The following is a 72,089-nucleotide window of genomic DNA, read 5'->3' as shown; positions in this document are numbered from 1 at the left end:
TTTCCTTCTTATCCTGTGTTTCCTCCCACGTTTATTCTAGTCAACTTCTGCTCCTTCTAACATTCATCTTCCTATTCGTTTTCCCCACTCTGTCTTAATTCACACTTCTAGCTATATTTGATCATTATTTCCTTCTTTTTTTTCTTTTAGTTCCCTTCCAACTGATTCCCCCTCTCCCGTATCACCCTCCCCTTCAGATTTTATCCTTCCCTCCTCCAAATATATTCCTCCATCACTCTTTCTCCTGTCTTCTGTCTGTCTGTTTGTCTTTGCTTAGCACTCCCTTTTCAACATTCTGTCCCGTCCCCTTCCCCTTCTTCCCGCTTCTCCTCCCCCCAGTTTTCCCTCTCCTCTCCTTCCTATTCCTCCATCCTTCCTTTTCCTCCTTAATTTTGCCTCTCCCTGCATTCCTCTACACCCTCTCCTTCCTTTCCCACCCCATTTTCAGTCCCTCCTTTCCCACCCCATTCCCAGTCCCTCCTCACTCCCACACTCTCTTTCCTCCTACACATCCTTGCCCCTCCCCTTCCTTCCCCTGACATTCACCCTCCCTCCATTTTTTCCTCTTCCCCTCTCCTTCTTTCTCCCCTCGTTCCCCATCTCCTCCTTTCTCACCCCATCTCCTCCTTTCTTACCCCTTCCCTCCCTCTCTCCTTTCTCCCCATTTTTCCTCCTCCATTCTCTCCCATTCGTTGCCCTATTTATTCATCCCCATTATTCCTCCTCCCTCACCTTTTTTCTTATCCCTTCCTCATCATCCCTCAGTGTTCGGTGGCCTTCTCAGGGATGTGTGGGTGCGGGGGTGTGGGTCAGGGGGTGAAGGGTGAGGGGGTGAGGGGGTTTAGGAAGGGGGGCTTTAGGTGAGGGTGTGTAAATCCAGTCGAATATCTCATGGGCCTCCCGAGTTTCTTTGGGGATTCAATACAAGTTTTAAATTTCTTTAGGATGTCCCACCACGGTTCACCCTCCCTACCTCTCTCCCTTCCTACTTCCCTCCCTCCCTCCTTCCCTTTCTCCCTCCCTGCCTCTCTCCCTTCCTACTTCCCTCTCTTCCTTCTTCCCTCCAACCCTCCTTCTCCCTCTTTCTCCTTTCCTTTCTTCCTTAAATCTTTCTTTCCTTTCTGCCTTCCTTCCTTCATTCCTGCCTTCCTTCCTACCTCCTTTCTTCCCCTCCTTCCTAGCACCCTCTTTCTGTATATTGCTAATTTATTTCCTTCCATTTTTCCTTCCTCTCTTCCTCCCTGCATCCCTAGGCACTCCCTCTCTCCTTTGTTTTCTCTTTCCTTCTCCCTTCCAACTTTCCACTCACTCTCTCTCTCTCTCTCTCTCTCTCTCTCTCTCTCACACACACACACACACACACACACACACACACACACACACACACACACACACACACACACACACACACACACACACACACACACACACACACACACACACACACACACACACACACACACACACACACACACACACACACACACACACACTCTTTATCACCCCCCAGTATCTTCACCTATTCACCCACATGTTTACCCTCACACATCTTCAATGACCTCTCAGATATCTCTTCGTGTATTCCCCTTATATTTATTCACGTTTCCCTCTTCGAAATATTAATCTGATTGTCTCTTGTTTCAGGTACGTGGTTGGGTTGCTTGCCGAGTGAAATCTCTATGATGCAAGTTAGCGAGGAGACACACATAGATATAGTTTAAGTACAGTTAAGAGGCAGCTGTGCAAGTTTGGAGTTTCTGAGTAATTCGGTAAGGTAAGTTGGTATACACGTTTAGTTAATTAAGCTGCAACAGTGGAGGTAACAATATATATGTGTGCATTTTCATAGTATCAATGTGGACTGTAAGGGTGGTGGGATGTTCGAATAAGTAGTAGGGTGAGGAAAGGGTGAGTAGTGGCCTCATAAATGTTGTGAGAGAAAGTAAAGCGAGAGTGAAGGATAATGGGAGTGAATCTGGTGATCAATGGTGCGCTAAGTAAATAAGAGATAAATAAAGAAGTTATAGTTTTGGTTACATTCGTGGAGCTTGGGTGTAGGAGAGAGGCCCTTAATTCTGCTGAGCTCCACCAACATCGGTGTGGTATTGCTGTCACACTAACTCACACACGTAACATCAGTGTCATAATGTCCGACAGATTCTCACTGGCCCACAGGTCATCTGATGAACAAATGTGTCTTTCACTTACAAATAGTCCAGCTTTTAATGGGGCTAAACAGTACACGTACAGTCCGTGGACAGATTTGCAGTTTCAAGTGATCGCAGTAATTTGAACATACTCGTATAAATGGCACCGCGAGGATTGCAGAGAAAGGGTAAAATTAATACTACCGCACCTCAAGCATAAACCACTTCACAACCAGCAACCAGCACCCATTATCGTTAGCCTGTCATTGACCATCAGAAACTGCTTTGCCACTCTTCAGCTCCTTTCCCCCAAGGAACTGTGTAATATAATCCATCGTTAGCCAGAAGAAGAAAAAAATGTCCTCGGATTGAAGAGGTTAACGTTTTATGGCTGGGTACTTCGCTATGTCTGAACAGCAATTGTCTGGCGATATCCAAACTAATGCCTTTTAGTGTCCCAACAGACCCTAAAGCTGCTTGTAGAGCAAGATAAGTGTAGTAGTCACCAGCTTTCATATGAGTTAGTATTTACCATGCACACACTCCCAGCATCATCCCTCTTTCACGGTACAAGGGAGGAGTTGCCTGAGAGAGGAAGAGCAAATTGTGTTCGGTGATTGAGAAGAGAGTGTACGAGTTGAAGACATGGTAAGGTAGGGAAAATTATAGCAGGGAGGGACGTGAAAATGAAGTGTGCAGATGGGGAGATGTCAGCAAGAATGGTGGGGAGGTGATGCTAACTGGAGTGGGGAGATGGTAGGGAATGGGTAGGGGAGGTGACAGTGAGTGGGTAGGATATATTGTAGGCACATGTAAAAGAGTACGAAGGTGGGATGATGGCAAGGGGGAGGGGGCCACCGGAAGTATCACGAGCATTTTCCACCACCATGCATATTCATATGACAAGACCTCTGCCCGCCCTGCCCCCTTCTCCTTACCCCCCTGCCCCCTTCGCCTTCCCTCACTTCCATTTTCCTCACTTTCCTCCCCCCTTCTTGCCTCTTTTCTGCCCTTTTTCCTTACCCCCTCCCCGCCCCCTTTTTTTCTCATTTCCTTACCCTCTCCATACCTCTCCTTGCCCACCTCCTGTTCTCTCCTCTGCTTCTTCCTCTCCTTCCCTCCTTGTCACTCCTCTCTTCTCCATCTTGTCTGATCCTCAAGCCATTCCCACGAACCTCCTTACCATTTCCTCTTCCAAGTTGTTGCCTTCCTGCTTTTCTCTTGCCTCCCACCACCCTCCCCCCGCCTCCCTTCCGTCACCGACTTCTCTATCTTGTTTCTTAGAGTCGTTTTTCTTTTCATACCTATATATCAATGTGTCTGTCTATTGTCGGTCACCTAATCCCAGAGTTAATCCAAAGTAGCCTCAGTTTAATTGTCCCCAAGTCTCTCTGTCATCATGCATCATCACACCCACCACTCAAAGTCGATTTCACACGCATATTCGAGACAAAACTGGGTCACTCTTAACTTCGATAGTAATCCGTGGTTGGCTGAAATTTGATGGGCGTTACTGTGAGGTGGGAATGAGTCTCTTTGGTTTGTCATACCAGCCTTCCAGTCTAGCTACACTTGGCCATGAATTTAGCAGAAAGGGGTTAGTCATCTTCGTCAGGTTAGAGCAAACGAGCTATAGTCTTCCACATCTTTTCCTTTCACCTTGTTTTTGGTCTTATTTCACAGGCAGTCATAAATCTGACTGTCTCATGGGTCTCTTGCACGCGCCCTATCATCCAGGATGAGTTTTATGAGCTCTGTCCTGTTCGGAGTGACTGAGTTTGCAAAGCTTTCCATCTGTGTGTGTGTGTGTGTGTGTGTGTGTGTGTCAAGTGGAGTCGAGGTGGAGCTATAATTATTTTACATCCACATTATTAAAATGAAAATCCCAGCTTACGCGTTTGTCTTAGTTTTATTAGTAACATCACAATCAGTATAGGCAGCATTCTTTCCAGGTGCTTATAGGAGCGAGGTGACTGGACGGAAAGAGCTTGCCTGAGTGAATATTGGAAGCAGGGCGAGCAGCAAGGAAGTGAGTGGAGAGAGTGAGGTGAGGGTGAGAGATGAGGTTGGAAAGAGACAAGGAGTGTGAGTGAGGAGTTTTATCAGAGACAAGTGAACAAGTGTTAGAAGGAGGAAGAGGCCTGGAAGAAGTTTGAAGGGTGTACAAGGTGAGGAAGTGTGATTTAGACGGGGGAAGAGTTACAAAGAGTGGCTGGGTAGACTGAGGGGTTGAGGAAAGAATCATCATCATTCAGACCCAGTTTCTCACAGTTACATTGAGTGATGACAGACTAAGTTCTTCTATCACTGGGGACACAAATTAGAGGAGATAATGTAAGAGGCTAGAAAGGAAGTTGAGGAAGATAGGATAAGAGACAGAAAAGGAATAGCGAACAGAGAGAGAAAGGCAAGACAGGAGCAGGTAAGATAGAAGAGACATGGTACGGGATGGGCAGGCAGGACAGGGTAGGGTAAGGTAGGGTGGGGTTGGGTAGGATAGAGTAGGATAGGTTAGGATAAGGTAGGATAGGGTGGGAAAGGCTCAGACAGGGTGTAGTAGAATGTGTGGTACGGTAGGGTAGGATAGCGCAAGGGTAGGGTAGGGTAGGGTAGGGTAGGGTAAGGTAGGGTAGGGTAGGGTAGATTAGAGTAGGGCACGGCAAGGTGGGGTAGGGTAGTGTAGGGTAGTCAGGGTAAGGGTGGGACATGTCCTTGTGTCGCCTGATTAAAGGAAGGCATATTCATCATCTCAGTCCAGCTGTTGGCCAGGAGGGGGAGAGGAGGGAAGAAAAAAGGGAGAGGAAGTAGGGAGGGGAAGAAAAGGGACAGAGAGAGAGAGGGGGGAGGGGAAGAAAAGGGGGAGAAGGAGAGGGGAGGGGGAAGGAAAGGGGGAGAAGGAGAGAGCAGGGAGGCTGAAAAGGGGGAGAAGGATGGAGTCTCTCTCTCTCTCTCTCTCTCTCTTCCTGTATTCTTTCCCCTTCGTTTTTCCTTCTTATTCTTAACTTTCGCCTTCCTCACCTTTATCATCCCTTCCCATTCACTCTTCCATTTTTTTTCTTTCCATTCATTTCTTTTTCCTTCCCAATTTCCTTCATTCCCTGTTATTCCCGTCTCTTTCCTGTAAATCTGTTTCCTGTTTATTTTTTTTCTTCGTCGTCCATATTCACTTTTATTCTCGCCTTCTTCCTGTTCCTCATTTCTTACATCCTTTCCATGCTTTCTCCCCCCATCCATCCTGTTCTGCCTTATATTTCTTGCATATTCTCTCCTTCCCCTCAACACATCCTTCATCCTTTCCGCCCTCTTCCTCCTTCCCTGTTTCATTCCATTGCATTGTTTCATCATTTATTTTTTAATTACCTTATCCTTCACTCACCTCACTTAATTCTGTCATTTCCCTCCTTTCTTTCATCTTATTCAAAACTTTCTCTCACTTCCTCGTTCTGTAACTTCCGCCCTCACTGTCCATCCCCCTCCTTCCTTCTACATATTCTCTTATTTCCTTTATTCATTCCCTTCTTCATTCACTTAAACTTCTATCTCTTTTCTTCCATTCTCTCTCTTCTTCCTCCCTCTATCCCATTCCGTCCTCCCCACTTTTCAACTCTCCCTTGTTCTATCCTTCCTTTTATTTCCACCATATTTTCCTCTTCCTTTGCTCATACACACACACAGTTTTTCAAATCCATTTCCTCCAGTCCTTGTCTTTACTTTCTTCCCCATATCTTATCTCCCTGTCTCCCTGCTATGTCCACTCCCTTCCCCCCCTCCCTTTTTTTTCATGCGTTATCGGTTATTTCATAGGTACTCCTTCACTCCCCCAGCTCCAGTCCCAGCCGTCTTTATCCCCCTTTCATCCCCCCGTCAGCATCTGGATCAGCCCCTCCTTTTCTACCACAATGAGAGAGAGAGAGAGAGAGAGAGAGAGGGGGGGGGAGGAATCTAGCATCAATGGAAAGGGGCAAATTTTCCTCTTTCACTCACTCACTCTCATTTCGATCGTTCACTCCCTCACTCCTTCCAAGAATCGTCAACTCTTTCCCACAGCCTAACGTTCACTTCCTCACCCCCATCGTTTTTCACATTAGCTCCTCCTGGTTATCCCTCTTCTCACCGTCATTTTACGCTGAAATGATACGTAGCAGTTTGAATAGACACTTGAAAATGAATCCGATAGATCCAGGTAAGACATATACTTGGGCAGTAGTCATTTTTGCAGTTTTACACACACTGAAGTACTGTATAGCAAAATTAAATTGTGTAAGGCATATTGCAGAAATAATTTTATTGTACAGCTACTCATGCAAATTGTCAAAGTCATTTCAAACAGGCAGACTTTTCGTGTAGGTTGACAAATTTAAATCTACGATGTGACAAGGTTTTACGGCGGAAAGAGAGAGAGAGAGAGAGAAGGATATGCATGGGTTGTAAGCATTATTCCAAATACATCAGACAACCATTGAATGTGGCGGCGGTGGTGGTGGTGAGAGGGAGGCAAGGAGAAGATGGGGAAGGATAAAGCTGGGGTGGACGAGACCGAAAGATGAGCCAAGAATGACGGGGTGAAGTCGGCGTAGGGTGGCAGGCAGGGGTGAGGGGTGTGGGGCGGTCAGTGGGACAGATGGCAGGGTGATAGTGTATTGGGGAGAGGGGAGGGGGGGAGTAGATGTCACAGTTACCTCACAGTTACTCCATCCATCCCTCACTTCCTCCTCTTCCCTGCTACCTTCTCTTAACCTTCTACGGGGCTTATGGTGACCTTATATCTTGGTTGCTCTGTCTGTCTGTCTGTCTGTCTCTGTCTCTGTCTCTGTCTGTCTGTCTGTCTGTCTGTCTGTCTGTCTCTCTGTCTCTGTCTGTCTCTCTCTCTCTCTCGCATCCTTGTTGGTATTTTTGTCACGATTTTCTCATTCTCTCTCCTTTCATATATGTCGCTTCTATTAATGCTTATCCTTCTCATTCATCTCCTTTCCCACCACTGTCTCCCTCTTATGCCCTCCTTTCAGATCTTTTTCCTTTCCCTTTAGATCTTCCTCATTTCTTTTCGTATCCTCCTTCTTCTTTTTCCAATCTGCTACTCCTTCATTTCGTTCTTCATTTCTCTTACTGTCCTCCTTAAGATTCTTTCCCTTTTCCTCCCAAATCTTTCTTTTTCCTCTCATGTCTTCCTCCTGCAAAATCGTATTCCTCTTCCAGATCTTTCCTCTGTCCTTTCAAATCTTCCTCCTTTGTTTCCATATATTGATTCTTTCTCCTTCCATGTTTTTTCTCTTTTTTAAATCTCTGTTGTCCTTCCTGATTTACCTAATTTCATCACAGATCTTCCCCTTTTTCCAAACTTTAATTCTTCCAAAATTTTTATGCTTCCCTGTTAAATCTTTGCTTCCTCTCTCCGGACTTTCCTCATTTCCTTTCAATCATCCTCCTTTCTCCAAACCTGTCCCCTTTCATTTTCCTCACCTTCCCTTCCTATCCTTCCTCTCACCATCTGCTCTGCTTTCTCTCTCCCCTTCCTCTCTTTCCTCCCTCCTGTTCCTTTCTTTCCTATCACCCTGTCCTCTCTCCTCTTCCTTTCCTTCCTCAGTTACTTTCTTCTCCTCCCTCTTACCCTTCCTCCAGTTCCTCCCTCTTATTCCTCTCTTTCCTCTCTCCCCTTCCTTTCCCTCCGCCCTTCCATTGCTCCCCTTCCCTCCCTTCCCTTACCCAGTGTGGTTTAAGGGAGATTGGCAGGGGTTCATGTATGTGTGTCAGGGAGGGAACTGACACACATACATGAACTGGGCGGCAGGGAGAAGAGAAAGGTGTTGGTATAATGTGAGGAGTAGGGAAGGTGGGTGTGGGAATGTAAGGCGTTGTGTGTGTGTGTGTGTGTGTGTGTGTGTGTGTGTGTGTGTGTGTGTGTGTGTGTGTGTGTGTGTGTGTGTGTGTGTGTGTGTGTGTGTGTGTGTGTGTGTGTGTGTGAGGTGGAAATGAGGAGGTGTGAATGTGTGTTGGGAGCGGTAGTGTTTGGCATGAGTGAAGGTTAAAGAAGAGAAAGAGTGATATTTAGTACTGTTTTGGATGGCAGTGCAATGTTATGGACGGTAAATGCTGGAAGGTACATAGATACTGTGAAGGGGAATAAACTCATGAAGCCAGCTGGATATTACGTATGACTACATGAGAACGCAGAGAGAAAAATACAAGCCTTTCCATCCCCCTACCTGGTTTATGTGGGTTCAGGCATTGATATCTAGAGCATTGTTGATATTGCCTCGACGGGATCTAAGAATGGGATGTTTTCTGTAATAGGGGGACGTATTTCCAACTTTCCTCTGTATTCGCCGTGGTGTATTATCAAGGTGTATAATGGGGATGATGATTAAATTCGGAGAAGGGTATGATTACGTGGTTGGCGGAAAAATATGTACGGTACTGTGTATGGTTAACCCAACAAGGAGGGGAGAAAGAGTGAACGTAATTTTGGACTATGTTGTGAGTGTAGGTTATGTGGATTTTGTAATTTGTAGACGTGTTTTGTATTTAGTTCGAGGATTTAAGGTTAAGAAGATGGGCTGACTTTTGGAATTATGTAAAAAGTGAATGTAGAATATGCAGATTTATTACGGTATGAAAGCTTTATAACAAGCCTTTATTTATGCTGTATAACATTTCTCTCTGTTGAGCTTTATCAGCCTGTGGAGATTTATAATGTAGCATAGTTCTTATAGGTTAGGCCTTTGGGGTTTAAAAGTGAATATTTACAGAATGGTATGGGTAGAGAAACACATAGAGGATGAACACAATTTTGGACTTAGTAGCGAAAGTAGGGTATGTGGATTAGCTGTTGTAGGTGGGTTGAAGGGGGAGGAGGTTGGTGAGAGCGCAGACGGTTGGCGTGGGTGGAGGAAAGCGATGAATGGGCGGGAAGGGGAGGGAGGGGAGGAGAGAGGAGGAAAGGAAGGCAGTATGCAAAAGTGGGTGGGCGATAGCATCTTGTTACCGGCCGCTGGTGAAAGGAGGTGAATAGCGGCGGTGTGCGTGAATGGTGAGAAGGGTGAGGCGGGAGGATTACAGCCCCCTCACCCCTACCTACCTACCTACACCCTCACCTTCCTCACACTCCCTTACCTTTCTCAAACTGCCTACCCCTATACCCATCCTCGTACACCCCTTCCCCAACCTCCACACACCCTCACCCACCCACACCTTTACCCCTCTTCTTCATATGCTTGCACCCTCTCCCTCGCCTTCTTCACACTGCTTACCCCTTCACACATCCCGTCCCCTCACCTTCCTCACTGCCACACCCCTCTCAAACTCCCGACCCTCACTCCCTGTAGCACACCTTGCTGCCCTCACCTACGCCCTTACCTCTCTTTCACCCATCTACACCTTCACACACCCAGCTCCCTGACCTATCTACACCCTCACATACCCAGACTCCTCACACACACACTCTCACACCCCCTACCCTTATCTTCCTACACCCTCACCTTCCTGCACCCTCCCGCACTCCTCTCCCTGACCTACATACAGCCTTACACCACGATTCCCTTCCCCTATAACATATCCTTGTTCTAACAGCATCTTAGTACCCCTTTTCACGCCTCACATCATCTTGCACCAACACCCCCTCACAACATCATGCTACATCACATCCTTCCGACACGCCACTCCCTCACCCCATAACATATCCCTGCTCTTACCCTCTCACCTCCTCACATCACCCCACTCCAGCACCCCCATCACACCACCTCATCACTTCACCTTGCTTCCTCATCCCATGACATACCGCAGCCAATACCACATCGCATCACCCTTCATCATCCCATCACCTCCATCACCCCAGGATCATCATATTCTCACATTTCCTCACGCCATCTCTCTCCCTCACCATCCTTTTCCAGTCTCCCAAGTCGCATTCACTTCCTCCTCTACCTTTATTATTGCCTACCCTTCAGAAACTATCGCCTCATGTTTCTAGGCAGCCACCTGTATTTTTTCATTTACTTATTTCTCTCTTCCCTTCATTCACTCACTCAGTATACTCAAGGGTCTGTTTGTTCCATTATTTGTACTTTATTCACTGTCGCTTTTATTCACCCCTTTTTCACAGCTGCTCCGTCAGTGACCTATTTTACTGAACTGTCTCCCATTTGTCATTTCACTTCTCCCCTCCCTTACCATTCACTCCTCCTCCCTCATCACTTCACTTCTTTACCCTTCACTCCTCCTCCCTCACCGCCTCACTCTTCCCCGTTACACGATATTCTTTCGAAGACCTGTGTAGTGCACATAAGAGAATAAAACTAGTAAACCTTTCACTACAATATTATCACAGTTTTTACTTTAAGAATTGGCTGTAGGGGTCTGAAACTGAAGGGATTAATGGCTACTGTATCTGCCACACTCTGATGGGGAATAAGCTGATCTTGAATATGCCTCTGTTATGTGACATTTTAGAGAGAGAGGACCTAGGCAGGCGTTGAGTCGATGAGTTGTGTTTAAAACAATATGAGGTAATAGGTCTTTAATAGGTATATAAAGGAAATAATTTTAGCGCTGAATGGGTAAAGGGAAACTGTGTCTGACCCCTTAAGTGATATCACGTGTTAGTTACATAATAAAATAGTTTGTCAGCAGTGGCAGTAGCGAATATATAACTTTAAAAAAGTGGCCTTAACATTGGGAGTTTAGTATGACTCAAAAACCGTCATTCCAAGAGCTCCTTACTAACCAGAATGAACTCTATGACATCGTGTGAGAGTAGCGAGAATAGAACTGAAAAAAGTCGTCACCGTAGTGAACGCGTTAAAGCTGCACGCGCCTTAACTCCCTCCTCTCTCACTCCTTCCTCCTTCACCTTCCTTGTCGCCTCGTAGCTTCCTCCTTGCGCTCTCGTTTTCTTTCTTCACTTTTACCTGTGTTTCTTGCATATTTTATTCTTACCTTCTTCATCCATTCCTAGCCAGTTTGATTTTTCGATCTTTTTTTCTCTGCATTTTCACCTTTGTTCTTCACGTATTTTGTTATTCCCATGTCTCTCCGTCGTCCATTCGCAGTCACTCTTATTTTTCACTCTGTTTCTCTTACATATTATTTATCCTTCTCTCCTTCACACTTAGTACACTGCCTCTGTACTCAGTCGAATTTATTTTTTACGTTGATGCTTGTATACGGCAGACTGTTCATTCTGTCCAGGATGCAGGTTTTATTGTACAGGGTGATTCATATATATAACGCTCCCTTTCCAGTTCGCCGGGTGATATCAACGTTACCAATGTCTAACCTGCATCATTTGTTCATTTCTTACTCCCAACCTGCATCATTTGTTCATTTCTTACTCCCAGCCTGCATCATTTGTTCATTTCCCACTCCCTCTGCCACATCCACTTCTACACCAGCAGACTGAGCCGTCCCAGCATCACGTAAATCCCCTGCAAGTGAGTTCCTATGGGAGGGCCATTCATGAACCATTCTGTCCACTGTAGTGTACATCACTCCCCCTCCTTAACCATGTCACCCTCAGTACTTCATTTCGTTGACTCATTTTTGTCCCATATCGTACATTTTCATGCGATTTCTGTCTACAGCGTCCACTACTTCATCTTTCACACTTCGATTTTAAAATTTCCGCTTCTTCTTGCCCCCCATGCCACGTCTCACTTTCCAAGTCATGTAATACGCCGGCCTGTGTGACCCTACACCACCGTAGCATCTACACTCTTCTATCCTTTGATCAGTACGCTTCCTCACTCCACATATTCCATAAATCTTCATATTTCTTTCCCTATCCAATCAACGCAACCCGATACAGTAGGCTATTCCTCAGTAGTCCCCATTTCCATTTCTACTGCTGTCGCACTTGACTTCTCATAGTCATACATTACCAAACCAGACGTTTCACACCCATACTGTGCACCACGATATGTCATTTGTATTCCTGTATGTATATATATATATATATATATATATATATATATATATATATATATATATATATATATATATATATATATATATATATATATATATGAGATATACAAATAATCTAGTGTGTGTGTGTGTGTGTGTGTGTGTGTGTGTGTGTGTGTGTGTGTGTGTGTGTGATTTATTAATTCTTTTATTTTTATCTTTGATTATACCAAATCATTATACATAGCTTAAGAGAACCGTAATATAGTGAAGAGATAAATGAAGGCCTTATCTGATCTCTCTAGTCCGAAAAGACTCCCCAAAGCTTAAGAGCAGCGCTCGAAACACCAAGAATAAACTCTGAAAAAAAGTCCTGAGAGTGTGGAGGAGCAACCCTTCCGTCAACTTCATTCATAGAGTACGGTGAGTCACTAGGGCGAAGGTCAACGTGAGGGCAGGTGTATGAAATAGTGTTAGACTGTCTGTGTTCTCTTTGTAATGGTGTTTCTGTGTCATTTCCTCGCTCAGTTACTCTCTGGCTTTTCCCCTTCCTGTGCTTCTTTCGTCTCTTCCCCTTCCTCTGGCCTTCCTCTTCCTCCCACCTTCCCCTTCCTCTTCCTCATGCGCACATTGTTCTTTAATTCACCTTCCTCTTCCTCCCACACTTTCCTTCCTTTTTTACTCTTCCTTATTCCCTTCATAACGAGGACATCCCAGGACGATTTTAGTTAACGTCGAGGAACCTTAGGATCTGGAGGGGTTCCATAATACCTTAATGAACTCCTTTACAACTAGAAATCCCTCCTTATAAATAATGAAACATACATCGAAGGGAAAAACGTAAAAAATCCATTCTCTCACTACATCCATTTAAATATTCTTCCTTCGTTACCTGTATTTTTCTTAACAGGCCTTCTAGTTTTCCGTATTTTTCCCTGTTCTTTCATTCCTTGTTTCCTCCCTTCTCATTTCTTCCTTTCTCTTCCATCTCCCCCCCCCCACACCTCTTCTTTCTTTGCTCTTTCTCGCCTCATCTTCCCCATCCAATATGCATTTTCTTTCATCTCCTTGCACTTCGCTTATCTTTCTTTCCCATTCCTTAGTTTCTTCTTACTTCCCTACTTTCACTTCCGTTTTCTTCTTGTTCAACTTCTTCCCGGCCTCTCCTCCCCTCTTCTTACCCTTCATTTTCCCTTCCTTTCCTTTCCCCGCCTCCTCTTTCCATGCTGCTACTCTACTTCCTCCCTTCCCTTACCCTTCCAGTCTTCTTCCATCCCAGATCATTCCTTTCCATCTCCTTCGGCATCCCTCTTCATTCTTTTCTTTCTCCTACTTTCTTTCTCCCCATCCCTTCCTAACCTCCCCGTTTCTCCCCTCCTCTCTCCTCTCTTCTTTTCCTCCCTTCTTCCTATTCCCCTCCTTCCCTCTCCTCCCATCTTGGTGCAGTAATGAAATTGGTGGTGGGCTGACGACACGCGAGCAGAGCCAGGCAGGGAGGCACCCCATTCACTCGTGTTTATGTTTAATATTTCCTCTTCCCCTTCACCCCCATCCCCCGCCATCCCCTCCCCATTTACTTCTCTCCCACACTGTCGTCGTCACCCCTGTCCTTCCGTCACTACCATTCACCCCTAACTTTTGCATCCAAGCCTTCTTCCTGCTCACCCAGTCAACAAGACACCACTTCCTTCGTTTTCTCCTTCCCCCTTTGACAGTGCCTTTCTCATATATACTTTCTGCGTTAAGTCATTCCTTACCAGGTGTTTGCCACATCTTTACGCTCTTCGTTGTTATTCACTCCTTCCTTTGCCTTTCCCACTTTCCCATACTGTTTTTTTTTTTTCCTTTCTCTTCTCAGTTTCCTGCCCTGCTTGCCATTCCCTCGCTCTCTCCCTCCCCCTCTTTCTCTCTCACCTTCGTCGAATTTTCCTCACCTCTCTCTTCTTCTTATCGATATTCACTCCTACATACAGTCCACTTGAGAATTAATGTCATTCTTTTCCCATGTTCCTTCATCCTGTTCCCATCATCCCAGTTCTCACTTCCCTCATATTGTCACCCTTGTCGCTTCTTCCCTCGCCGTCATTTTCCTACCTCATCGATATTCACTCTCTCTTAAGTCTCTCCCATTTTTTTTTCTCTCTCTCGGTCTCTCTTCTCTACCTAATTCCTACTCATCCCTCCGCCTCCGCACATTTTTACGCAGTCACGCTCGCCTTGATAAATATTCGGCTTGAGGGCTCAAGCAAATAGAGATTTCGGAATTATCATAACAAATGACTTGAAAGCGAAGCACCAATTTATTGTCTGTTTGTTGACTCTGGGCATAGTGTTGACAGTCTTTTCATTAAAGCCCAGCAGTCCTCCTGCGTGGTACACGCCTCCACATGTCATCATTTCGATACCAACATACACCGTCAATACTGAATCCATGATAGAGCTATTTCATGCAGGATTGGTGCTGGGAAGGATGTTACAACAGGTTGGTAAGTTTTGGAGAATATTAATAAGGTCCATTGTAACTAAACTTCAAATCATTAAGTAGAGTTCAACCTTGGGATCGAACTTATATCCTTGTTGACAGAAGACAAGCTTTCTAACCGCTCGACAACCACTTTCTCAGTGCACTTTAAGTAAGGTTATGATCTGGATGTATTCATTGGCAGAATATTAAACTCTGGATGGGTAAAAAAAAAAAAAAAAAAAAAAAAGGGCGCTACTCTACAAGTCCTTAGTTTGCCCTTATACTGGGAATGCTGTGTGCACTTGTAGTCACGAAGAACCACCAGCAGTTGGAGGAGTAGAAGAAGTCTCCGTTATCCCATTCGCTCCGGTGATGATATTTCCGTTCGTGTCGGCTCACACGATTATTGATATCTTAGGAAGGACCCTTTATAGTGACGGGGTTAACTTGCGCCTGGACAAGTATAGATCCCAGTCCCCGGGCAAGGTTTTTTCCTGCCGAATTTTAACGGGAATTGACGGTAATAATACGATATTGTTTTTAGAAAATTTTATTGTCGATTATCCTACCCATGAAGATCTAGCACTGCCATTTGCCATCAGTAGTATTTTGCAGAGTTATGTACTGTATACTGTATATTGCAAAGTACTGTAGCCCTGTATATTCCTTCTGGTTTGTGCTGGGCGGCTTGGTATGTGAAGGGAAGGCTATTTTCTCTGTCTTAATGTGTGTTTTCCGCAGTACCTCATCCTTTTTCACCTCCTCTTTCTTTCCCTTCTGCCATGCACTCCCTTCACTCTTCTCACCCACGTCATATCCTTCTTAGTCTTGTTTCCTTATATTTGATTCTTGCCATACTCACCCCCCTCCCTCTCTCTCTCTCTCTCTCTCTCTCTCTCTCTCTCGCTTTATTTCTGTTTTCCCCTCACTTCTCTCTCTTGTCTCTCGCCCATGACTCGTGTACTTCAATCTACTTTCCTCCTTCTCCTTCTCCTCCTCCTCCTCCTCCTCCTCCTCCTCCTCCTCCTCCTCCTCCTTCTCCTCCTCCTCCTGCTCCTCCTCCTCCTTCTCCTCCTCCTCCTCCTCCTCCTCCTCCTTCTCCTCCTCCTCCTCCTCCTCCTCCTCCTCCTCCTCCTCCTCCTTCTTCCATGATGTTTACAAATCATACGATGACTCAAGAGCAGTAGATATAATTTACCTCGACTTTCAGAAAGCATTTGACACTGTCCCTCACAAGCGTCTCATGAGAAAAATAGAAGCACATGGAATAAAAGGAAAGACGCTAAAATGGTTACAAGACTGGCTGTCAGACCGAAAACAGCGAGTTGTGATAAACGGAAAGGAATCCAAATGGCGTAATGTGATCAGCGGCGTTCCCCAAGGCTCAGTACTTGGACCGATACTTTTTACTATCTATATAAATGACATTGATGGGGGTCTAAATTGTAAAGTATCCAAATTTGCAGATGATACTAAAATAACCAGTAAAGTCACTTCAAAATTACAGTGGCAGCAGTTACAAAATGACCTTAATACTTTAGCAAGCTGGGCAGAAAAATGGCAAATGAAATTCAACACAGAAAAATGTAAAGTACTTCATATTGGAAGTAACAATGTCCATGCAAATTACAAAATGAACAATATTCAGTTATCAAGTACAGACAGTGAAAAGGATCTTGGTGTGATAATATCAAATGACCTAAAACCAAGCAAGCAGTGTACCGATGCGGTAAAAATTGCAAACAAGCTAGTGGGTTTTATTGGAAGAACTTTCGAGTTTAAATCGGAAAAAGTCATACTTGCCTTGTACAACTCGCTAGTGCGCCCCCATCTTGAGTATTGTGTGCAATTCTGGTCTCCGTACTACAGAAAGGACATTGAAAAATTAGAGAAAATTCAGCGAAGAATCACAAAAATGGTACCACGACTTAGAAACAAACCATATGAGGAACGCCTTGAAGAACTTAAATTATTTAGCCTAACGAAGCGCAGGTTAAGAGGGGACCTTATTGAAGTTTTCAAAATCATGAAGGGATATGACAACTTAGACATGAATAAATATTTTGATATAGACCGGTCGAGTCAAACCAGAAGTAATGGCTGCAAAATCATGGGAAAACGATTCCAATCCCACGAAGCAAAATACTTCTTCTTTAACAGAGTTGTAAATATCTGGAACAGATTACCCTCAGATACCGTGAACAGTATCTCAATTGAGACATTCAAAAACAAATTAGACAAGTATTTGCACGAAAATCCTCAGCTGACTCTTTTTCTGTCCGAATAACTTGCTTTTATAGCTACGGTACATGTAAGTTCATGCCCCCTTAGTCTACAAGACACCCCGTAAACAATGTACCCGTACATAGTGTTGCGTCACGATATTATACATTTTCAATTTATTCGGTGCAAACAAAGCAATATAAGCACAGATTAGGATCTGCACAGATAACCCTGAGTTAACGGTCACTACTCTTACTTTCGACCTGTGATGGGCTGTGGATCACTGAGGGTCCCTGTTAGTCAAGTGACCACCATCGGGATTTTTTAATGTACCAGGGGTCACTGCTTCAGGATGAAACTTGTGTACTGTCCCACATGGGAGAGTTCCTTGTCTCAGTGGAGTGAACGGAGCTATTGCCTGATTGACTGCTGCCTACCTAAAAAGCGCCAGGGAAGGTTGCCGCACCACCCCTAAACATCCACTCTGTGCATTGCACATCCACACTGTGCACTGTGCAGTCCCCTTTTATCTAAGACACCCGTCCTATATACTTTTCAGTCTCCCCAGCGCAAAGAAAGCAATATAAGCACAGATTAGGAGCTGCACAGATAACCCTGAGTTAACGGTCACTACTCTTACTTTCGACCTGTGATGGGCTGTGGATCACTGAGGGTCCCTGTTAGTCAAGTGACCACCATCGGGATTTTTTAAAATGTACCAGGGGTCACTGCTTCAGGATGAAACTTGTGTACTTGTCCCACATGGGAGAGTTCCTTGTCTCAGTGGAGCAAATGGAGCTAGGGCCTGATTGACTGCTGCCTACCTTAAAAGCGCCAGGCAAGGCTGCTGCACCACCCCTAAACATCCACACTGTGCAGTGTGTAGCTTCCACGTTATGTGCACAGACTTCCCATTAACTCAATGTAACTGGTTTATAATGTCATGCCGTAACTATTATTTTGTTTGTTTACTTTCTCTTTCAGGTTACTCTATCGGGTAGCTTATAGATAAAGTATTATAGAATGTGACTTTTCCTTTCCAGTGTTTCCTATAAAATTTCCATGTCAGTTTTTCCATGCTGCATGGTGGTTTTTCTCACTTTTTCCTGGAGGGTTTGGTGGTGGGGGGAGCCTTCTTGCTTTCCTATCCTTATCCTTCAACATGTAGAGTTAGATCTTGTAGTCATAGTTTTCTCTAACAAGCAGCCTCGAAAGGACCATAAGGTCTGTTGCTGTTTGCTTTCCTGTGTAATCCTGTGTAATCCTCCTCCTCCTGCCGTCTTTCCCGACCTTGGACTTCCTTCATGCTTCCCCTTCCGCCTCAATCTCTCTCTTTCCTCACCTCAACACACACACACACACACACACACACACACACACACACACACTCTCTCTCTCTCTCTCTCTCTCTCTCTCTCTCTCTCTCTCTCCTTCTAAAACTCACCCAGCCCCACTCTTCCATAATCCATTTCTTTCCTTTCTCACTTCCTCGACTTTTACTCTCGTCTCTGCAGCTGAATAAAATCACTTCACTTTGCACAGACGAAAAATCCCTAAGTGTCTCATCAATCCTCAAAGGGTTAATCGAAATACCTTTTAATTCCGCGTCCTGGGGGTTCCTGTCAGCTGAGAAAAATCGTCTGGAGGCAGTGGAAGTAAAATGTCTAATGTGTCTCGCCCGTCCCTTCAAAGGATTAATCTGATATGCGAGCGTTTTGTGTCTTGTCCTCTTTCGTGTTCTCTGTCTTGTGTCCCCCACCCCGTCTCTCTCTCTCTCTCTCTCTCTCTCTCTCTCTCTATCATTTTCATCTTTCTCCTCTCTTACTTCACGTCCCTCCTCTTGTCTCTCTTTTCTTTCGTCTAATCTTACCCTTTCTCCCCCCATTCCCCCTTCTTGTCCTTCCCCACCATCTCCCTCCCCTTTCATTTTTCCAATCAGGAAAGAGGGAAGTAAAGAATGGAGGGAGGTAATGGGATAGTAGGGAATGGTAGAGAAGAGAGCAAGAAGTAAGAGGAGAGGAGAGAGAGTGGAGGAAATGGATGAGGAGGGAAGAGGGTGGAAAGGAAAGGAGTGGTAGAGAGGCAAAGTAACGTGGGAGGAAAGAAAGGAGAGTAGAGGAGGGAGGGAGAGAGGAGGGGTCGAAGAGAGAAGAAGGAAAGGAGAGAAGGGAAGGAGGAGGTATAGTGTGGGAAAAGGAGAGGAGGGGAGGTATATAGAGGCATAGCGGGGTGTGGAGGGGGAGGGACTGGGGGACGGAGGAAAGAAGGGGGAAAGGAGAAGAGGGATGGATGCCGCCAGTTGGAGGGGGAGGCAGGGATAAGCTGACTGAGGAAGGGCAACATTATGGGAAGGGAAAGAGACGGAATAAAGAACAGTGCTAGTTGAAATAGCGTGAGACAAAGTAAACGCTAGAGAAAATTATGAAGTTGGTTAAGAGCACGAGAGAGAGAGAGAGAGAGAGAGAGAGAGAGAGAGAGAGAGAGAGAGAGAGAGAGAGAGAGAGAGAGAGAGAGAGAGAGAGAGAGAGAGAGTGGAAACAGAATGGGAATGGGAGGTAAAAGGGAGGGTTTTACTGACGGGTGTAGCCTAAGTGGACGGATGGATGCCCAGTACTGCTTTGAAGGGTCCAGGCATACTGTGAGTTTGATATGTGGATGATTGTATAGATTATTCGATATCAGGATTGTAGAATAGGTGGGTCCTTGATTGCCGGAATTGCTCGATAAGAAGGTTGTTGATTGGATAAAATATTGTGTTGGGTAGAAGGATGGATTTTGGTTGCTTATTTGTATATACTCATCTTGATGCAGTCACTGTAATGGACTAATAATGTAATTTGTGTTTGTGGTGTGTAAGGCACACTGAGTAAAGGGGAAACCAGGCAGTGCACACTTGTAAAGTGTGTGGAAGGCAACTTGTTAATTTTAACCGAGGCAGGTTATAGGATGAACCTGTATGTCGAAACGTAAAATGAGATGTACTTGTACCATACAGCATGTACAGTATGTTGGATACGATCCCCTACTATTCGACTGCGTATGCTTCAGATCTGGGCATATCCATCATTTTCCTCCCTGATGCATCATATCACAGAGAATCATCAATGGGCAGAGGAACATATACCAAACCTCTGTCAGCTTAGGAATAGTAGCCAGCAAAGAAAAATTAGAAGCAGAAGAGTGACATAATAGGCGAACTTTGTCCCTGACTGTAGTCAACGTATGAAGAGCGAGAGGCTTAGACGAGGCAGCATCTCGAGGCAGACATTTGCCGGGTTTCCCCGGGATTTAGATAAAGAGCGGCGATAGTGAGGGTTTGTCATCGAATTTGATAATGAAACCTTTTAGAAGCGGGCAGCTGGCGGGTTGGTCGTTGCGTCACACACAAGAAGAGAGTCACATTGCGCACTGACGGATCGGCTGCGTGGGACGGCGGACAGACGGACAGACAGACACGCGGCTAATTTACAATAACCTCGTCGGTCACAGGACTATTGTCCACCCCCTCACATCCTTCACCTGGGGAGGGGCGGGGGGGGGAGGGTGAGGGTTGAGGGTACAGAGTGAAGGGTGGGGGTGGGGTGAAGTATTTTTGTAACTGGTGAGTGGGAGGGTGAGGGGAGATGAGGAGGGTGGGTTGAGAGGAAGAGAAGGTGAGGGGAGATGAAAGAGGAACGGGAGAAGTGGGTAAAAGTGAAGTGAAAACTTTACTGGTACCAGGAAACCCATTGTAAAGAGAGCACATTGGTAAAATGTGAATATTATGAATAATGGCCACAGTGCAGACCATTACACTTCGGTAATGCGTATAGAAGCTACAAACACACAGCAACAAGTATGACTAACGATAAACGGGTAGCGACATCTGTTATACGTAGGGTTTCCCCGAGTCGGATGCGTAAAAGAAAAATGTAAAATGCTTTCAGGTAAGGAGTAAGTAGTACCAGGTAGCGGAGGTGAACTTGATCTTGAGCGTGGGAGGGTGAGAAGGAGGCTGCGGGGTGGGGGTTGGGGGTGGCTATCAGGAAGGCGGGGTATCAGTGACTATCTTATCGCGGGGCAGATGCTGTTGGCGCTACCGGCTGACTGGCTGACTCACTGCTCCACCTAGTGAATGAATGAATGAATGGATTACCCGCCCCACTTGAGTTAAAAAAAAAAAAAAAAAGTGAACGATAGTCTTCTTGAGCTGCCTCTCAGACAAACAATTCCAGGCGAAAAAATTGCCCGTTTGTTTAAATCAGTGAATTGGCGACTGAGTAATGAATAACACACCTCGATATTACTGCTACTAACTTTAATATCCTCATGTAAGAACTGTATGGCCTGTAAAAAGTATCTCGACTAATCCTCAAATGATATCTTACGACATAGGAATTTTACTTTGGGTAATGTTGGATGATATATCTCGGCACAGGGGAATTTTTCGTTGTCTAAAGGTTAGGCAGTACAGCAGGCTCATTACTAAAGCTACTAAGTTGTATTTTGTTACCACAGTAAACACAGTTACTTGCAGACTTAGTAACTGGCTGTTCTTATAACCCGTACTGTTAGGAGGGCTGTGTTTTTACGTTATTGTATATATATCAGGCTTATACGTTTGTATAATTATATTTAAACCTTTCATGCTGAAAGGGAAGATAACCTACAACTTTCATTCGGGCATTATCTAACACTTGAGTGTTTAGTTATTTGGCACAATTTACCAGCATCGCACATAATGGAGTGCAGTCATTGACATGTTTCAGAAATTATGATAAATAATCAAAGGCCTGCCTCCCCCTCTGCGATTAAATGTTCAAGTTTGTCGGTTGTTATAAGAGTTAAAAGTGAATTTGTTTGGAGATTTGGAGTTGGTTAGGGTAATCAGGTGTAATGTCCCTGATAGCCAGGTAGGGTATGGTTGAGTGTCAGCAGCCAGGTTACGGGACTCCTGTTAAAAGTCGTTAACGCCTGGTGAAAAATATGTTGGGGAGAACACCTCAAATGGCGCAGTCGTTTCTGCTGAAGGGCCGAATTTTACATTCAGCAGGACTAGGCGGGTTGTATCATTCCTATAATTACAGTGTGTGGATGGGATGTAAGGCAGAGCCTCCCGCGGATTTAGGCTACTGTAATTGAATCGTCATGCTTGTTTTACTAATTAAAATATGATGTAATGCGAACCTTTCAATATTACTGACAAAAATTTGTACAACAATAAAAAATAAAAAAAATTGAGTATACTCATATTAATGTGAGAGGGACGGATAGAAACTGCAGTCGGGCGAAACTCAGCCAGCGGAGCCCTTGTCACTAAACCCCGCACTAGACGTAGTAATATAGCTTCAATACTTACTGCAATGAAATAAAAATGTTGAATATGCTAGGACAAATTTTACCCAGGCAAAGGCAAGGTATAAATGAAGGCACACTTGATTATGCTGTTATCTGCTTTACTTGTGCCCGTGTGCTTCTTTCTCCCTTCATTTTCCACTGGCAGTAGGCGGACCTTATTTTTTGTGTGCACAGGCGATAGTGGGTACAAACTATGGCGGTGATGCCCACAATGGCCGCCATGCTCTTTCACTTCCCCTACCCGTTGGCCTCAAAGGGGTACTTGACAGCTGCCATCCCTCGCTTGCCACGTTAATTAATTTCCCCTTAACGTTTAGTACTTATCCGCAAATTGACTTCATTATTTAAGAGTTCAGTGGTTTGCCGTTCAATAGGAGGTCTATTTAGGTCCAGAAGAAATTATTCGTTATACTGTGGTTGGAGGATTAAGTCAAAATTAGGGTAACCGGCATCGAGAGGTGCCAGACCCACCCTTGCTTTTTACCGCTGACATAGTTGCCGGTGCGGGTAAATCTTTGGGACGAAAACCCTTCTTTTACAGTATGCTCTCTACAATTTTACCACAGATTTTGATAACTACCGATCGTGCATATAAAGTGGATGTATTTTGCATCAGAAGTTAGAAGAATGGTGAATATGTGTGTATGAGAGAGCGTGGTTTGTGGAAGGGAGAGCGCGGTGGGACGGTCTACCCTTTTTACCCTCCCCAGGCCGGGCATATAAAAAACGGTGGTAGGAGGCGTGTGAGTGGCTGGCTGGCGAAGGGCGGAGCTTATAACCCTTGCCCAACTCTTTCGTGCCAGGTGTCGCGCGGGGGGATTCAACCACACCACACCACACCACACATCACTCATCATACACAAGCATCATCACAACCACACCTCCGCAGTTTTATAAGAGTATTGGATGGCCGATGATAGTGAAGAAAGCGATAATATAAACGACGATTGCTTATAGTCGTATATACTGGTGTTTTTTATCCTCAACCCTTTTATGGGAGATGCCCTCGACCGCCAGGGGAAAGAGACCAATCACCGAGCTTTATAATACCATCGCTGCTCTTTCGACAAGATATTTTGTACGGAAGGAAGTGATAAAATGGACAGTGGTTGCTTGTATTTGTATCCACCACCTCTCTGAAATTGTTAACCGCCAGATGCCCTTCACCACCTCTACGGAGAACCCCACCAATCATGGACCACGTTACCCCCTGTTGATCAATACTGTTTTCTCATTGGCCACCACTGACCAACCGCAGGGAGGGCTTGCGACCTGACCCGACCCCTCCCACCACACCACAACCACCCTGTTTCTGATTGGTCCATTGATATCTGGCCATATTTACTTAATCTGGCGATGGGGCAGTTCAGAGTATGGAATTAATTTGTGTTTAATATCATCGTTTGGAACTAAATAAATTGTTTGATTTTTGCACTCTAGGCTAGTTTTTCTCATATATGCTAGATAGAAAAGAATGCTCCGTTTTTTATGTGTTGAAATTGTAGCTGATGGGTTACTGATGGGTGGGTTAGGACGATCATTATTCAGAAGTAACACTACATTTTACTCGCATAATTTGTAGGCTTAGAATTGCTGAAATGATTTATAATTGACGCTCAGATTGGTATATTGTGTTATGAATGCATGTGTGGTTAACTCATGCGAAGCTGGAAACATCAAACTGGACATTATTTTGAGTATCTGTCATGAAGAGAAGGCAATAGTAAGTGCGTGCTGTGAATGTGCATATATATTGTAGTCAGACATGGCCACCTCAGGGTATTTTAACCTCATAGTCGTTCTTTCTGTCGTGTTTTATGCCATTTACACTGGACGATTTTATTTAGCTGAGTCCTAGGAATCAAGGCCCATATTCTTGAATGTTAAGGAAGCTCACTAACACTTCTTCCTTACCGATTAATTTTTTGAATACGGCTGGCTCATATCGCTTTGTACGTTTTATGCAGAGTATGGCGATATTAGAATGATTTAAATAACACAGAAGAGGATGGCAAGGTGTAATAAGCGAAATATATCGCTTAGGAAGAGGTGTTAGAGAGCTTCCTAAACCGACAATAGTACTGGGTGAAGTATGCTAATGCTTTCATTATAAACCACTATCATCGCACAGATAGTGTCACATTTTATTCCTCCTAACACCAGACAGAGGAGCTTGGGAGCGCGGAGTAACCTAGAAAAGGGAGATGGCGTTCCTTCCTCCGCGGCAAAAAGTAGTTCAATTTACAAGGAAGACCTCTAGATTTTTTGTGCTTCATTTTTGGGCTGCGGTCAGGCTCCCAGTGCACCACGTGTAGGCTAATACAGTCAAGCAAAAAATACCCCGTTACTATGGAATTAAAATCTGGCTTGGTACACACGCGAGGCTTCAGAAGTTAACATATACATCCTACATATTCCTGTGTATTAATATCTACTTCATCTCTTTCTCTTTCTTACCTCCTTCTGTTCCCAGTTCCTTCTCTAATCTCTCTCTCTCTCACACAACCTACTGTAAGTCATTTTTTACACAATTTAAATCCTTATGTATTTATCACTTCAGCTTCCCCTCTCCCTTCTCGTATTTTATCTTCATGCTCTTCCTGTCAAGTAGTAGGCACACAAGATTTTAGAGTTAACCGAGAGATACACCAAAGTTCCGAGATATACAGAATATTAGGCTTGGCAAAATGTGTGTTGGGGGAGATAAGAATGTTTATTTTATTCAGTATTATCATTCGTGGACTTACCTGAGTGTATAGTGGAAGCATTATCACCCTAGATATCGTTGGTGATTGGGCTTAACCCCCTTCACGACGATGACCACGTTTGTCTATATTTACTTCCGTCGAATTGGTTTATTCAGTAAAGATGAGGAAACTTAGTAAAGAGGTGTAAAACAGTCCCAATCAATCCCTTCAGAACGGTAGCGTCTTTTTACTGTGTCCTTCCTAAAACCGAACGATTAACTACTGTATATATTCAGAGAACCGTCGTGGCGTAATAAATTATATGATTTGCTCATAAAGTTGGGTTTTTATGTCAATTTTCAAGTTATTAGTGAGAAGTATTGGCTCAGTATTATTACGGTATTTCCTTATTGGGCCCGTTGATCACTTAGCAGAGTTTATCGCAGAGTGTAAATATTTTTCTCAGGGTATGGGAAAGAGTGTAGGGGCTAGAGGAAAGGTAGGAGTTGGTAGGAAGGAGGACCAGAGGCATGAGGAGAGGGGAAGGAAGGAATATTGAAGGAAAGGAGGGAAAGGACGAGGGTGTCTGTGTCGTGGTGAAGGTGTGGGTAGGTGATGTGGTTTGGTGTTTGTTTACATGTAATAGTGATGTGTTTTGTGTGTGTTGGTGGTGAGGGAGAGAGATGGAAATGACTGATGGTGAGAGAGAGAGAGAGAGAGAGAGAGAGAGAGAGAGAGAGAGAGAGAGAGAGAGAGAGAGAGAGAGAGTAAAAGTGATGTGAGTGACTGTAATGGATTGGGACTGGAAGGGAGAGGGAATGAGATAGAGGAAGAGGGGTAAGGGAGGGGAAGGGAAAATATCCGCCTTAGTGGGTTTATAAGTAGCCCAGTGACCACCTCCCTCCCTCCCATCCTCCCGTTGGTGCTGGGAGGAGGCGGGGGAGTGGCTTAGGAAGGTAGGTGAGGAAGGAAGAGAGGGCGAGGGAGGGAGGGAGGTAAGGAAGGAAGAAGAGGGGAGGGAGAGAGGGAGGGAGGGAGGAAGGTAGGTGGGGTGGGCACTGGCAGACTGAGGCCCAGAGTCTTATGCAGTGCGGAGGCGGAGGTTGTGTGTGTGTGTGCGTTTGTGTATGTGTGTGAGTGAGTGTGTTTGTGGCGCGGTGCTTCTGTGGTGTGCCCTAGCTCTCCCTCACTCACTCGCTCCCCCGCACTCACTCCCTCACGCACGCGGGCACACATTCACACGCGCACGCAGTCGGCTCCCACCTCTGGAGAGATACACGGCAGAACATGACCACCAGCCCGTCGCCTGACTCTGTCGGGATATTGGTTGTGTTGACTCTTCACACCGCCTGCAAGACACCTGTTGACTCTTCGGGTGCCACGGCCGGTGACTGACTCGTGCTGTGGAGATTGACTCCAGGTGTGCTGCTGACTTTAACTCGTGTCATGGTGACTGACTCGTGTTTGGTGATTGACGTGTGCTCAGGTGACTGGCTCATGCTTTGGTGATTTGGATGTATTCTGGTGACTAACTCGTACTGTGATGATTGACTCGTGCATTGGTAATTGACGTGCTGTAATAATGTGACTCATGCTTTGGTGACTAACTTCTCTGATGATTGACTCAGAGTGTACTGACTCGTGTTACTGTGATAGTGACTCCTGTACCAATCCCTGTGTGTGATATTTGTGGTGGTGTTAAGATCCCATAACACGTCTACGCCCCCCTCTGGTAAACGAGACGTGTTAGTTTTGGCGGGCGAGGTCCCACAAACACACACACCTGCACCTGCTTGACCACCTCACCTGGCCACTCCTGCTTGCCCATACCACCTTCGTCATGTCTACAAGTAAGTGATAGTGAGTCAGGCTAAGTTAAGATAGGTTAGATTACATTAGTTTTGGTTAGATTAGATTAGGAAAGGTTAAGTATTCATTTTCTTATCTGCGAGTTAGTGATAATGAGTTAGGTATTAGACATGTTTCTGTGTGCAAGTTAGTATCGGTGATAATGTTACATATATTTGCACTTGTCTAGAATTATTTGATACTGAGGTGGGTGTCAGGTTAGATTTGGTTAGGCTAGACATTCATGTTCCTGTGTACGAATAAGTGATAGTAATTGAGGTGTTAGGATAGTTTAGGTTAAGGTGGGTTGGTTTTGGCTAAGATTAGGTTAGACTGGGCTTTCACGTTCCTGCCCACCGTAAGTGATGCAGAGTCAGGTGTGTGGTTAGTTTAGGTCAAGTTGAGATAGGATAAGATAAACCAGGATAGGATAGGATAGACTGCCGTGTTCCATTCTACAGGTAACTGATGGTGAGGGGTTGGATATTTCGTGTTCCTGTCTAAAAATATGCTTAATAGTGAGTAGAGTGTTAAGCATTCATTTTCCTCGCTAATTTATCCTCATCTCCCATGTTTTATCTCTCCCTCCATACACATATACCGGATCTTCCTCACGTGATACTAGCAGGATATGATAAAACGTGACTTGCTGCAGGGATCACTATATTTTGCTGTACTTCCCATTGGTTTGTGTGTGGATCAGATTTTTTGTAAACCATGAGTGTTTTTGACGTATGCGTAATGTACACGTATTGCAGTTGTAATATATAACCCAAATCCCCCTCTGAGTAATGTTTTCAGTAATTTTAATGGCTGGTTTTCTTTCGATTTATATATTGCTTCACGGTAACCTGCATTTAAATACGTATTTCATTCTTTCCAGTCTGTATACCGCATGTTCTATATTTTCTTTATTTTTTCTTTGTCACATACTCCAGGCGCATATGTAAAATAAATGTTATAGGAGTTTGATACGAGATTTTCCGTGGGCGGCTTACCTGCGACAGACTGTGTTGACCATGGGATATATTGTCACCTGGGTTATTGTTTGTTTGTTTGTTGTTTGTGTAGCCGACTTTCCCGCTCCTCATTCACCTCTTGTTCTCATCCTCACTTATCCCTGTTTCTCAGCACGTTGTCTGTATTTCCCACTTATACTTTGGTTGCCATAATCTCCACTGAAATTTAATGTGTTCTTGGCTGCTTCGTGTGATAGTTTTCTACTTACAGTAGGTTTGTGGTTTGCTTCTAACTTCTTTGGTTGGTTGGTATTACTCGTTAGTATTTCAATTATCTTTTGTTTTTAACATCTCTTGTCAGCTTATGACTTCCCTAATTAGCTCCGTTCATAGTTAAGTATTGTAACTTCTTCAGAAGGTGTTCTTCCTCTACTTCTGCAGTATTTTCTTTGGGAAGTTTTCTTCCATTAATTCCAACTTCTGTGGGACGTCTTCCTCCTCTGCTTGTAACTTCTTTAGGAAGTTTTCTTTCTCTGCTTCTAACTTTTTAGGAAGTTCTCTTCCTCAGTTTCTAACTTTAGGAAATGTCCATTCATTGCTTCTAACTTCTTTAGGAAGTTCTCTTCCTCAGCTTATAACTTCTTTAGGATTTTTTTTTCTTCTGACTTTTTAGAAAGTTCTCTTCCTCTGCGTCTAACTTTTTCAGGAAATTTTCTTTCTTTGCTTCTAACTTCTGTATGAAGTTTTTTCTCTGTTTCTGATTTCTTAAACAAATTTTCTCCACTTCTTACTTCTTTAAGAAGCTTCCACCTGTGGTCAGTCTACTTCTAACTTCTATAGGAAGTTTTTTACTTTGCTTCTACAGTGCCTTCTGTAGGATGTTGTCTTCCTTAGCTTTTCACATCTTAAGGAAGTTTTCTTCTGTCTGTAACCTCTCGAAGACATTTTTTCCCTCTGTTTCAAGCTTGTTTGATACATAAGTGTTTCCTTTGCTTTTAACTTTTTACGGAATTTTTTTCCTCTCCGTCTAACTTCCGTAGTAAGTTTATACCTCTGTTTTTTTAAATTATGTAGTTAATTTTCATTCGTTCTGACTAAAAAGATTTATTTTTGCGTTGGTACTACAGTATAATTAGCGTTCATCTTTTTGCGCTTATTACGTCTCTGATTAGTCCATCCATCCATCATTCAGTCTCTTTTAGTCCCGTCAGGAGGGTTAGAGCCCGGGCTAGGCTATTCAGTCCCGATATATATTTAAGTGAGGGTGACCAGCCTTTCTTATCCCTGAGTGGCATTATGTGAGCAGCAAATTCGAACCATCCCTTGCATATAAACCCTTACAGGCTCAGTCCGGGTGGAGTGTCTTAACCCACTAAACCACTTTCATCATGTGTGTGTGTGTGTGTGTGTGTTTGTGTGTGTGTGTGTGTGTGTGTGTGTGTGTGTGTGTGTGTGTGTGTGTGTGTGTGTGTGTGTGTGTGTGTGTGTGTGTGTGAGTCTAATATGTGAAAAGTAATGATTCTTAGTGTGATTAGTGATGTTTTACCTGTCTTTGGCTATATAATTTTCCACTGGTGTTGAAAAGAAATGCCAATCTTTCAACAATGTAATGCTGCTTTTAAACTGAATATTTGTGCTACGGTATATGTTGTTGTTTTAGCTACTGATTTAAACGTTATGAATCTCCTTTTAGTCCCTTCACTGAGATTGCCCTTTGTATATACGTAAGCTGAATAAAGTCGTCCGGAGGGAGCAAGACTAAAATTGTCCGGGAATATAAAGAATTAAATCATAGTGCAGGGGTTTGTGGAGACGGATTTGACCTCTATTGCTTCCTGAAATACCCCCCTAAAATCCTAAATCCTAAATCCCTAATATCCAAAGGCGCTAGTAGGATTAAATATTAAAGATGTCATTGCATGGGTTTGATAGTACTGTCTCTCTCTCTCTCTCTCTCTATTCCAGTGGTTTTCTTTCAACACCGGGTACTAAAAACGACATGCAGCCACGTAACCTCATAGTGATCCACAGGTAAAATTCTCAGACTGTGGAGTGTGGCTGAAGTGTTTGTAGTAGTATTGGCATTCACTAATTCTCACCAGCATATTTTCGTGATCAAAAAGTTCGTAAAATTCGTCGACGCCTTTCTGCTTGAATGTGGTGAAGGAAAGTGTTACGTGAGGAAAGTACCTGTGAGTGGTTGGGATATAAAGTGACAGGAAGAGAGTTTGATGAGGTAGGATACTTTCTGACGTTCAGGGAAGAAAGAGAAGTATGAAAGGCAGGACTCGTATTTTTATTGGTCAAGGAAGCTGCCAAACACCTCCTCTTTAACGATTTATTTTTCAGACTACCCATTAATATCCTCTTAACACCTTTTCCTTAAAGATTTATTTTTCAGACTACCCATTAATATCCTCTTAACACCTTTTCCTTAACGATTTATTTTTCAGACTACCCATTAATATCCTCTTAACACCTTTTCCTTAACGATTTTTCAGACTACCCATTAATATCCTCGTTTGTTTTTTTGCTTCTTATATCTTCTTAATGTCAACTTAGATTGCCTGAATAACACACAAGAATATAGCTACGGAGCAGAATCAGAAATAAGTAAGGAAGAGGTGTTAGTAAGCATCTTAACCACACGAAAATGCTGCCCTCAGATACAACGCATTATTTGCTTCGTTACTAGTAGGTCTTTCTCTTGTTGTTACCATTGGGCGGCTATAATCAGCGCATGCATAGGGGAAGCTCTCAAAATAATGGGTTTAAGGCCTCACGTTAAGACTAAGCTATACCATTAAGTCCATAATTCACTCATTATTTTGCTGTCTTGCCCTCAGTTGCCCAAAAATACTGAGGCACTTTACTACAATTCATTCTTTTGCAGCTTATTTCACGTAGTTCATTGGCAGAAGACACCACGATCTGTTAGAACTGTACAGTTTTTCCACAGCACTTGGAGACTGGCTGCATATTCTGATCTCTTGTCATAGCTCAGCATTCAAGAAAAAGAGATGACGGTTTTAGACAGTTTAAAAGTTGACAATGTATACTTATGACGCTGCAGGTGAGAGGTATGGAGGTAAAATAGATTGGATAGTGTTGCAGGTTGACCCCCGTTTTCTGTAGGGAGATGAGAAGTGATAGGTGGCGTGAGTGGTCCAGAGACTTTAATAAGCATGTAAATATATAAATAAATAAATAAATAAATAAACAGAACGTAAATAAACAAAATCCTGTTCTCATTGGATGCAAACTACAAGCCGTGTTCTCGTCGGGTAAGCCCTAGCACCTCTTCCCTTGCGATTTATTTTTGTATACGGCTAGTCCTTTTGCATGTTATCTATGCAAAGTATGGCGATATTAGAATGATTTATGTAACACGGGCAAGGGCGGTAAGGCGTAATAAACAAAAAAAAAAAAAGTAACTCAAGAAAAGGTGTTTGGTACCCTCCACAACCTACGTAGCAATTCTTCCTTCTCTAGTTCTTTGACACGTTAATATTCGGGTGTTATTATTATTATTATTATTATTATTATTATTATTATTATTATTATTGTAATCTAGGCTATTTTGATGTTGAAATATGTAAACTTCATAAACTACTTATATATAAACTATAGATATAAACTACACTTCTTTTACCCTAACTTGGCCCCGATTTTCGTCTTTTCAGCAACTTATTTCACGTAGCTCAGCAATGATAAGGGCTTGCCATAGCACTTCTTCGTGACTAGCACCATATTCTAGTGTTAATCTACAGTCAGAACTCAGTATTCAAGATGGAGAGATGACATTTTTAGACCAAATTAGAACAAAAAGGATTAACTAGTGGAAAATATCGAGAATGAGATGAGTACGGAAGGTGAAGGTCGCTAGGTAGGGTTCGAAGGTGTGACAAATAGCTAATCAGTTAGTGTTAAATGTGAAGGAGGAGTCGTACATTGAACAAGGGAGAGCATGCTGACGAAACTGTAACATAGGATTCGTTCTGTAATGATAGGGTAGTGAGTAAAGTTTCGTTTCGTTTCGTGAAGTAGGAGTTATTACACTGAATCAGGGGAAGGATGCGAACGAAACCGTAGCATAGGATTCTTTCTGTAATGTTAGGATATTGGTTTTGTTATTTTCTTTTAAGGTTAGTCGTTGATTATCCAGTTAAAGGAAATACTCCCGCTGAGAGAGTCACGTTTGAACTATATATAGGTAACCATATCATGTCCATGTGCCGCAGGTATACCTCCGGTGACATTCGTTCCGGTTATGATCAGCAAAACTTCTTGTCAAGTTTATATATATACAGGAAAACTTGCTGCACTTGGTCACAGAAAGCTAAATATAGAGAAGAGCGAGTGAGAAAAGAGCTAAGGCCAGGAGGTGGTGGTGGTGGTGGTTAAACTCCTTGTCACAGCGTAGGCAAACTGTACACTTTTTACTCTAACTTGGCTTAAAAATGACATCTCACCATCTTCAATGCTGAGTTGCAACAAAATATTTACACTAGAATATGGTACTTTGCCTTGAAGCTATGGAAAGGGTGCAGAGTCGTAGTATTGTCTTTTTCTGCCACTGACCTATGGGAAAAGAGCTACGACAAGGACGAAAATCTGGACCAGCTTAAGGTGAAAAGTGTATAGCTGAAGTTATTGCACTTGGTCACAGAGCTAAATATAGAGCAAAAAGAGTGAGGAGAGAGAGCTAGGTCCTGGTGAGGGTGGTGGTGAGGGTTGTGGTGAGGCCTAAATCCCCACTGCTTGTCAAAGGCCTGCGAGATAAACACAGGGTCCGACTGCGCGCGAAAACCAGCCTATCAGTTGGAAATTTGCGTGAGGTAATCTGGCATCCGCACCCACCCCAGTTACGTGCCAAATTTGCTTGCGGACGGCCAGAGCGGAGGTGCTAGGGTTGGTGGGCGGTGTGGGCGGGCCAGGGGGGAAGTGACTGTGGTGGGGGTGTGGGTGGGGGCCGACGGGTGTTGTGTGGGTGGGGGAGTAGGGTGTGATGGGCGGTGTGGGCCGACGAGAGGAGAGGTGCGGGGATGTGGGCTGGGGTGGATGGGTATTGTGATGTGGTGTGGGTGGTTTAGAGGGGAAGCTGTGATAGGGGTGTGGGCGAGGACGGGCGTTGTGGGTGAGGGAGTAGAGTGTGATGGGTGGTGTGTGGAAGGCAAGGGGCGGGGGGTGTAGTGGGGGTAGGGGAGTAAGATTTGGTATGGGTAAGGGAGGGGGATGTAGTGTGTGGGTGTGGAAGGAGAACGTGGTGGACGTTGTGAAAATAGGATTGGTAAAGTATGGGAGGTGGATGTGGATGGGGGAGTAGGATTAATTAGATGGTGTGAGTTTGGGAGAAGTATATGTAGGATGGTGTGGGTGTGAGTGTAGGATGTGTTTGCAAGTGGGTGTTGAAGTAGGGTGGGTTGGGCGGTGTGGATGGGGAAGAAAGTAGGCTGTGATGTAGGGAGGGTGTGAAAGAAGAATAATACGACTATAATGTGGAGGGTAAGGAGCTAAAAGATGTGTAGTGGTGTGGGTGGGGGGAGGTGGAAAATTATATCCATGTGGTGTGGATGGGTAGGTGGATGATGTGCAAGAATGTTGGCTTCTCATAATGTGTCTGTGTGTTTAGTGGATGTTGTATGGATGTACTCGTATTATGTAGGGTGGGTGATATGGATGTTGTATGATGGGTGGTATGATGTGTGGGTGTTGTGGGGTAAGGTGGTATTGTGGTGTTGGTGGGATGTGTGTTAGGGTGTTAGTTGGTGATGAAATGTGTACAGGTATGTGTTGCGGGTTGATTTAGTGTGCATGTGTTGATAGGATGTTGATATAGGTATTTTCGACGAAGGATGGGCAGGAGTTAGCAGGTTCAGTGAGGAGGAATGGGTGTAGGAGAGGGTATTATTTTGGCTTAGGATGTGTTATGGTGAGGGTGGTGGGTGGGTGGGTGGGTGGGGGAAGGTTTAGTGCACCATTACCTGGAATGTGGAAGGGAGAGAGAAAGTGTGGTGGAGGGGGGGAGGGAGAGAGAGAGGGGGAGACATACATCTTACCGTTCGCGGATTCCAGTCCAATTTGCTTGCTTGCCCGACGCCCTCCCTCGCTTTTCTGTGTCCCTTACATTTATATATACTATTGGCCTCTTTTGTTATAGCACCAGCATATCATAACTGTGCGTTGAATTAATAAGACTCAGGATGATGATGATGATGATGATGATGATGATGATGATGATGATGAGGAGGAGGAGGAGGAGGAGCAGGAGCAGGAGTGGGAGGGGATGAAGAGGAGAAGGATGATGAATATAAGGAGTCACATAGATTATTATTATCATTATTATTATTATTATTATTATTGTTGTTGTTGTTGTTGTTGTTGTTATCATTATTATTTTACCCTACCAATACATTTCTTATCATTTAACATAATCTCGAATAACGCGGCTCTGTTATCAGCACTGCCTGCAGAAGAGGGCATAGCAGTCACTTCAATCACCGTGGCGTTATTGAGGTACCAGTTTGTGAAGCATCTCTGTAGCCACAAACACCATTAGAGGCACGGAAGGTTGAGAGAGAGAGAGAGAGAGAGAGAGAGAGAGAGAGAGAGAGAGAGAGAGAGAGAGTTGGAGAACGAGGGGTAAGGAAGCAAGGGAGTTAGGTAAGAGGAGGGTGGAGACAGTGGAAGTTAAGGAGGGGGTAAGATAGAGAGCAGGCAAAGGGAAGGGGAAGGGGAGGGGGAAAGGGAGGGGGTAGCTGATGAGGTAAGAGTGGGGGTGCTGGCTGGGGAAGAGGGAGGAGGGGGAGGGGGATAGTGTAGGCCTATACAACTGGTCTCAAGCATGTCTCTCTCCCCTCCCCATCCTCCCCCTTCCTCTCCGCTTCTCCCCAGCTCTCCTTTTCCCACCGTCCTCCCCCTCCCCCTCTCTCCTTCCTTTCATCTCGGCTTAGCTCTTCCATGTATTACTTAGTTTTATAGCACTATGGCACCGGAGTTTTGAATATGTAATTATTTTGTCAGTTCTTCCATTGGGTATACTCTCTCTCTCTCTCTCTCAGTTTTCCCCTTGTCACACCATTATTTCTCATCAATTCTTGTTATTTCTTTTTCTACTAGTCGTATTTGCACACTAATTTTGAATGCGTTATTATTATCTCAGTTCCTCCCCTTCATATTAACTTTTCATCTTCCTTCCATTAGTATATTCCTTGTTCCTTTTCTTATAACTTTTTCTTCTCCCTTTCTGTCCTGTTTAATTTTTGCTACCTTTTTTTCCCTAATTTTGAATATTTATTTGCATTATCAGTGTTTTCCAGAGCCTATTACCTCTTCTCCTTTCTTTTCTGTTTTGTTTGTGTTTCTCTGTATTGTTTTGCCTTCTTTACAAGCCGTTTTTATTTGATTTTTCTTGCTTTTCTTTGCCTTCCTGTTTTACCTTGCCATAGTCACTTTCCTTGCTTCTTTGCTTGCCCTTATTTAATTTCTTGCCTCCTTACTCTTTCATTGTTTAGATTTGCCTGATTACCTTGCTTTCTTTTGTTCATTTATCCTCGTTGCCTTGTTTCTATTCGTCATTCCGTTTGCCTTGCGTCTTCTTTATTTCCCTGCCTTACTTCTGTGCAATTCCTGGTACCAGATTCACGAGATTAATATACTATTAACTCCATCTTATAGCCAGGATTCAGTGTCTTGCTTTTACCACCCGTCCTAGCTTTCCTCCCCCCCATGTCCCCCAGTGTTAATTACTTTCCTCCTTACTTTGTTCCCCTACCTCCTTCCCTGCCTAACCTCACTTCTCTGTCTCCCTTTACCTCACCTTCCCTGACTTACACCATTTCACTGCCTCTCTACCTCACCTTCTGGGCCTCACCTCACCGCTCTGCCTCGAAGTCTCCCCTCCCTTCCCTTATGTCACTGGTCTTCCCTGCCTCTCCCCACTTATTGTTTCCTGTTGCCCCACCTTCTTATTTTGCATCCATACTGTGATTCCTTCCCTTCTTAACCTCATTGCTGTGTCTCCTTACCTCTCTTCCCTACCTTGATTCTGTGCCTTGCTTCCTAACCTTAACTAACCTAACTTAACCTAACCCAGCCTTGCCCAACCTAACCTAATTTAACCTCATTGCTCTGCCCATCTATCTTACTTCAATACTCCTCTCTCCTTATACCTCACTCCCCTGCCGTGCCCTTCACTATACCTACCTGCCTCTTCTTCCTTTGCTTTCCTGCCTCTTCCCCCTGAATTTCCTGTCTCACCTCCCGTGCCTTTCCTTTCCTCAGTCACTTGTCTCCTTGTGCCTCTCTACCTCCGACACCCTGCCTCACTTCCTCTTCCTGACCCCATTGCTGTGCCTCCTGCCTCGCTTCCCACACCCCTACATCTACCCCTCCACCATTATCCCCTCCATTATCACTCACCTCCCGTGCCTTTCCTTTCCTCAGTCACTTGTTTCCTCTCTGTGCCTCTCTACCTCCGCCACCCTGCCTCACTCCCTCTGCCTAACCCCATTGCTGTGCCTCCTGCCTCGCCTCCCACACCCCTACGTCTACCCCGCCACCATTATCACTTCCATTCCACCTGGGAAGATAACTGGCCGACGCTGCTATCTGGCTACACGACCTCAATTATTACTTTGTCTAACACTGTCTACTACGCATCGGTTTGAAATCAAGGGTGGGAAATGACAAGGAAAGCCCTCAGACATTCCATCAGACTGCGACATACAACAGTTAAATACAAATAATATAGCAGTTTTAATTTCCATGTAACAGACAGAGAAGGGAAAGAACATAAGAAGAGAGGATGACCCACCACGCCGATTTGCCCATATTAGGAAGCTCCTGAAACCGCGTGATTAACCTAATATGCCCCTTTTACCGTAACCTGACGTACAGCGGCCAAACCTTCATCTTGAATACTGAGTCGTAACAATGAAATAACACTAGAATATGATGTCAGTCACGAGCAAGTGCTATGAAAGGACGTAGAGTCATAGTATTGTCCTATTCTGCCACTGAACTCAATGAATGAAGCTGCAGAAGGACCAAGGTAGGGTAAAAATGACTATAAAATAACAGAAGGATGGCAGAGATGAAGTCTGTCCCCCGCCCAGCAGATTCTACCCAAAGGTCACGTGATGAACCCGGAAGTTGAACCCGGAATCCCTATATAGCGGGCCGAGTATCTTCCTCTTGAACCCCAGCGATGTGTGCAAAGTGAAATTTTTGTATATTCGGCATGCGAGAAGGGGATTTGTATTGGATAGTTTTCTGTGCACGTGTCCGATGCAATTTGTCTGCTGTGGAGTGTAGAATGATTCGTGTAGCATTTTGTCCATGTCACTGATATGTTTGTTTTTAATGTAAGTGGCTGAAGCTGACTATATGTTGATCAGCACACGCCTTTTGTTGTTGCTGGGAGCACCGTTAATCGTCATCTTCATCATCATCGTCGTAATCGTCATCGTCGTGCCCATCATCAACATCCAGTCTCCCAGTGATCACAAAGAGGGACAGCATTCAGAAACGGGAATAAGATGACACTAAATTAAAACTATCAAGAGAGTGTCCAGCGAAATGAACCACACAGGCACTTTCATGCACTCATCTCTCACGCTTCTGAAAAACTCGCTTCATCTTACAACCAACCATGAGTCTTCCTTGCAGCCTGGTTCATTTGATTAAGTCACTCTCAGAACTCGCAGGGGTAGAGACTATTTCGTCTAATTAAAAAAGGGATGCAACCCTTTTTACGTGCCTCTTCATTGACCTACATCCTTTTCTTAACCTTTTTCAATCCTTGGTCACTTGGTTCTTCGCCTTTTTTATATCGCAATTCTCATACACATTCACCTAGCAAATAGAAGCATCTTGGCCTTATATGATACCTCCTTTCACCATCAAATCACTCACTCAATGTATATCCTTTTACCACTCTGTTCATATTTTCATATCCATTGTCTCGTGTGATATCATATAGGCACTCTATACCTTGTGCTCAGATCAAAGGAATTCCGTACTTTACGTCTTTAACGAATCAGTATTCCTTCTCCTATCCAACCGTCGCCGCCCACATAGGCCATTATTCCTCTTGTTATACTACTGTTCACACCGATAGGCTTTATACGGTACTTCTGGACCAGCACACCTTCACGTCAAGAACGGAAAGGATCTGCATACCTACCCTCCCGCCTCACGGATATGCTGCTCTGACAGTGCCTACTCAACGCTATGACCTCATTTTCATTCTTGCCTTCACCAGAGTATTTTATTTAGCTGAGGAGACTTTTGGAACTGTAGAGGTTAGAGATGGCCTTCATTGACCTCTTCACTGTAAAAGACCTTCCCAGATTGAATAAAGCATCTACAGACAGCAGGAGTAAACGAGTATAGGCTGCCTCACCTGCATCAAGGGGTTATGGATTGTACTGGTGTTTTGTGCCTGTGGATGCTGTATCTGGATGTGGAAATTATGAAGTATTAAATTAAATACAAATCGTCCTTTACTGTAATGGATGCAAACCAAGTTAACCTGACATTTATGGGAGTGCGGTGGTGGTGGACTCAACGACCTTGCTCTGGGTGCAAGGGTGGAATGACCCTGGATCGAGCCCACAGATGGTGTCGTTGGCCTCGCTAACCCTCCCCCAGCCTGGGATTTTGGTTCAGTGTGGTGAGGCTGGTGGTGGTGATGTTGCCAGGAAGTTGGTGAGCACAACAGGTGTGTGTTGAGTGTGCGGTTGCTGTGTTGCGCGGTGCGGTGCGGGGGTGGCGGTGGTGGAGGCCGCCTGGTGCATGCTACGCCGCCCCCACCAGCGCATCAACGAGGCTATTGATTTGATAGAGTTGTCGGGGGAGTGTCGGGTTGCGTAGCGGCAGGCACATGTGTGGTTGTGGCAGCGGCCACCAGGGCGGCGCCACTCCTCGGGTCCCAACCCGCCACCTTACTCTTGGCTCGCAAGGAGGGACACTGGTCACCTCGGAGTCATCACAGGAATATACGCTGATGATTATGGAAAAACCGCACCAGTGGAAGTGTCGGTGTGGCACCATGTCTGGTTTAGTTTACCCCATACCACAGTTTCATAAATAAGGTACTAGAGAGAACAACACTTTGAAGAGAAAGGGATGGTTAAATGTTAGTAGCCGTCATGGAAGAAAAGATGAAAAACTGTCACATTCCGTGTAACACAGGCTCCATTCATCTAGATATGTGATGGGTGCATTGACCCATGTCAGACGAGCCAGAGGAATTGTTCTTGCCAAGGGACTTTATGTTATATGTGTGTAGGTAAAGCTGTGACTTGGTCATGCTGCTGCCTCTTCTGGTCCACCATTTGATTGTAAACCTGATTACATTGATGGTTAGGATAGGACAGTAAATGTTGTGAACCGCGTTTGCCCTCCGGTCAGGAAACATGATTTGTTGGACCTTGAGTGGTTCACAAGGATGTGCTGTGAAACTGCACGTAACTGTGGAAGAAAAAATAGCGACAGGAAGCCACTATCTTAACTGAAAGGCACGTCTGTAAAGTTGTAGTAAAGTCTGGAAATATATTTGGTCACATGAGCTACGAAATATGGGTGATGTAGCTAAATAGTTCCTGAATGCCCGGTTGTACTGCCACGTGGCTTGTGAGCCACCACGCATGTGTGGATGTCGTAACTCGTAACACCATACAAATATTTTAACTCCTTGACAACTAAGATTTCTCGCAACTGAAGAAAATTGTCTGATGTTTGAAAAAAAAAAAAATAGATATACAAATAGCGGAGAAAGACTTACTCGAGAAGTTTTTCTCTAAAACTTTGATTGTTAGGATTTCATTCAGTTGAGCAATATCCCTTTGTGTTAGCCTGTATATAGCCTAATACTCGTGCACAAACCGTAGCAATGAGGGTAAAGACATGAAATCTAACTAAGCTTGGTTCAAATTAAAACCGTATTAAATAAACACAACCGTACATAACACCTGTACTTCTCATCACATGTCATGTAGGCCTTGTGAGACTTCCCATAGCATGTTCAAGACCATAGTAAAGTGGTGCTATGTGTGAAGGCGATTTGTTCATGGCCGCCTCCTCTAGGACTAAGGCATCTGGCTATAGACAGATTGACAGACACTGTAGATGGATGGACAGATGGATGAACTCGTAGCGGTGAACAGGTTAGCCTATTAACTATATTGTTTTTTTACTTTTATTCATCTGAAACGTTTAGAACTGGAATCCTATAAGTGCTCTTCCTTGTGCTGAAATTTTTCCTCTCAAATTATATTCCATCCTCTCGTCTATTGCTTCATTATGACCACCCCTTCAGAGGAATCCCCTTGCCAGTGTATACTTATTATTCTTCATTGAGATTTCGAAATGTCTCCTTCATTTATTTCAGTTATGTGTTTTACGCCTTGTTTTTATTTCCATCTCATACTAGTTTCTCCTTTTTTGAACGACAACATACCATTGTGTTTCTTGAAGCTTTCCGGTCCAATTACTCCCCATGTAATTGTTTCTCTTTTTTTTTTCGTTTTTTTATTTTGTTTTGTTTTGTTTGACGGCGTAATCATCGCTTATCTCCATCTACAGTCTTTATGCATCCACCTTAACCCTTCTCTGTCCGTACCAAGAAGAGTGTAATTTAGACTCGTGGTGGTACATATGGAGTTTATTTCCTCACATTGCTGTTGGTCTTGTTGTTAGCTATTTGTGTGTATTTTTCTTGTCATTGCTTTCCTATCGTTATATGTATGTACTTTTTTTTTTTCTAGTTTCATAAAAAAATTTTGCCATAGAAGATTCCCTCCCATTGTTATATCTGTCTCCATCATCTCCTGTTTCTCGTCCCCCTCCCTCACCCTCATATTTTTTTCCCACTCCACTCCCCCTCGACCTCTTCACTTTCCTTTCCTCCCCCGTTCCTCGCCCTCTCATTCTCCCATTTTTCGTTGCACCCCTTTTTTTTACCTCTTTGTCTCTGCCTCCATTTAACAAGCCTTTTTCTTCCGTTTTTTTCCCAGCCTTCCTCTTGTCATCCCTTAAATTGCGTTTTCTTGTTCCCCGGCACATACTGATTGCTTATCTTCTGTCTTTTCCTCTGCCAGACCTTTTTCCTTTACTACATATCTTTTTATTCTCGTTTTTTTTTTCTTAATATGGAGACTTTGCATCAGTAGCATATAAAAGGATAGCACAGTGTTATATGCTAAATAAATAAAATAGAAGGAGATGCTATGAAGCTCTTCCTGTAAGTTATAGTTCATTCACCTCAATTTGACGAAGGTTCTTGTAATATAGCAAAGTGACAGAAGGCAGTACTACGACTCTGTATACTTTCTGCAGCACTTCTTCATGACTAGCACCATATTCTACTTTTACTTACAGCCCTGCATTCAGTAAGGAACAGTAGCAATTTTAGGCCATGTTAAGTGACAGAGAATGGAACACGAAGTAGCTTAGAGACAGTAGGCAACATCAGTACTACGGCTTTCCATACTTTCTGTAGCACCTCTTCATGACTAGCACCAAATTCTACCGCTACTTACAGCCCTGCATTCAGTAAGGAACAGTAGCAATTTTAGGCCATGTTAAGTGATTGAGAATGGAACACGGAACACCTTAGAGGCAGCAAGCAACATCCACACTAGTCTCCCCTACTTGTATATGTGGCACGGGTAGCGATAAAGGGATATCCTATTGGCTGGTGCTTGTGTTCCAGCTCAACCTTGTTATTGGCTGTTCCTGTCGCTGTTAGGGTGCGTGTCTGTAGGGCTGGGTGAGGAAGAGAGAGAGAGAGAGAGAGAGAGAGAGAGAGAGAGAGAGAGAGAGAGAGAGAGAGAGAGAGAGAGAGAGAGAGAAGTGAAGGTGCAAGAATAGATGGGAAAGGGAGAGAAAGCAGTGGAAAACTAACGAGAAAAACCCTTTGAATTGAGAGAGAGAGAGAGAGAGAGAGAGAGAGAGAGCGTGTGTGTGTGTGTGTGTGTGTGCTCTGGTTTCTCACATATTATTCTTATACCAAAACCAAGTGCTAAGAAAAAGAAAATGTATATGTTGAAGACAAGGAAAATTTGAGAGAGTGAGAAAGTGAGAAGGGAAGGACGGTCACATGGTGGGATTTGAGGTAAGAGTGAAAGATGGAGAAGGGGAGAGGAGTGGAATGAGTAAGAGAGAGAGAGAGAGAGAGAGAGAGAGAGAGAGAGAGAGAGAGATGATGAAGCAAGAAGTGGAAAGGAAAAGGAAAGGAATAAAAAAACTGGGAAGTGAGGACAACACAATTGAGAGAGAGAGAGAGAGAGAGAGAGAGAGAGAGAGAGAGAGAGAGAGAGAGAGAGAGAGAGAGAGAGAGAGAAACCCATGGAAAAGGGGAAAGTAAAGGGTGATCGAGCAGTAAGAATGGGTCAGGGGAGGAAGAAAGAGATGGGGGAGGTTTAAAGAGGAAAAAATGGGTTTGGAAATGCTAAGGGAAGGGAAATAGGCTGTAGGAAAGGGGGAGAGAGAGAGAGAGAGAGAGAGAGAGAAAGCATATAAGGAAACTGAGTTATAGTATGAGTGGGAAGGATGATAGAATGAAAAGAATTAAGGAGTTGCATAGATAGAAGCTGAAGGGAAATAGAACGAAGAAAGGAAGGGAAGAAAGAGTCATTGTGCGGAGGGAGGGAAGGAGGGGGAGGAAAGGGAAGAGAGGGAAATGAAGCAGTAGGTGGAGGAGGAAATTAGGAAGGAAAAGAGGAACAGGAAGATCAGAAAGCAAAGAAACAGGAGGAAGTTAAAGAGAAGGAAGCGGGGGAGGAGGAACAGATTGAGAAGAGTGAAGAGAAAAGGTTGGAGGAAGAGGTGGAGTGGGAACGGAGGAGCCTTGTGATGTGGAAGTGAAGGAGAAACGTGAAGAGGGAAGTGATGGAGGAGGAGGAACGTGAAGAGAGGGAAGCGAAGGAGGAAGAGATGGAGGGGAGGAGAGGAGAGGAGAGGAATGGTGTGTGAATTTGAAGAGAGGGAAGAACCACCTTCCTCCCTGGGGTGAAGCTATAACTAGTGAAGGGCTTGGCAAAGGAAGAAGAAGAGGAGGAGGAGGAGGAGGAGGGGGAGAGGAAAGGGAAGGAGGAAGGACAGAAAGAAGCTGAAAAGAAGGGACAAGGAAAATACGAAATCAAAAGGAATGAGAAGAGATCTGAAGTAAAGGCAGGAAAGGAGAGGCATATTTTCGAAGTTCCCATTGCCCTTCTTCTGGTGGAGCTGTAACCAGTTTGAGGAGAAGGAAGAGGAGGATGCGAAGAAGAGAGGGAGGAGGACGAGAAGGAATAATATAGGAAGGAGAATCAGTGAGTGAATGAAGGAAGGAGAGAGATTTCCCGAAGTCCCTTATCTCTCCTTTCCTGCGATGGTAGAAGGAGGAGAGGGAGAAACTGGAAAAGAATGAAGGGAAGGAAATAAGAAGGGAAAAGGGGATGGAGACTCGTAAAAGAGCAGAAGGGGTAACTGACTGGAAGAGAAGGAGGCGAAGGAAAGAAGGAAGAAGAGATGGAGAGGCATTAAAGAGAGGGAGAAGAAGTAAGTTTTAAGATGGGGAGGAGAAATTTGAATGGAGGGATGGCAGGAAAGAAGAGATGTATTTCCAAACTACCCCCCCACCTCTTCCCCCCTCCTTCCTTCAGCGTGGGGGGGGAGGGCCATAACCAGCGTGGGGGGAGGGGGGGTTGGGAAGGGTTCTGGCAATGTTGTTCCGCGTGGCAGCTCCCATGAAAGATGCATGAACCTCTGTGTGGGGGGCCTCCCTGGGTGGCCCTTTACCATCTCCCTCTCAATAGCTACATCTCACAAACCTATAACTGCCTCGCTAGCACTACTTTATCTCTCTCTCTCTCTCGTATTTTTTATTTCATCTTTAACATGAACTATGGCGTGCGTTACCCCAAGATTTATTCCTTCCTTTTTTTATTTTTTTTCAAGACCTCTGTTTTAATCGTACTTACCGACTCTGCATTTTCATCTTCGCAGCAGCATGTTCCAGTCGCCATTAGCTAGATATTTTGTGTACTTCTGCCTGTGAACTCATCCTTGCTTTAGATTTACCCATTACATGCATATGAACGCGAAATTCTTGTGCACTAACTTGGAAAAATTTGTTAGCTACGTTTCCTCCAGTGAATCTAGTTTTCTCATCGGATTTTCTGCCTGTTCCTCAACTGGATCGCTGTATAATATATCGTGACTAAAGGTGGTGGTCTGGATGATGGTTTTTGCCTTGCTTGTGGGAGTTCGGGTCAGTAAGATGTGACTGGAAGATTTTTTGATCATGTAATGCCATCAGGGGCGTCTTTTGGTTATCTGCTGTCACATTTTAGTCAGGGGGGTGGAATATGTGACTGCCTGCTACCGTGGAATATGTGACTGCCTGCTATCGTGGAATATGTGAATGCCTGCTATCGTGGAGTATGTGAATGCCTGCTGTTGTGGAATATGTGACTGCCTGCTGTTGTGGAATATGTGACTGCCTGCTACTGTGGAATATGTGACTGCCTGCTACTGTGGAACATGTGACTGCCTGCTACCGTGGAATATGTGACTGCCTGCTATCGTGGAGTATGTGAATGCCTGCTGTTGTGGAATATGTGACTGCCTGCTGTTGTGGAATATGTGACTGCCTGCTACTGTGGAATATGTGACTGCCTGCTACCGTGGAATATGTGACTGCCCACTGCCGTTTCCTCTAGTAACATTGCACCCTTTTCTTGCATTCACCTCGAACCCATCCGTATAATCTTCCTTCCCTGATACGTCCTTTAATACACTTGTACTTTCAATTTATGTAATGTTCTAGTGGAGTAGCATGACCTCTCTCTCTCTCTCTCTCTCTCTCTCTTGACGTCCATTCGCTTTTTTCGGTTCTCTTGCCTGTTCAATAGTGTTTGTTTTCTCTTAGTTTCACCGAATCTCTCTCATCTTTGTCTCTTTTTATCTCTTGTGTCTCACGTGTTAATTTTTCTTCCATCTTTTTCTTCTGTCATTACTGTAATGTCTCTCGCAGTTTCTTTCTTTCTTTCTTTCTTTTTTTTTTTCACTTCGTCGCCGTCTTTCACATAGTCTTACCACTCACTGCACATGTCTCCATCTTCACCTCATCTCTCACAGCATGACTCTAGCTCCTCATTCTTACGTCTTCCTCTTCCCATTTTCATCATTTTTTCCTGTACTTGGATTCAAATGTCGGTGTTCACTGTCCTTTACCTCTAGAACCCCATTATCGTATGCTAAAAAGGTACCCTGTCAACTCTTCTTCATTTTATTTATTTATTATTATTATCTTTTTTTTGTTTATGACTTGTTAATGCTCAGGTTTGGAATTTAACTGTCGATAGCAGAAAATATGAATAACATGTAAATGAATGTTGAAGTGTAATAAGCGCAATAAAAAGCAAGGGAAAAGGTATTGGACAGCCTCCTAAGGTGACGAAAATATGGGCCTATTCTTGATGTAAGCGCAGCGCTGTTGGGTATAACCTGACGAAAGGAAGTGATTCTTGGCCTATATTACCTTTCACCTTTACTGCCGCCACATATTCCGTTTGAGGGGGACTGAAGTGTACATGAAAGCTAACCTCTTACACTGATTCTTATACAGGATTATTTACTACTTTGAGGCCCCAGAATCACGCCAATAAATCCATTATTAAAGAGCATATTTTAATGAAGCTTAGCATTTACAAGGTTAAGTCTGTCAACCGTGTACTGCATGTGTGAAACTCCCCACATTAGAGGGTTTCCTAGCACCTCTTCCTTAGCGGTTTATTTTGCATGTCTCACCCTAGCACGCTCTTATATTTTACTTTTATCGCTTTACTTTTAATATAATGTGTATCAGTAACATACTAGAGGATAGTGATATGTAATGTGCAAACTAAATCGCTGAGGAAAAGGTGTACGGAATCACCAGAACCACTTAAGACACTACCCTTACCTTCACCCCTGTCTTGCTGTTTCGTCTACGTCACTCAAATCGCCTGCGTGTGTTAACCCAGGTCACTCTCTTGTTCTCTCCTTGTCGCATCATGATCGTGTTTTGCTGTTCTTCTCTGTTGTTCCTATCTCCTTCATGTTCAAAGTGTCCGTTCTCTCTCTTCGTTCACATCCCTCGTTTGTTCTATTCTGTTCTTGTACTTTCCTCTCTCAGACCCATCTTTCTTATTTTCTAGCCTTCCATTGTTCTTTTCTGTTATTGGCCTTTCCTCTTGATTCATCGTTCTTATTCGTTCTCCTCCCACTCTCAGCTCTTCGTTCTTCATCCACTCTCAGCTCTTCGTTCTTCTCCCACTCTCAGCTCTTCGTTCTTCACCCACTCTCAGCTCTTCGTTCTTCTCCCACTCTCAGCGCTTCGTTCTTCACCTACTCTCAGCTCTTCGTTCTTCACCTACTCTCAGCTCTTCGTTCTTCACCTACTCTCAGCTCTTCGTTCTTCACCTACTCTCAGCTCTTCGTTCTTCTCCCACACTCAGCTCTTATCCACACGCCTCTCTCATACTCCTCTCGTCCCCCTTCCCGCCCTAGGATCACTTCGCCTCCAGTTTCCCGTACTTTAGTGTTATTGAGGATGGCCGGGATAGTGTTCAACGTCTTACTGCCGTCACCCCTCACCTCCCTCACCCCTCCTCCCTCCCTCACCCCTCACCCCGACCCCTCCTCCTTCCTCTACCCCTAACCCCCTCCCCCTTCCCCCTCCCACACCCCTCAACTCCTCCTTTTCCTTCCAGCTTGCCCTTTCTCTTGCCTCCCCCATACTCCTTCAGCCTCCTTCACTTCGCCTCTCACCTCCTTCCCTCCTTCTTTCCTCCTCCAGCGTTCCTTACCCTACCTTACCCTGTCTCACCCTTCTAACTTTCTTCAACTCTCACCTCACCCCTTATCCTCGAGGCCCCTCACACTTCTGCCTTCTCTACCCCCACCTTACCCACATCTCTTCAGCCTGTTTCACTCCCCTTACCATCTCTTTCCCTCTTTCCCTCCTCTTTCTCTTCCTCTCAGTCTTCCTCTCCCTTTCTCCCTCTTTCCCCTTACCATCCCTTGCCTTCCCTTTCTCTTTTCCCCTTGCTTCTCACCATCTGTGTTTCCTTATTGCGTCCTCTCTCCTCACCCCTTTCTCTCCTACTTCCCTACCTTCTTGTTCCTCTCCATTGCCCTGTTTTCAACTTCTTTACTGTTTCTTCGCCTTCGTTACCCTTCCATGGTCCGCCTTCCTCTCAGTTATACTCTCTTCCTTTCTTTTACTGACATTTTCTTCTGCTGTCCCGTCTCCCCACCTTGACTTTCTCTCTCTCTCTTACCTTCCCTTTTCCTCATCCTTCTCCCTTGCCTTTTCTTCTTCCTTAGCTGCCATATCCTCCTCCCCTGTACCATCTCTCTCTCTCTCTCTCTGAAAATACCAGCAGTGTTTAGATGGGTGTAGGTTGTGTGTAGTATTGTATTGATGTATTGTAGCGAGGTGTTAAAAAATCGTGCTAAGGTGAAGTGGTGTTGTATTGAGGCGAGAGGGCGTTGCTGTGTGTTGCGTTGGAGTGTTAAAAGTTAGATGATGTTTTAGAGGTGATTGGGTGCTGTGATGTGTGTGTGTGTGTGTGTGTGTGTGTGTGTGTGTGTGTGTGTGTGTGTGTGTGAAGATAAGATAATGGTATGTATATTTCGTGTTGTAGTCAGTGTGGGTTATACAGTACGAGAGAGAGAGAGGGGGGGGGGAGAGAGAGAGAGAGAGAGAGAGAGAGAGAGAACACCCCATCACTTCACACTAATTACGCTCCTAACACCGCCATAAGGGATAATAGCAAGATAATTATAGCAGGTAAATATCTGGGTGATGAGGGAACATGGGTATTGGTGATATGGTTAATGTAGGGGATTATTTAAACTGGTATTGTGTAGGTATATAAGTGTGGCATTTTAACCCCTTCACTACGAGCTGAATGATAGAGTGTGATGGCGTTAAGAAGTAAATCGTAATAAGCGGATGAATGGAACTTGTTTTTTTTTCTTTTTTGGCCCCTCTCCCCCGAGTGGACTCTTTGAAACTGTAAAGAAGTCTTGTGGGAGGAAGATAATATCCAGTAAATGGTTTAGCTGATGGAAACTGTTACTCACCCCTTCATCCCGCCTTCACGTGGTGACACAAGTACGTGGTGGCACCTTTACGATTAGACGGATCCATTGCCTGTTCATACAAATGTCCCTCTCCCCCCCTCTCCTCCGAAAACAGGATAGAGGACTCCCAGAGAAGGCCAGCTTCAGCCTGCACTCCATCTGTTTCACGTTATCAGTTGAACCTGAGGCAACAACTACTATTGCCACTCATCCCTAGGGGCCTCTCGTAAACTCAGTATAATAAAATACAGACCATATTTTACTTGTCTGGCTACTATCTTTTGCCAATGCCATTCTTCATCCCTGCGACTGCCATCCCATCGCCACCATCACCATCATTAGCAGCATTACTATTACGCGACCACCATTCCAGCTGCCATCTTGATTACCATCTTCACCGCCACCATTGCCAGCACCGTTCCCCGTCTGATCACTTACCTTCACTCTGTCTCGTCCTTGACATTGTGCCCTTCCCCTCCCCCTTCTTCTTACTGGCACTCCCTTCCTTCCCTCCCTCTCTCCTTTTTCGTTCTCCCTCCCCCTTCCCTCTCTCTTTTTTGGTATCCTTACTCTCCCTTGCATTTTCCCTCTCTTCCCCTCCCATCTCTGGCACTTTCTCCTTTCTATCCTCTTCCTGACGCTCCTCCCCTCTCTCCCTCCCTATCCGACACCCCATTCCTTCCCCATCCAGGAATTCCCCCTCCCTATCTCCTTCCTTTTACTCCCTCCCAGCACTCCTTCACCCCTGTTCCCCCCTTCCTGGCATTCTCCCCCCTCCCCGTACTAGCACTCCTTCCCCCCTAGTCCCCCCGTTCCTGACACTTCCTCCCCACCACTTTCCTTTCTGGCACCCCTTCCCTTTCTTCCTCCTTTTTTCTTTTTCCCTCTCTCCTACTCTGTCTGGCACTCCTTCCTACCCCCTCATCCCCTTCTGGCTCTCTCCCCTTCTCTTCCTGGTACTTCCTCCCCTTTCCTGACACCCCTTTTCCTATCCCCTCCTCCCCTTCCATCACTGGAGCGGGGGAGGGTCAGTGATAGCGCCTGGCTGCCGTGCTGCCAAGACCCCGCTCATGCTGATAGGCTTAAGGCTATTGCTAGGCCTACTCTCCTCGGCCTCCCCGCCCTCACTCTCTTCCTCGTTGCCTGATGCTGCCTGTGTTCCCAGGATCCCGGGGCCATTCCTCTGGGCTTAGGTTCGGTTGGGTCGTGTTCTTCAGGAGGTTCATTGGCATTTTAGGTTCAGTTGTATATGCATGGGCTAAAGGGGTTCACTGGAATTCTGAGTTCAGTGGTATACTTATGGACTTAAAGGGTTCACTGGTATGAGGTCAGTGGTTTACGTATGGGCCTAGGAGGTTCACTGATATATCTGTGGGTTTAGGAGATTCACACACCACTTCCTTAGCGATTTATTTTTTGGATATGGCTGGTTAATATCCTTCTGTACGTTATCTCTGCAGAGTATGGCAATGTCAGAAGGATGTACATAGCACAGGCTAGGACAGTAAGGTGAAGACAGCAAAATAAACCGCTTAGGAAAAGGTGTTAGGGGGCTTCCTTAACCGACGAGAATGCTGGCAAGGACTATAGTCATTTTGATCGTACCTGACAGAAATTAGCGTCGCCTTTTTGCTCATTTCCCGGTATTTAATGACAGAATTCCACTTAAACTATGGGCCGGATCTTTTCCCTGAATCGAGTGTGGCGTGGAGTTTGACCGTGCCAGGATGGGGGCAGCCTGTACCTTGAGAGTATTAGTCGCTGTGTGTGTGTGTGTGTGTGTGTGTGTGTGTGTGTGTGTGTGTGTGTGTGTGTGTGTGTGTGTGTGTGTGTGTGTGTTTTCACCGTGTCTCCATGAGGCATAAACAGCTTAGTATATGATGCGATGAGGCTTCGATAAGAGAAGCCTATAGCATATGATACACCCTTCTGGGTTTAGAAGATATTATGCTGCATGATAGTGCATAACATATCAAGATCACTTCCAGTAAGTTGCAAGTTTTTCTTTTAATAATGATCATCAAAAGGAAACTTCAGTCAGTGCCACCTTTCAACCAAGTCCAAGAATAACCTGCTAATATAGAAAGTACAGAACTAAGGTTTTACTTTAAAAGGGAAAACCGGGGTAAAGTCAACATTTTCTCTTCTGAATAGTTTCAGTGGATAAATAATTAGAAATAAGTTTAAATAATAAAGAGCATTTCTTTCAGAATAAGAAATGCAATGTACGGTAATGTTGACTGAAGCATTCTGATCCTCAGCTCATTCCACTGCCCCAGGCCCACAGACCGTAGTGCCCGGCGACGTTAAGGGACACCCTTTGCAGACACAGAGAAACGCGATACTCAAAAAATCCTCTCCCTGTCCAGGAACATTTATGTATTTCACTTTGGGTCACACAGATGATATTGCTCAGTTGACTAATCTAGCAGCCAAAGAGTTAATCCTGTTCAAACAATACAATGATTAGCTTGCCAAATTGCAAGGAATTTTGTGGTACCATTGATATCACTTTAACACGGAATTCGATAAAGTAGCTTGTTTCATGTAGCCCAGTGTTAGAAAAGAACAATGGTATGGCTCTACATCCTTTCAATAGCACTTCTTCGTGACTAGTGCCATAGTCGAGTGTTAATCTACTGCTACAACTCAGTATTCATGGTAGAGAGAGGGCAATTTTAGGCCAAGTTAGAGTAAAACGAGTGTAGTGTATATATTCCGTCTCATTATCTCATGATTGGGTGGTTCTCGTCCGTTAGCATTAATGTAAATACGTGTGGTCGTGTCATTGGCCGTCTCCCCACATTAACGTCAGGATCTTCCCCGTTATTGGCTGCTTTACCTTATGAAATTCAGGCCGGAAATACCTCGTCTTGTGATTGGCTGGAGGATTCTTGACAGACACGAGGGGGTAGAGGGGGGGTGAAGGGAAGGGGAGATAAAATATAGAAAGAGGGGGGAGAGGGAAAGGAAGGATGGAGGAAGAAGGAGTTTAGATGTTGATGGAGATAAGAAGAATTAGATGGTTTGACGAAGAAAGGAGGAAAACTGGTGGGGGGAAGAGGAAGAAAATATAGAAGGAAAGATCAGAGGGAGATAGGGAAAGAGAGGGAGGGTAAGAGAGAGAGGAAAGAATTTTGACTGAATGCGATGGAGACAGTAGGGAATGGGAGGTTGGTTGGATAAAAGAGGAAGGGAATACCGAGAGAATAGCTGAGCAAAAAGAAGGGAAAGGAAAGGAAAGGAAGATAGGGAAAGGATTATGCACAACAGGAAGAAGTATGTATGGTAGTTGGGAGAGGGGGGGGGGAGAAAGGCGAAATACTGGAAGAGGGGGTTAGGATGAAGGGGAGAAACGGCGAAATCTTTGAGCATATGGTCGTGTTTATCCCAACCTATTCCTCGTCCAGAAGAGAAAATAATAACGGTAAACACGAATGTAAAGCGACGATTAGCGTGTCAAGGCCTGGGGGACTGCTGCCCACGAGGTTTCCACTTAGTTAAGCTGAGAGATGATAGGATGGAGACACTGAGGAAAGAACAGAAATGGAAGAAAACACAAGAAGATGCAGAAATTTGAAGGGGAGTCAAGATAAGATGCTGGAGATAAGGATGGAGGAGGAATATATAGAGGGATAGGGAAGAATATGTAAGAGAGGAAGAGCAATTAGATGGAAGAGAGCAAGAAGATGAGTAGGGGAAAAGAAAGAAGGATAAAGGAAGGAAGAATTTACAGAAAGAAGTTGGGAGGTTGGGTAATGCGAGACGCTGAAGAAGAGGTTTAGATTAGGCAGAATATTATGTAAAGAGACGAGAAGAAACTACACGACAGGAAAAGATGGAAGAGAAAAGAAGGAGCAGGAAAAAGGAAAAGATAATAAAGGAAAGAAATGCAGAAGCAGGGAGGAGAAAAGCAGAGTAATAGGGGTGGAATATTCAAAGATACGGGAAGAATGCAAAAGACAGAAAGGGATAGGCGAAAATGCAGAAAGAGGAAATAGAGTAGAAGAGAGAAAATGATGATAAAGAAAAGGAATGCAGAAGTAGGAAGGAGAGAAGGAAGGTGATGGAGGGAGGAAAGTATATAGAGATGGGAGAAATACAGAAGACATAGAAAAAGAGAAGGAGCAGTAGGGGACGGGAAAGGAATACAGAAGTAGGAAGGAAAGGGGGGGAAGGAAAGAAGGAGAAGAGAGAAGTAGAGTGATAATGGGTTAGAATTATAGAGGACAGGGCGACAGGGGAACGGGGACCCAGCCCAGAAAATTTATACCCAATGATTGAAAGGCGGGCAACGTGGGGGGCCGTAAACCCACTCTTTAAGCTTGTCATAGCATTAGCATAACCGGGGAATAGCGATCCGTGTGTGGGGGTGAGAGGGGCGGGGTAGTGAAATAGGTAGCGTGTGTGTGTGTGTGTGTGTGTGTGTGTGTGTGTGTGTGTGTGTGACAGAGAGAGAGTGAGAGAGTAGATGGATGGTAGCTGTGAGAGGGGAGTGGGGGTTTGGAGGGGAGAAATTGGGGTAGTTGTGAATGGGGAATGGTAAAGGTAGGGGAATAGGTGAGGAAGGGATGGGGCAGGGAGGGGAGCAGGTGGGGAGGGGGCAGGAAGAGGAGTAGGTGGGGAGGGGAGTAAATGGGTGGGGGAGGGGCAGGGAGGGGAGTAGATTGGTGAGGGGAGGGTGCAGAGAGGAGGATATATAGATAGAGAGATTTGGAGGGGAGGGAATGGAGGCTGGTGGGAGGAAATTGAGGGAATGGATGGAGACTGCATTTGAGAGAGAGAGAGAGAGAGAGAGAGAGAGAGAGAGAGAGAGAGAGAGAGAGAGAGAGAGAGAGAGAGAGAGAGAGAGAGAGATAGAGAGAGAAGAGAAGAGAAGAGAAGAGACGAGAAGAAGAGAGACATGAATCGAGGAAGAGCAAGCTCAGGAAAATAGAAGTTTAATTAATCCTTTGATCCTGCGTTAGCCCAAGTAAAAATCCCTAAGTGCTGCAGTCGTCCTCAAAGGGTTAATCCAGATAGGTTTTAACCCTTTGAGGCCCGGGGGATTGCACTCGACTGGGGGTAAAAAAAAAATCGTCTGACGTTATACTCCATAAAATCCGTAAGTGTCCCTCCAGTGTCAAAGGGTTGGTGGGGTAAAATGTGGCGGATGAGAGAGAGAGAGAGAGAGAGAGAGAGAGAGAGAGAGAGAGATGGGGTTCATTAATACGGAGAGAGTCGGAGAGATGCAGTTCATTTATTCATTTTATTCCTTCTGGCTGAGGTTGGAAGGACATTTTGAACTGGAAGGGTTATATACACCCTTCATTAAGCCGTTCAGTGCGAGAGATATTTTCAAGGTTGACTGTTGGTGATAGTTATTAATTGTTGTTTATAGTACCCCTGGTGTGTCTGGCCAACCCATCAACCGCAAGCAAGCAACCGCCTCTGTAGCACCAATCCGTAGCGTGCAGTGAGGGGGGGATTGTGTGAGGGAAAAGTCAAAAGCAAAAATTGGAAATAGTCACTTATGTTCGTGCTATCGCCAGACTAATATATTAAGCTTTGGAAACACTTGTCGAACTGGAAGGGTCAGACACAGCCTTCATTAGCCCTTCACCAACCTTCCTACCACTCATTCCAGTACCCTGTCCAGTCACCATCCTATATTGCCAGACTGCCTGTTTCTCGATCTGTATCCTCTCCTGCATAAGCATCCCTCGTCATCCACCACCTCATCATGGCGACGCAGAACACCACCATGACATCACAGCCACATCACACAAGGAAAATAATAGCACACCACTCCACACCTCCGAATGAAAAGTGCGCTTCCAAAACACACCACACAATAAAAACCACACCTCCAAACCACGCTGCACCACACAACACAATCACAGCCACACCACACCACACCTCACATCTGTACTAACACCTTTTTTTTTTTTTTTACCTGACTGGTCAACATCCTGTCTTTAACCAGAGTTCTTTTTTCAACCCGTCCTCCCTAATCCAAACCAGTCATTACCTCGGCACTCATTATTACTTGCACTCCTCTTTCATCGCCAACATCACTTCAGCATGCCTTTCTTCTCCAGACTTCTTACCCTCCCTTCTCCAGCACCTCGTATTACTGAACATATTACAAACACATAATATTCCAACATCCTTCTCTGTTACGTAGTATTATTGAAGTCGCTGTTTTCATATATTGTTTACTCTCCATTCACTCGTATTCTTCGTATCTATAGCCCAGTCACTCCTCGTATTACAGCATCTTTTCCAACCTGAACATCTCCATTCACTCTTTCCCTCCTCCCTCTTACTCACCCCCACTCCTCCCCATTAGCAAGGTCCACTCACGCACGTTCACATCTCAGCAGATTCTTTAGCTCACACTAATGCCACTGACATCTGCACTCACCCTTTCGTTCACATACCTTTACTGAAGCACATGCCTCTGGTTCCACACCGCATAGAGACCGGCAACAGTTTTGCTTATCGCCACTTTATAATTATCGTTATATACCAATTTTTTTAACCGGTCTTGCACACATTTTTTTTGCGTCTCATCCTTAGTTCTGTATCTCTATATTAATTAATTAGTCGTATCCTTAACATTAATACTCTACCTTTTGCGAAGTAGCATGCAGCGTGAATTCCTTGCATTTTTTTCATTGCATCGTTATGAAATATTTCAGAGGGAAAACATAGTGCATGAGACTTGCTTGTGCAGATAAGCATTTTAGTTGCTTGTCGGGAATCGTAAAGAATGTACGGTATCTTATATTGTATTTTTGCATGGTTACCCTATCGCGTTCACGTGACTAAGGCATTGGTCTGAGGCTGAGCTGTATCCTCTCTCATCGTCGTCGCTTATTGGGCGGTTTAAAGTGTCAGTTTAAATGTTCATAAAAATCAGGAGTTTTACTGAAACATTGCTTTAAAGTAGTATATATACAGAGAGCATTGATATTTAGTTCGGTGGACGACATAGATAGGGATGGAAGAGGGAGGGGGAGATGATTTAGCATGAAGGACCCTGTGTTATGATGTAGGAAGGAGGGAGTGAGCCAGCCGTCCTGCAGTGCACTGTAGATTATTGATCGCAGTTTGGCCACTCTGCACTGCCTTCATTATTGATTTTCTCCCTTATTCCCCTCTTTCCTTCCCTCCTCCCTACCCCCACTTCACTTAGGCCCATCACACCTTTTTTCCTGCACCTCTCCCTCCCTCCTTCTTTCTCTCCCTCTCTTCCCTCCTTCTTCCTCTCTCCCTCCCTCTTTCTCCCCTCCTAAACGCTCACCCTCATTCCAGCTCGTCGTCTCCCATCCCATCCTTGATCCTCTTTTCCCATTCCAGTTCCACGTGTATTTTACCTCCGGCTCAGTGTGTGTGTGTGTGTGTGTGTGTGTGTGTGTGTGTGTGTGTGTGTGTATGTGTGTGTGTGTGTGTGTGTTTTTATACCTATCCCACCTCCTCTATCCTTATCTTATTTCTTCTCTTTTCATCTCATCGTCTCATTTTCTTTTTCTTTTCTACTTGATGTGTCTCCCCCTTAATGTTCTGTGTATTTCTTCTCATCGCACTTTTTCTCTATTGCTTTCGCGTTTCCCATATGTTTGTCTTGTTATTTCTCCTTTATTTCCTTTTCCTTCCACTTGAGTTTCTCCTCCATAATGCCTTTTTATATTTCTTCACTTCACTCTGTTCCTTTAACATTCTTCCGTTTCCTTTATCCCTGTGTTATTTCTCTCTCTCTCTCTCTCTTCCTACTTGGCATATCCCATCCGTAATTTCTGGATATTTCTTACTCACATATAACAGACCCCTCTATGACTGCACTCTCTCCGTATGCATTCAGTAAATCTTGAGTATCCTCTCTGTTAATGTCATTTTCACCTTTTGGATTGCCCTCACCTCATGTAGGAACGGGAAATGCGGTTAAAATGATATTGATAAAGAATTTAGGTGTTAAATGAGTGTTATAAATCCACCCATAAATACAGTACCCTTGCCGTGATGAGTGAGGTAGGGTTTGACAGTAGTTGCTAGGAAAAGGGAGTACCTGTGTATACGATTTCTAAGTTTACTAATGGCCTGCTGTCGTGGCCCCCTTGGAGTTCGTACTTGTGTTGATTTCACCCCCTTCCCTGGGTTTGGGGATGCGTTGCCTCATGTGTGTATTCCTTCAGGTGCCGTTACAACATCCTGATCAGGTTACTCTATCAGTTGAGGGTGATCATTCCTTCAGTCCGGTGATTATCTGTTTCATTTTCTTTTCTTTTTATTTTTTCTTCCTCCACACGAGTTCATTTAGACTTGGACATAATTTTCGAACTAGAAGAGTTAGATAAACCTTCATTATCCGAAGAAGTTTTATTTATTTTCTCCTCAGTGTTTCCAGACGATTTTATTGAGCCACAGCCTTTATTAACCCCTCCACTACCTGAGGATCTCCTAAGAATTTAATCATCTGGAAGTACCAAGATTAAACCAGATAATGTCATCAGATTCAGGAGGCTAAGAGAGTGATATTATTAATTCTGGACGTGGAATGTGTAATCATTTGCCCCCTTCTCATTGTAAATACATCTTCTTCTTGCTCTAGACTCACCATCGGTACTATCCGCCTCTGTTCCTAGTAAGTCGCCGTTAAAAGTCCTGGAGAAGTCGGTAAGTTAGTCTCCGTATAGTGGGTAGTAATTTTCACAGTTAATTTTGGTTGGTCGTATATTTCACGTTACCATGCGGTCGGGTTGGTTGTGAGGTGTTTGGCAGCTGTGTGGATGATGATTGAAGTATATATAAACAGTCTTATGCGTTTAGGTTCAGGCAAGGTTATGAATATTGCCCTTCTGAAGCTCGAGACGGGAAAGAAGCAGAGATGAACCAATGATGTAAGTGTGATACCAATGGGACCCGGGTGAGTCAATCAAGTTGCTGTTGTTCTTCTTCTGGTGGTAGGCATATCTGAAACGTGAACCCGGTGGACTACAGGCTGTACTTGCCCTTCTTCTGCAGTCCTCCTCCATCCTTCTTATGTGGGACAGGGAGGAAGACGCAGGACGTTTCACACACACACACACACACACACACACACACACACACACACACACACACACACACACACACACACACACACACACACACACACACACACACACACACACACACACACACACACACACACACACACACACACACACACACACACACACACACACACACACACACACACACACACAGAGGCCTAGGCTGTGGAGTGCGACGAATACATGAGGTGCGTAAGGAGTTGTAAAGTAAAACAGGAAGGGTCGGGAAATAAAAAGCATGGAGGAAAAAAGAAAATGGTATCCAAGAAAAACGAAGGATTGGATATGGAGAGAAATTGTTATAAAGGCCAAGGGAAAGGATGGAGAATAGAATAATAAGAATATGAAGAAACAGAGTCAGCCTGGTGGAGAAGGGGAGTGGAGGGGTTGAAACGCTGGAGGGCGGTGGCGGCGGAAGAAGAAGAGAGGAGGAGGGAGGGGGAGGGAGAGAGATAGGGAGGGAGAGGGGGAAGTAGGCGCGGCGGTAGGCCTAGGGTGGGTGGGCAGCGGCTGGTGCTCCTCCCGCGGCCACACGGACCCTCGCCTGCAAGTTACCATGACGACGTCCGCTCCCCTCCGCTCCGACCCGGCCTATGCAAGGGGACCACACAAATCAATTTCCAAACTCTGTCTTCTCCTTGGTGTCTCATGAGCTGTGTCAAAGTATTTACACAATTCCTCAATTCGGTCTTGTCTGTAAGTAGCTGCCTTTCCAGTTCTTCCCCCCCTCCCCTTTTTTCCTGTCTCACCAGTTCCTCTCTCACCCCCCCAGCTGCCTCCTTCTTTACCATCTACACGCTTTTGTCGCACTGTCCTTCTTTCTGCCATGGCTACCACTCCCCCCACTCACTCCTCTGTTTCCCCACCATCTGTAGGTCGCTATTTCTGCCTCTTTGTTGTTATTCGTTCATATATTTCTCACTTCCCCATCGCCTCCTTCCATACCTCCTCAGTCTTCCTGCCACTTCACCCAGTCACTTCAACCCCTCTCTTTCTCCTTTGCTACATCTCCCCCTCTCTTTCGCTCTTCCACTGCCTACATACTAAACGCTTACACCCTCTTGCCTATACACCCTCTTGTCTCACTCTTCTTCCCCCTTTCTTTGCCTCACCTCCCCGTTACTTCAAACTTTATCTTGCCCTGCTGTACTTCTCCCCCCCTTTCCCCTTCCCACTGCCTCCTTCCGTAACTCCTACACTCTGTCCTCCCACTGTCTTATCAAACACCCCCCACTTCCTTATTTCTCCCCATCTTTCTCTCGTTCTTCCCTCTTACTCTTCCCTCCAGGCCTACCCCTCCCTCACTCCAGTCTTGCTTGCCTCTCCTTCACGGCGCACCTCTTCTCATCCATGTTCTTTTCTTCACCCTTAGCCTTTCCTCAGTTGATGTTCTCTTACTCTCACATGTTTATTGCTCCTCGTTTTCCTTTATTCTCCTCTGCGGTCATTGAGTCTTTCCTTCAAATATCCTTCAGTTTCTCACACTTCACTAATGCGGGCACTTCCTTTCCACCATTAAGCATGCCTTCCCTCTAACTCTTTTTTATATCTCGCTATCCTTAATACCGCCCACATTCATTCTTTCCATAATCAAAGACGATTTTATTTAGCGTACAAGAAACACTCCATAGTGAAACGGTTAGTAAGTATCAACATTAACGTTCTAAAGTGATTGATAAGATTTTCTCAGAGGTAATTCAAGTTATGTGGCGTTAATCGTAGTATCTCCGTTGATGCTCGCCTCGGCCACTGAAGAGATAATTGAAATAGGTGCCATCCTTTTAGCCACACCTTGTAGTGTTCATGAAGTGCGCCTCGACCAAGGAAAGAGACGAACCTTTCCCTTAAATCCTTATTCACTTTTCTTTTCCTCCTTTATTCCATCTCTTGTTTCTTCCTTCCTTCCTACTTCCGTCCTTCGTTCATCCTTTTATCAGCGTCCACTCCCACCTTTAGTAATACTGTTCCATCTGTACTTCTCAGCCGTCGTCGCATTGTTCCTAAGGTTTCACTCTGTCCTCTCTGAAATTTCATCACGCTTTTCCTCATCTTTCTGACTTACAGGTGCCAAAAATCCTCGTTCTACAACCCATCCTCGTCAGCCTCAACCTCGTCCTCCACAACACCCACCTCTTCCCCTTAAACCTTTAGCATTTCTATCTTTTTCGATCTTCCTTCCTTGTAGGCTGAAAAAACAACACAGTAACCATGTCAAAGCTGTGGAAGGTGTTGAAGGCCGTATGTATGTTGTTGTGTGTGTGTGTGTGTGTGTGTGAGAGAGAGAGAGAGAGAGAGTGAGTGGTGGTGGTGGTCGGCGTAGTGGATTGATTCGTACGCAAGATCTGAGGGCGGTGTAAACTTCAAAGCGATAGGCGTGGGCGGGGACTGTGTGTGTGTGTGTGTGTGTGTGTGTGTGTGTGTGTGTGTGTGTGTGTGTGTGAGAGAGAGAGAGAGAGAGAGAGAGGATTTTATAAGGATGGGATAGGGGGTGAAAGAGAAAGTAGGGGACTTGTCAGTGAAGGCAGAAGGGGTTGACTTATACCTATCAACAGCACGATGGTAGAAAGGTTACGACGCTGTGGCCTCCTGCCTCCTCCCTTCTCCCTTCACTTCTACACCTCCTTTACCCCTGTATCTCAACATCTTCCCCTTTCACCTCTTGTCCCTCCCTCACATCCCCTATTATTGGAGATCCTAACTACTCTACTGTTGCCCTCCTCACCCCACGATCACTTTCATATCACCCTTCCAATCCTTCACTTATTTCCCTTCATCTTCCTTACCTCCTCTCACTGTCCTATCACCTCCACTGTCCATTCTCTTTCCCTACCTTCGTTTCCCACTTTCTCTCTCTCCTCATTCCCCTCTTCTCATCCCCTCTACTCTCTTGTGCATCATCTTTCACTCCTCTACTCTCTTGTGCATCTTCTTTCAATTCCTCAGTTCTCTCCCTTCCTCATTTCAACCATTCGCTCACTAATTCCACTGCCCTCTCGCTTTTCCTACCCTTCTCTCGCCTTCCCTACCGCCCTCCTCTACTCTATATCTTCACCTCCTCAACCCCCCCACTCCACACCAAGTCGTCATGTGAGTATAAGCATAAGGACGAGGTAAGGAAGGGTGAGGATGACAAAAAGTGTGAATGAGGAAGGCGTTAGTGTGTGTGTGTGTGTGTGTGTGTGTGTGTGTGTGTGTGTGTGTGTGTGTGTGTGTGTGTGTGTGTGTGTGTGTGTGTGTGTGTGTGTGTGTGTGTGTGTGTGTGTGTGTGTGTGTGTGTGTGTGTGTGTGTGTGTGTGTGTGTGTGTGTGTGTGTGTGTGTGTGTAGGATGTCCGAGTGAGATGGTATTGCTGTAACTTTGTGCTGTCGCGCAGTAACCTGAGAGAGGATAATATGTCGTGAAGGTCAGAGAGGGAGGCCAGTGAATCAGTTGTATTACAGAGCAGAGATATGGAAAGCCAGGTGCAGTTAGTGGTAGGTTGAAATATTGATATGGAAAAAAAAAAAAAGATGAGAGGAAGAGACAATGAAAAAAGTAAAAAAAAAAGAGGGAAAAGTAAAAGAAAGAAAGTTACAGTGAAAGGAAAGGGAGACGCAAAAAAAAAATAATGAAAGTTAAGAGAGAATCATAAAAGGAAGTGAAAGGCAAGGGACAATGATAGACAGGGAGTGACAGTAAAAGGTGAGGGAGAAGTAAGTGAAAGTGAAAGGTAAGGGAGGAAAAAAATGAGAGTGAAAAGTAAGGGAGAATAATAGAAAGGGAGTGAGAGTGAAAGGTAAGGGAGGGGAAGGACACTAATGAGGCCTCACACCTGGACAACCCTTGAGTGAGAGCCATTGACTTGAGCACAGGTACCGGTAGCCCTTCCCTTCACCCTCCCTCCTTCCCTCCCCTCATCTCCTCTCCCCTTCTCCTCCCCTCACCTCTTCTCCCTCCAAAACCCCTGTCCTTTCCCTTCTTCCCACAACCCTATCCTCTCTCCTGCTGTCTCCCCTCAGCTTCTCTTTCCCCGCCTGTCGCCCCCTCCCCTTATCCTCTTTCCCCTCCCATCCACTCCGTCCCCGTCCCTAACCCTCTCTCTACCATCCCTTCCCCTCACCCTCTTTCCTATCCTCTCCCCTCAGATTCTACCCCGTCCCCTCCCCTCACCTTCTCCATCGTCCCCTCCCCTCACCTTCTCCATCGTCCCCTCCCCTCAGCCTCTTTCCTGTCCCCTCCCCTCACCTTCTCTCTCTCTTTCCCCTCCCCTCCCCTTCTCTCTCCCGTCCCCATACCATCTCTTCCTTCTTTTCTCCCACCCTTTCCCCAGTACCTTCCCCTCACCCTCTCTTCCGTCCTCTTCCCTCCCCTCCCGTCATTTTTAGGAACAGAGGCAGGTGTGGTGGCGGGAGGTGGAAGCATGGTAGGTGAAGGAGAGTTGCGAGATGCTGTGGTAGGTGTGTTTGTGGTAGTTTGAGATAAGAGTACAATAGATGAAGGGAAGGGATAATTTAGGAGACAGGAGGGAGGGGAAGGGAGAGAAATTAGACGGAAGGAAGAGAGAGAGAGAGAGAGAGAGAGAGAGAGAGAGAGAGAGAGAGAGAGACCATGAATAACGCAAGAGGAAGAAAGGAAAGAAGAAAAGGTTGGGAGCAAAAGGTGGGAATAGAGAGAAACCAGAAATGATACATGGAGAAGGAAGGGGGAAGGGAGAAGGGGGTCTAAAGGTAGCCAGAAAGAGAGAGAGAGAGAGAGAGAGAGAGAGAGAGAGGAGGAGGAGGAGGAGGGGGGGAGGGGGGGGACTGGTCAGGGTGATGGAGACTCCCCACCGTGCAGCAGCATCGGGCCGCCCAAAGGTGTCATGACTAAATTGACCCGAAACAAATGGTGAGGCCCAAGAGAGCACGAGGGCCAGGCTGTCGCGGTTGTGGGGAGAGGGGGAAAGGGGGTGTAATATTCTCTCCCATCCTTTAGTTGGGAGAAACTGTGGGATTAACGTTCAGTTGTTTTCAAAAGTTCCTGTGCACCGTCTCGGAGCTGTACCAGAGTGTAAAATGAGGTTCTTTGAAATTAAATGTAGCGGTAATAACAATAATAATAATAATAATAATAATAGTAACGGTATTGTTGAAATTTATCTAACTACTAAAAATTCTCTAGGTTGGCCTTCGTTCGATACTTCAAAACCGTATACGCTTTATTGACAGCGACAGTTCCTTTCTGTGATGGGCTGCTTTGTGGTGTGATGTAACATATGTCATAGGATACTGTCTCGTACTGTGATGTGGTGACGTGTGTTGTGGTGGCTTGTGATGTGATAACCTGTTTGGTGGTGATTTGTGATGTGATGTTATGGATGATGTGATGGCTTGTTGTGATGGTGGCTTGTGATGTAATGAAATGAGTTGGAGGAACTGCTCTACCTTAACGAGTGTTATTACCGACGAGAGAAAAATATCATGATCCCGATGTAACTTGACAGAATCTAACTTGACAACCGAAATTATCCTAACCTAACCTAACTTGGACAAAAATATCCCAACGTAACTTAGCCTAACTTGACCGAAAGGAGCAAACGTAGCCAAACCTGAGCAGAAATTAATCGAAAGTACAAAGTATATTTAATAGGCCAGAACTTTTAAGCTTTTCAGTGTTATAACGCCGTGTTGAGATTTATTCTTGTATTTCCAGACGATTTTGGTTAAGAATTCGTTGGCGGACTTATTGAAGGTTTATCTAATAATTTCAAAGTCTTCTAAACTGAAGGAAATCGTCTTTAGATGGTTCGTTTTATCTTCCGGTCTCTTTTTGCCCCAGCAGGTCCATAGAAGCTCGGATCTAGGCTATAAGTAAAAATAAAATTAATGTCGCAGTGAAAAGATTAACATTCGAAAACGATGTTAAAAGTTCTTCAGAATCTAGAACGCTCACAGTATACTTATAATGACCGTATATGCCTCTTGCAGCCCCCAAACTATTTTTTTTTAATCGTAAAAAAGCAGTGTCTCTAGACTCAGACTGATTGACATGACGTTTTGTGATTGCTGAAGTAAGTTGGTGGGAGTTAGTCAGAGTAAAACACGTGAGATGCGTCCGAAAGAGTAAAATGAATGTTTGTATTTTTTTTTTTTTTTAATAGATGGAACATAGGCCTTTCTATCTCTAGGGTTAGTGAACTGTTGTTAGGAAGTTGAATTGTGCACAGAACTGTGATGTAACGTTTGATTGCTACTGTAGTTGTTATATTAGTATATAAGTTTTGTTGTGTTTATAGTAATGTAGTGGTGTTTGTATTGCAGGGCTGGCGGGAGGCGTGGGCCCGGGTTCGGACACGTGTGGGGTGATGAAGGAGGGTGGCGACAAAGAGAAGGACCCGGGCAGCGCCGCCCTTGCTCACAAAACGGGCGGCGCTAACCTGAACCTGAGCCTGGGCGGCCATATGGGTCATGGCAGGCACATGGGTGGCGGTGGAGCGTTGCCAAACTATCCACCCCTGCATCATCCCTTACAGTTGGCGGCATTGTCCTCGCAGCAGCAGCAGGCCGCCGCTGCCGCTGCCGCCGGTATATTGTACCCGTCCCTGCTGGGACCCAACTTCAATCCTGCCACACTAATGGCGTCACTGGCGGCTGCTCGTTCAGGTCACCAGTTCCTGGGGCAGCCACCATCAGGGTCGCCTAATGTACTACCGCCCACTTCAACTACATTTGCCAGCATCCATGCCACCCTGGCTGCTGCTGACACAGCCCGCCAGAGCAACCTGCTGGCCACCTTATCCAAGCTGGCCACCACCTCAGCCAGTACCTACTTACCTCATCATGACTCACCTGTTAAGCCTGATTCATCCAGCCTGGAATCCGGACGGCGGGGTTCTTCCCACTCGCCGGCGTCCTTCTCCTCGTCAAGTGGCGTGGCAAGTTCACCTTCCTTGGCGCCGCCACTCACCCACCCCAACATGGTGGGTGCGGCGGCCACAACAGGTGGACTAGGGTCGGAAACACCCTCACCCATTGCAGGATCTTCACCTCCTGGCAGTAATGGCCGCATGGATCCCTACACCAACATGACACCAACCCGAAAAGCAGCAGCCAATCGTCCAGACAGAGTGTTTACATGCAAAATTTGCAACCGTAGCTTTGGATACAAGCACGTGTTGCAGAACCATGAAAGGACACATACGGGTGAGAAGCCATTTGAATGCAAGGAGTGCCACAAGCGGTTTACTCGGGACCACCATCTTAAGACACACATGCGACTCCATACCGGTGAGAAGCCATACCACTGCACACACTGCGATCGACAGTTTGTTCAGGTGGCAAATCTCCGGCGTCATCTCAGGGTGCACACAGGCGAACGACCCTACAGCTGTGAGATATGTTCCTCCAAGTTCTCAGACTCGAACCAGCTCAAGGCCCACATGCTGATTCACAAGGGTGAAAAGCCTTTTGAGTGTCTTCGGTGCTTTGGACGGTTCCGTCGGCGCCACCACCTGATGCACCATAAGTGTCCCAGTGACCCTGAGGGCGACCCCCGCCGCACAGACCCACTGCAGTACGTTGAGACCATGTTCCCTGAAGCTGATACATACTCGTTCGGCGCAGAGGACGATGACGAGGAAGAATTCCCAGATGAAGAACTGCCGCCTCGAGCAACTCTGCTGGAGGAAGAGCCACTTCAGCTAGAAAAACGGCGAGAACGGAAGAGTCGTGACCCGAGGCGGGTTATCAACCATCCCGTGGGTGGCTTTAGTGGTGGACTTCGCCTAGTAGATCCTTCACACCTGTTACGAGGCCTGCAATCCTCCATACCAGAGCAGACTGAACCGGAGGACCTGAGTGTGGGTGGTACTCGTGGTCGTGATCGTCACTATTCAGGGATGTCAGCGGTATCCAGTGCGTCCGGACCAACAGTGAATGAGCTGGACTACCTTCGTAACACCCAGTCTACCCCAAAGATTGCCCCTGATGACCACAAGCTGTCACGACATAGTGATGACGAGGAGTCCCTGTTGTCACGGGCGTGAAAGGTGGAGGAGGCCATATCCGTCACTTGCAGTTCCCCGTGGCCACACAACGACTCCGGTGCTGTCAGCTGAGCACCATCCAGGCGCCTTGCACCCTGCCCTGCCCTGCCTCCATACTGTGTGCCGTCCCGCCTCATCCCCAATGCCTCTTGTTGGAGTTTAGAGAATATTTATATATACGGCAGTGGGGACTGGTCAGGCGCCAACCTGCCCCATGCCCATCACATGCTTCCACCCGGCCCTTTACTCTTCCACATACTCTCTCACACGTCTCTGCTGCAGGTGTCGCTGGTCTGACTCCTCTTCACCTGGAACCTGCGTGGTGTAAACCGCCTTAGTCCCTTTAACACACACCATAACCAGACCCACCAGCCTTGCCAATCTGGGACTAATCTCAGGACTCTGTAATGACCTACCCGGTGGGGGACACTTCGCGCCCCAACCCTGGGTAGGCAACCACTGCCCCTCCTTCCCCTTACACTGCCTCTTGGTTATCTAAGGAAATCTTTCCTCTCTCTACATAGTCATTGTCCCTCATTCTTAACTGTTTTATATATACGAAAGTACTAACTGTACTTACTGTCTCTGTTTTCAGTTCTCGTGTGATCAATTTGCATATATACATACATACATATATATATATATATATATATATATATATATATATATATATATATATATATATATATATATATATATATATATATATATATAAAACTCTCTGTATCCCCTGGAACGTGAATATCATATGGAGAGTACAGCGATACATTCTCACAGACTAGCCTAAGTATCAGCCTGGTCGACCCTCCTTCCTCTTGTGTGCCCATTCCCTTAGTGATCATTAATCTTGCTTTCTCTGTCCCACCAGTTCCCCCGGCCTAAAATTTGCACGGCTTCCTTCCCCAGTACCCCTCCCTACCGGACGACTCACAATACCCACTTCCTTGCCCATCCCCTTCCCCCTCGTTCTCCCCCTCACTCTACATCAATCCCTACCAAGAGATTTTATTTTTTTCCATACATTTCTTGATTGTCGGTCATCATCCTGCTTCGTTTTATATTATCATAATTAAGTGTCATAGTTTTTCGCGAAATATGTGACGGGTAATAGAAACTTTCTCTTTTTCACCCCCCAGATCCCATACCCCTCATTTTATGCTCCTCAGGCGGTGTGGAATGAGTGGGGAACGGGGACGGTTTCTCTTTACAGCCCCCTTGACCGTCCGTTAGCCAAGCAAATTTGCACTACCATTTGTACCTTCCCGTCACTACCCCCCACCGGCTTCGACCTTGGCGAATTCCTATGCTCCCCCTGCCAACTACCCGCGAGCCCCCACCCATACCCTACCCCTGACAGTCCTCTCTCCCCCTCTCATCGCTTGTCTTCATGTCCTTTATACCGACCCTCTGTATAGAAATTTTAAACTTTTCCAATGTTGCTGTACTTAAAATTTCGTTGTGTTCTTTTATTTTTTTTTATAGATTTTTACTTATTTTTATTTTTTATTTTTACGTAACATTTTCCACGTCTGATATGACATAAGAACCATCATATAAGTCAGTAACTGAGAGTTTTAATTCTTACTTCACTTGCAAATTGGTCAGTGCTGGACTGTTGAGAACTTGGCTGGTGATGAATTTTGGTGGTGGGATGTTACATGACAGGGTCCTCTCCCGTAATACTCTGCTGTTTCCTCTTTACTTATCGTCAAGCCGGAGTGATCTTTTCCTTCTTTAGGTATGAAGTTCCTAGCCTGGAAGGGTGGGTCAGCTCCCTTCCCCGACAGGCACAGGGGGGACTTGTGTCGTGTGTGTAAGCAGGGGAAGTATCTCGTAGTTGACACCCTCGCTCGTACACGCCACAGGTTCCCTCACCATTATAACATAATCCATATTGCTCAGGGATGACGTCTTTCACTTTCCCTTCCTTCCACTTGCATCTTTCCTCTCCTTGGCAGCAGGAGGAGAACCCCTCGGCTTACCCGTCTCAGGAGTGTGTGCAATATTATATAAGACTTTACTTTGCTGGGGGTACTCCTTCCTGACCGCCCGTCTACTAGATGGCGGGCCAGGTGGCAGCCTTGTGGGCGGCACACCAGGGCATGTGCAATAGTGAGCGTGACCAGGGTGGTGTGTTTGTGTGTGTGGATGTCTGGCACCTACACCCCCGGTGCTAAACTACAACCGGTGATCAAGCTCCCACTTCAGTCCCTCGTCTGTGTCACGTCTGCCAACACCCTCTTCATAGTACTGACTACTGTAACTGACACCCGGCAACCAGCAGGGCGGGTCCTCAGCCACTTCACAGTTTTTATAAAGACATGGGTGTTGCGGCATCCTGTGCCTCGCCGGGCAGAAGCGCCCACATAACCAGCAGAGGGCTAGGGCAGGCGCGGTCTGGCAGGGGCAAGCAACAAATGCCCTCACCTTCCAAGACGGTTCCAGTCGGCCATATTTGCCCTTAGCAACGTGTCCACTCATATATTCAGGGATAATATGCCTCCAGATGGTTTAAATGTGCGGGAGCAGATTGTTGTAAGGGTATATTTTTTGTTTGATGATTATGATTATAATGCTTTTTCTCTTCTCTAGTAAGGTTAAGTTATCTGTGAGAGACTGTGTAATTGTTAGTGTTAGCGCATGTTCCCCCCGTGCCTGGGTGTCTTGACTGGTGGGATCATGGCTTGACCAGTGTTAGGTCCGTATGCTAAGTACCTTTGGAGATTTCCTAACACTTCTTCCTTTGTGATTTGTGTTGCACATTACATCTCAGTCCTCTTGTACGTTAATGTGCAAACTAAGTCGATATGAAAACGGTATAGGTAACATAGAAAAGGATATTAGAGTATAATGTGCAAAATAAATTGATAAGGAAGTGATGTTACGTAATGTCCAAAGCTACTTAGAATACGCCTCTCAGTCTCACCAGGCCAGGCACACAGGCACGGTGGGGTTGGAGGGGGGCGACTCTCCCTCCGGTTCATACAGGGTCTTAATCTAGAATTTACTCCCACACCCTCCACTCTGCCTCGCCAACCACCTCGCACACCACACCTTCACAACACAGCCACGGGAGGGCTATGTTGGCAGACCTTACAATGGAAACGAGTAGCAATGATTATAACTGCTACGGAACTGGGGTATACTTCGTCCTTAGCAAGAAATTTGTATAGTAAATGGCATTTGTGTCGGTGTGGTGGTGGGTGTGGCGGGCAAATAGGGTGGAATGGGTGTCATATAGTTCCATAACAACCACCGTTACCTCATTGCCGCTGTGGTCAGGTATAGATCTAATGTAACTGAGATTGTGGAGATATGGACAAGCCCCAGTTTTGACGATAATTTCTGAAGTATGTGATGATAATGACGATGATAATAGAACATCTTGCCTTTCCGTATAGTTGCTCATACAGTAAAGCGTGATGAAGCTGTTAACATCAGTTACAAAATGTTTTTGAAGCATGTGATGTGATGTTTGTATCGTTGCTTACTACATGTACACTGTAATGAGTGCAGCGCGATCATATATAAGAGTTCCAGGTTTTCCATTAGTAACCGTCAGGAATCAGGGGCTTGGCTACATGTTCATCTTCTCGGTTTTTAATAATATAGCCTTACCAGAAGGACATCACACATTACTCACATGAAGGGGAAGGATGCTGTGCTCGAAGTGGTTGCTGCCGTAACTGAAGCTCAACCAACACTGCTGTATCAGATATGTGTCTTTTCCTCCACTTCACAACCAGGCCAGTGTTGAATAGCAATAGCGAGAAAGCCCCTCCATGGAACGAATCATACCATGGGAGACAAGGAGGGAGTTGTGAACGAATCGAGAAGTATCCACTATGGTTGTTTGTATATAATAAGTTTTCGCCTCCTACGAGAGGATTGACCCTGTTGACAAAGCTAGTTCCTCTTTATACTGAAGCTCCAGTACCTTTATGATCGATGTTCCTGTGTTGTTCTTTATCGTAAGTTATAGCTGGTGAGGCGGGGTGGTGGCGTGGGCGTTGGCGTGGGCGTTGACGAGTCCTTATCGGTCGTATCCTAGGTAGCTTCGGGATCTTTCGTAACACCTCTTCCATAGCGATTTATTTTGTACATTTCAGTATCCTCTTGATTTACTGATGCCGACTGTATCAACATTGACACGTTATACTTGGCACAAGAAGGAATGTTAGGGTGTAATATGCAAAATAAATCGCTCAGGAAAGGGTGCAACGAATCCTCCTATGCCACCTAGAACACGACCAAGTCCAGTCCTCATCCCGCCTCATGTTTACCCGTGGCTGCCAGAACCCGGCCGTCAGCGCTGACATAGGCGCTTAATTATTGTTATTCCCAACTAGTGCTGACGGCGAGGGTCCTCCAACCTCGGCCTCCGTAGCGTCAGGCAGGGGACCAGAGCGCCTCCACCCATGGCGTTGAGAATGATAGTATTTTTATATACACGAGGCGCTTTAGTCACCCTCTCCTGGATGCTCCCACCTTCACACATAAATACACACACAGCTGAACATACACATACATACACGTACTTCTCCTCAGAGCCATTGCATCTTATTACGTCCATTTTGCTCTAACAGTTCCTATAGCACCCCCACTCAGTAACGTTACGGGAAGTTGACAGCCACCACACACTCTAGGTCGTATTCTGTGAGCGGCTTTGAAGATGTAACACCTCTTCCTTGGCAATTTATTCTGCACATTACACATAAATATTCTCTTGTATGTTACTGGTGGAAACTGTTGATATTAAAGCGATATAGCATGCAAGAGATTTAAGGTGTAATATGCTAAATAAATCACTAAGGAAGAGGTGCTAACAAACCTTTCATGCCATCTGGAATAAAGTCCTCAGCCTCACTCAAGCTCCAAAACCAGACATCACGCCAGAACCCAAGTACCTGGTTCCTTAAGTCACTATAACATCAAAGGCAGTTTTTATGGTGGAAGAAACTTGGCATGGTACTTCTTAATTCATCCATCCATCAGTCTAGCCACTTCGTCCGTGTAGATTCATTGATAAGGGAGTCAGGTCAGCCAGTGTGTTTGTATCGCCGCGTTTTATACAATCCTCATGACCATCTGTTAATCCCCTCCGCCCGATGCTGTGTTTTTCATCTCATTCTAGCTACCTCCAGACGGTTTTATTCAGTTTAGGAGGGACATTTGATTGTGAATGGGTAAGTGAAGGCTCTACCCAGCCCCTCTAGGTCTAAAAGTATCTAAGGTAAATAAAATCGTCTGGAGATAACGAGAATGTAATTTAATATACGTCGTGGCATAGAAGGGGTTCAATTTGCCTGCCTTTAACAATGTGTCCATATAGTTCATCCATAACGTATTGTGTGTTGTATCTTGTGGGTTATATCTGCATCGATCGACCAATGTGACTCAATCACTCTACTGAACATGTATGACTTGCCAGTGTATTGTTGTAATGTTACCCAAGGTATATGTGGCTGTGGAGGCTCTTACTTGCACACTTACCCTATATGTTTCTATTATGTAAAGCAAGGCCTGCTACTCATACAGTATTTATACAGTCAAGTGGGACAGTTCCATGCCCGTAGGTCAGTTGTGCGGAACTTGATTATATTATAAAAAAATGGTACGTCAGCAGAGCAAGTATCAGATGTAAACTTTAATATGTAAACAATATTTACATGTTGGAAAAACCTAGTAAAAAAAAAAATGTCGCTAGTTACGAAAAGGAATATTGTCTGCAGTTCCCCGACATGTGTGTAATTGACCCACTTGACGATATTGTGCATATTGTATACCAATTGGGATGTCTCGATGTGGACTGTCGTGAGCCATAGTTTCTCATCATCCTCTGCCCTTATCCACGACTAAAAGGAAGTCATTCCCAGGGTTTCACGCTGAAAGAAGACCCGTTGTGGTCATTTGAAGCTCTTCAGGTCTGATTAAGTAAGGCTGTCTTTGTGAACTAGTCCTCTTGCATTCTAGAAAAGTTTCGAATTATCACTCAAACAGAACAACAGGCCTTCATTCTGTGTGGAGTCCTGGCTAATCGACTTTGCTCCAGCCAGGGGTCGGGGTGAAAGGTGAACAGAAACAATGGGTTATTAGTGTACACATAAAAGACCCTCCAGAGGAATTTAGTTTATCATGTGCCAGTGTCCCATTCCATCACCTTCCATGATATTCCCTTGCCACCCCAAGCCCGCCACATCCAGCCACGTCGGTGTGTAGTTCAGTTTTATTCACTGCAGAGTTTGTAGCAGGATAAATGTTTCCTTCCATGTCTGTTTAAGCCTCTTCAATCCGGTGACGCCATTTTTATATATTGTCATTTTTAGACGATTTTATCCAGCTTAGGAGACACCTAGTAGTGAAGGGGTTAATGAAAGCTGTATCTAACCCCTCCAGTTCGAAAGTCTCTCCCAAACTGAATAAAATCGTCTGGCACTAGCAAGAATGAAAAAGTCAGTGGATTGAAGGGAGTAAAGAAAAAAAAGAATTATTGTAATGTCTCCGTGATAATCCTAGAATGTTTTTTGATAGGATGAATTTTAAAGAGGAAATCAAAGTTTCTAATGTATAACTGATATGGTTTTTATAATCTAATGGAGTTCCCCTCTTTGACCTCGCATGTGTTGGTGGGTGGATGATTCAGGTTGTAATGTTTTATGTGACGTCCGCGGATGCTGTTCTCTAAGATACCTACAATTAATTCTGTGTCGTAACTTGGGCTTTTATTTTATTTATTTATTTATTTTTTTTGAAGGCTTATGTACATACAAGGTGGTCCGTAAATAGCGCTCCACTAGAGATTCGCCTGGCGGTATCTTGTGTGTTGCGGGACGGCTGAGTCTGCTGGTGTGGGCGTGAGTGTAGTAGTGGGAATAGGGAATGGATAAATGGTGATGCAGATAGACATTGATGACGCTGACTGAACTGTCCTCCCAACATGCATGAAATGACCAGGCTAAGTGGAAGGGGAGCGTTATATATGGACCACCCCGTATTTATCAGGAAAGACAGGGAAATGAGAGTGCATGATTTCCCTTGTCTAATTCATTTTTTTTTTTTTTTTTTAAGTAAGTTACGGCAAGGAATCGATTGTAAATATGTTCGAGAATTTCACCTCAGGAGCAGTGTGAGGAGGCCAGTGCTAGGTCCTCCCATTTCTTAACACGCAGCATTGTTTGTGTTTCATTTAGCCACTTCAGCTCAGTGACGTCTTCTTTCATTTCAATTTTGCTGTCTATGGATGATTTTTACTTAGTTTAGGAGAGGCTTTTTCAAACTGGACGGGTGAGGTATAACTTACTTTAACCCTCATGAATAGGGTGGTCTCC

The 72,089-nt window shown here is 45.0% G+C and overlaps 1 protein-coding gene across 1 annotated transcript; it reads left to right on the top strand.

Moving 5' to 3' along the window:
- Window positions 1–38,447: 38,447 nt before the first annotated feature.
- LOC145398475 (uncharacterized) lies at window positions 38,448–64,761 on the top strand. Its single transcript, XM_080271352.1, has 3 exons — window positions 38,448–38,622; window positions 62,589–62,610; window positions 63,036–64,761. The coding sequence occupies exons 1-3, from the start codon at window positions 38,448–38,450 to the stop codon at window positions 64,759–64,761; spliced, it is 1,923 nt and encodes a 640-aa protein (XP_080127478.1).
- The last annotated feature ends 7,328 nt before the right edge of the window (window positions 64,762–72,089 follow it).

Source organism: Coenobita brevimanus, chromosome 45 (assembly GCF_032717465.1).
Source record: "Coenobita brevimanus isolate Jiangsu-jjx chromosome 45, ASM3271746v2, whole genome shotgun sequence".
Taxonomy (NCBI): Eukaryota; Metazoa; Arthropoda; class Malacostraca; order Decapoda; family Coenobitidae; genus Coenobita; species Coenobita brevimanus.
Note: the sequence above shows the minus strand (reverse complement) of the source record. Positions and strands in the feature narration are given on the sequence as shown.

What these genes read in the sequence shown, in the direction of transcription:
- LOC145398475 (XM_080271352.1), top strand. Translation starts at nt 38,448, where the DNA reads ATGTGTGGTTGTGGCAGCGGCCACCAGGGCGGCGCCACTCCTCGGGTC. An exon ending in TCGGTGTGGCACCATGTCTG is followed by an intron (nt 38,623 to 62,588) that starts GTTTAGTTTACC and finishes CTAGGCTATAAG; the next exon opens with TAAAAATAAAATTAATGTCG. An exon ending in AAAATAAAATTAATGTCGCA is followed by an intron (nt 62,611 to 63,035) that starts GTGAAAAGATTA and finishes TGTTTGTATTGC; the next exon opens with AGGGCTGGCGGGAGGCGTGG.